The 58,189-nt window shown below is 32.3% G+C and overlaps 2 protein-coding genes across 2 annotated transcripts; both read left to right on the top strand.

Moving 5' to 3' along the window:
- Window positions 1–1,256: 1,256 nt before the first annotated feature.
- Window positions 1,257–40,887, top strand: LOC143056112 (uncharacterized). Its single transcript, XM_076229193.1, has 15 exons — window positions 1,257–1,302; window positions 10,390–10,523; window positions 12,379–12,469; window positions 15,349–15,380; window positions 16,674–16,764; window positions 19,429–19,460; window positions 20,755–20,845; window positions 23,700–23,731; window positions 25,877–26,002; window positions 26,706–26,908; window positions 27,894–28,064; window positions 28,871–29,057; window positions 31,190–31,335; window positions 33,109–37,089; window positions 38,851–40,887. Exons 2-15 carry the CDS (start codon window positions 10,415–10,417, stop codon window positions 39,076–39,078), a joined length of 5,520 nt encoding a protein of 1,839 aa, XP_076085308.1. The 5' UTR covers window positions 1,257–1,302; window positions 10,390–10,414; the 3' UTR covers window positions 39,079–40,887.
- A 10,297-nt stretch (window positions 40,888–51,184) lies between these two features.
- Window positions 51,185–56,519, top strand: LOC143056101 (peptidoglycan-recognition protein SC2-like). Its single transcript, XM_076229189.1, has 4 exons — window positions 51,185–51,311; window positions 52,338–52,466; window positions 53,418–53,624; window positions 56,174–56,519. The coding sequence occupies exons 1-4, from the start codon at window positions 51,230–51,232 to the stop codon at window positions 56,503–56,505; spliced, it is 750 nt and encodes a 249-aa protein (XP_076085304.1). The 5' UTR covers window positions 51,185–51,229; the 3' UTR covers window positions 56,506–56,519.
- Window positions 56,520–58,189: the final 1,670 nt, after the last annotated feature.

Genomic DNA, 58,189 nt, shown 5'->3' with positions numbered 1-58,189 from the left:
TGAGCTAAAATTAATTTGGCTCGTTTAATTTTCTTAAAATTTTGACAAAGTATTTACTTTGACCCTCTGACAAAAATATAAAAATTTCAAAATTTGAACCAACCGTTTAATCAGAAAAATTACCTGGTTTTATAGCAGTTTGACAAAAACTTATTTTGATCATTGAGAAGCTTAACATTCCTTTAACAACACAACGTCATTAAAACGTTCTGCTGATTTTACAGAGTTATCTCCCTGTAGTGTTAGGTACCACCTTAACAAAGGACTTCTAGTAGTTACTGACATGCCAGCTCCAGCTGATCCCATTTCCAATTAAACTGATTGAAATATTATGTCTTCATCATATAAATATCAATTATATATTTATTTATTATGTCCTATTTTATTTTGGAGTAAATACATAGATTTTTACTGAGGTTAGAAATGGAATATAGGTTATGAAATTTTAAACAAATCGGAGCCCTAAAATAAGATGAAATGAACTGGATATGTTATACAAACAGAAAATAAGGTAAATCTATGTAGAATTCAGTCGTATGAGTCACTAATAATTCAAACGAAAAAATAAAAATAATCTGATAGATTTATTTAAAAGGGTTCCCATATATTTGTTCATTTTTATGTAAATCAATCATTAATGAAAACATTTCACCCCTGGGTGTCTCTGATAAGGGTATTCGGCCATTACTGTCCTCCCTTCATGGGTATGTTACGTTTTATAATTATGCTGTTTCTGAACGTATGAGGGAGATAAAGAAATCATTTTTGTAAACATCTATTTTAACGTCCGTCTAAAAAATGGTCATACGTATACAAAATAAGTATTGTTGTCCTTCAGGTTAAGCTAGCTATAAAACCAGGTTGAATCCACATTTTTCTTCATAAGAAAATGCCTGTGCAAAGTCAGGAATATGACAGTTGTTGTCCATTCGTTTAATGAGTAGAAGCTATTTGATGACGGACTTTCTGCTTTGGATTTTCGTAGGAGTTCTTTTTTTGTTTTGTTTTACATTTTTTTCTACCTCATGCAATGATTCACTTGTTGAATATATCGAATTTGTAAGTGGAATATAAACAACCTAGTTTAGACAATCAGAAGACAATCTGGTTTCAGGTTTATGAGATTTTGACCCTCTATACAAATTCATATTCTGTATTTAAAAAGTTTAAATAACCTTTTTATTGATCGCTATACAACTGATTTTCCTTTACATTTTTTTTCTAACTTTAGAATAATAGTTACCCTTAAAATTAAAATAGAACACACTGGATATTTTATACCATCAGACATTTTAATGCAAGGTAAATCTATGTAGAATTGGGTCATATAAGTTAAAAATAATTTAATTGACAAATGAAATAATATGACAGCTTGATTACAGGTACTCATATATTTGTCATTGTTTTCTATGTAAATCAATCATTATTGACAACATATCACCCCTGGTGTCTCTGATAAGGGTAGTAGGCCATATCTGTCCTCAAATCATGGGTAAGTCATGATTTATAATAAACTGTATCTGGTTTTTATTTTTAGATTTATATCTCGAATTTGACATACGCTGTTATATCAGTACCAGAATCTCTGACAAACGAGACGATTTTAATTATGAAATTATCATTTCCCCTAACCCTTAATTCCAGCTTCACCTGCATATGGGATATATATATTCCAACTGATTCGGTATTCAAAAGCTTACAGCTGCCACTAAAAAATTGTTAAAAGATACCAATGTCTGATCGAGTAGAAAGTTAATGAATCAGGGTTATGTCAAAGAAAGTCTCGTCCTTTTTCTATAAAAAATTGATCGGAAGGTACCAATACCTTGTTGATAAATATTCTGTATCAACTTCACAAATAATACACGATGGTCTTGAAGTATAGATTCTTGGTATTGACGTTGTTTATCATCTTATTAACGTGTTACAGTATTCTTTTATGTGTCTTTATGATTATGAATTTTACTGTTTAATCTAGTTTTCATGAAATCCATTTGACGTGGCTCTAGCTGTACTTGTACATCCCGTCATTGTGTTATTGTGCCATGGTAAACTATCATCTACATAACGTGTTATAGTTTTCTTTTAATTATTTGTCCTTATGGATATTATATTTACTGTTTATAGTCTATTTTTGGCGGTATACATTTGGCGTGGCTCTGAACTTATACACCCTGTCTTTGTGTTTTTGTGCTATAGTAAATTTTGAAATTCTAGTTTTTTATATTTTGGATAATTTTTCTTGTCTGTATGCCTTTTTGTGTTTCTTTTTAACATATTTGTTTGTTTTGAAAGTGATTAAGATTATAACACAATATTGACTGCTGTACCCCTTTTTTGACTATATTTATTTGTTCACACATCGTTGTCAATATAATGAAATACAAATGATAGGCTAAGCTAGCTATAAAACCAGGTTGATCCACCATTTTCTATTCATCCGAAAATGTCTGTACCAAGTCAATCCATTCGTTTGATGTATTTGAGCTTTTGATATTGACATTTGATTACGGGCTTTCCGTTATTGATTTTCGTAGGAGTTGGGTAGTTTTGTTATTTTACTTTTTTCTACCTACTCTTATGATTCATTTGTTGAATATTTCGATTTTGAACTAAAAAATAGACACAACGTAGTAGACATTCAGTTTTCTGTTTTATAATAAGTTTTGAGATCTTGACCCACAATCTGTATTTGAAAGTTTAAATATCTTTTTTATTGATCTCTATACATAGCAACAATCACCACTGATTTTCTTTTACATTTTCTTCTAATTTGAGAATAATAGTTGCCCTTTAAATTAGATATGGATATTTAATTCCAACATAAAATCAGGTAAATCTATGCAAATTTCGGTCGTATGAGTAAATAATATTTCAAACGGCAAACAAAATAATGTGAAAAATAATTGATGGGTTCCCATATATTTTTCATTACTTTCTATGTTAATCGATACTTATTGACAACATTTCACCCCTGGGTGTCTCTGATAAGGATATTCTGCCATTACTGTTTCTGAGTGTTTGACTGGGGTTAAGTAAGTATGTCTTTTAACATCTCTTTTAATGTCCGTGTAATACATGGTCATTTGTATAAATAACGGTTTGATGTTGCAAGGTTAATACTCATCAAAGATATATTTACATTTTCCGCGATTTAAGATTGTTTTTCTTCTATCATCTATGAATATTTAAAACCCGAGGTGTAGCTGAGGGTTTAAAATGTTCATAAAACATGACCAAGTATTATCTTACCAATTTATAACATATTTACACCTTAGAACATACTCACCCCTTCTCGTCCAATGAAAAGTCATTTTTTTGTCCTCTAATTTTCATAGTACATGGTTTTCCATGCACTATGAAATGCTATACGTGAATGACTTTTCATTGTCAGGTAATTATAAGGAAAGTTAACTCTTAAAAGCTGCACTAACGAAGTGTACAATCCCCTAAGGCATTTTCCTTGGGAAAAAAGCCTACTGATTGAAGATGAAAGAGCAAGATTAAAATAAAAACATTTTGAATTTTGCAAAATTTCATGCATTTCCTCATGGTACACACAATAGAATACAAAAAAAATAAAATTGGTAAGGATACATAAAATGATATTTATTTAATTTATATACCTTACATTTGAGGGAATTATTTTTCTTTCCTTCAAAAAACACAATGCCAGACTGCTGATATATAAAGAAAAGGGTGGTTTTTGGAAAAACGCAATACATTTAAATTTATCAATAAAAAGTAAGGATTTAATGTTGAATGGTCTGAATTCAAATATTCATACAGTGAGTTTTATATCTATAAAAAAATCAAATTCCAAAAAGGGATTTATATAATATTGTGTTGCTTTTTAAAATAAAAAAAAATGTAAAGATACATGTGTATTAAAATTTACCTGAAGCAGAAATAAAACAATTTATCCTTCACACACTATGTCCGTGCTATTTCATTTCATTCATTGAAATGATCATTAATTAACTATGTTATATATTAAGTTCATTATAAAAAGTGAACTCTTATTTAGTTTTGAATATTACAATGGGAAAGGATAGTTTTGTAAGGTCACTCGAAAGTGTGAATATGTTCTAAATTGGTCAGACAATACTTGGTCATGTTTTATGAAGATTTAAGCCCTCGGCTTCGCCTTGGGCTTAAATCTTCATAAAACATGACCAAGTATTGTCTAACCTATAATTCGAGTGACATACCACAAATAAGCCATTCTCTGTAATAATCAAACTTTTGATTTAAGCTCACTTTTTGTGTTAACATGGTTAGTAAAAGGTGTTTAAATCATTTAATGGTAATTTCAACAAATGAAATGAGAGAAATGAGATAGGTTCGTGATAACAAAAAAAAAAAGATGAATTATTTAAGGAATGACTGCAATATTTTTTTCTGTCTATGAATAAATAACATAAAAAATTTGGTGCACACTGAATAACGCGCGTAGCGGGTTATTTAACAGTGTGCACCACATAAATAACAAAATAACGTCAGCCAATCAGAAGACGCGTTACATCCAAAATTAAATTATTCAAAAATGGAGGTACAAATTAATCTTGTATATACAATACTCGTTCGTTTTAAAAATCTTACAATATTATATCAATCATCTTTTCTAAAATTATATAATTTTTAATAATGACAAAACTTCTCTAATTGATTTTTATTGATCTTTGGGTAACGAACACAAATAATACATGTTTTTTTCATTAAACCTTTGTCACCTTTCTAATTTTCTTTGAGTGGAGTTTTTTGTGTGTGTGTGTACAATTAAATAATCTTTACAATGTTAAAATGTCAACCCAAAATGTTTTTATAGTTTTTTGTCCTGATTTCATTTATAATCATTAGACAAACAAACATGCAGTACTCTTCCGTTTGATCTTTTCTTTTGTTCTTTTCACTAGACAATAGCATAGGGGAATTGTACACTTCGTTAGTGCAATTTTTAAGAGTTCACTTTCATAATTAATTTACAATGAAAAGTCATTCATGTATAGCATTTTATAGTGCATAGAAAGCCATTTACATCTCAGCTCCTTTGTTCTATCAGGGGTGATTGAGCCGGATCACCCCTACCAGATTACACCAGCTAGAGTTTCCTTGTTCTGCATGCTTTCCTTTGTCCTGTAACTTTTTGGCGGAAATATTAAATCCACAATAAAACTTAGACAGATTTATACGGAAAAGACTAACTTTCAAAATTTGTGTTGAAAAAATCTAGTGTCTATGCAGGGATTCGAACTCAAGATCTTTAGCATGTAACTCCACATATCAAACCCCTAGACTGGATACAAAGTCTCAGTAATTTAACATATTCAAAGGAAACAAGATAACTCGCCCAACACCAATTCTCCATACTTTTTCACCAACTCGCCCACTTTTAAAAAAAGCGACCCACTCTAGTACTATCTAAGTGAAGATTGTCTCCGATAAATGGGATAAGATGTCACGACTAAATTCATCGTAGATTTTCTATTTTTAATAAGTCGGGCGAGTTGGCAGACCTTTATTAAATGGGATTTTAACCTTTTGCATAAGTTGGCGAGTTGGTAAACAAGAGTAGGGCGATCTTTTTAGAAAGTGGCGATTAAGTGTGGGGCCGATTGGCCAGTGACCCTATACGCTGATATCTATTATTCTAGTATCAAATCATGAATGGATACAATATAAAGTGTTGCCAATAGTCTAGCAAGCATAGTGGACAACGGAGTTTATTAATTATTTACGTAATATATCTTAGTACTAGTATATATATGAGCTGATCTGTAATAATAACATCTCCATGCCTTATATATCATGTACTGTAGTACGCCGCTAGATTAAAACTGACGAGGAAAGGTAACACACGGCCACTGAAAGCTTTATTTTGTAGAGCCAAGGTGGTCGTGTGGTCTAGCGGGACGGCTGGAGTACAGGCGATTTGGTGTCACGATATCACAGTAGCATGGGTTCGAATCCCGGCGAGGGAAGAACAAAACATTTGCGAAATCAAATTTACAGATCTAACATTGTTGGGTTGATGTTTAGACGAGTTGTATATACATAATGTACACAGCCATGTATCACCATCATTGATGGCGATCCGATGGATAAATCTGTTGTATAGTTGTCACTGACTCAGACCACATGCAATAACTCCAAATAACGAAACCATGATGTATATTATTATTATAGGTACAACTTAGCTAAAATAATGTAAACCTTATACGAACAAGAGCTATTATATGGTTGACATGAATGTAAACTGAATAAATGAATAACTCGATCATGAACGACCTTGTCTGCCAGGAACAAAAAAAAAACCAACAAAACAATGATGGGATAAACTGGAAACCTGGGTCTGACCCAATTACGAGTCATCCTCGGACGTCTTTTGTTTTGAAAACATATAAATACATGTATCATAGTATATTCATAATATGAATGGAACTTTAATGTTGCCCTGTCTGCGGCTGGCTAGAAATATCTAGAAAGTGATAGTCTCAGAGATAAAATTTCCCGCTATAAAATTAATCACATGTCTTATACCTATAGTGACGTAAACTTATAAAACAATACGCTAGTTACTTACATACAATAAGTTCACGCTATAATAACGAAACGTGAGAAATTATTCTTTTACATACGTTTAATAGTTTTTGACCGTAATTTCTTTTATGCACAATTTCCACTTGTACCTGTGTAACATAGTTTCTAGATAAATTTTCATAGCCAATTAAAACATGTATCATCGTCTGCGCTTAATTAAAAAAAGCCAGCTAGTTATTCATCCAGTATAATATAGTTTGGTAAACTATCAGTTTTGGCATTAAAAAAACAATATATACTGTCTTTGGTTTTTATATTGAACGTCCCATTTTTTAACTAATCCCATGATTCACTTGTTGAATATATTGAATTTACAAGTGGAATATAAACAACATAGTAAACATTCAGTTTTCTGGTCTATAATAAGTGTTAATATCTTGACCTACAATCTGCATTTAAAAAGTTTAAATATCCTTTTAATTGAATGCAATACATAGCAACACCCATCAGTGACTTTCTTTAGAATTTAGAACAATTGTTACCCTTAAATATAAAATCTTATAGACTGGATATTTTATACCAATTGAACATAAATTCAGGTAAATCTATGTAAAATTTGATATAAGAGACAATAATAAGTCAATCCATAAAAAATATGATGTAAGATAAACGAAGGGTATCCACATATTTTTCATTACTTTCTATGTAAATCAATCATCATTGTCAACATTGCACCCCGTGTGGCTCTGATAAGGGTACTCGACCATTTCTATCGTCCATTCTTGGGTATGTCACGAATAATAATTTTGAAAGGTATCCACATAGTTTTCATTACTTTCTATGTAAATCAATCATCATTGTCAACATTGCACCCCGGGTGTCTCTGATAAGGGTACTCGGTCATTACTATCATCCATTCTTGGGTATGTCACGAATAATAATTTTGAAAGGTTCCCACATATTTTGTATTACTTTCTATGTAAATCAATCATCATTGTCAACATTGCACCCCGGGTTTCTCTGATAAGGGTACTCGGCCATTTCTATCATCCATTCTTGGGTATGTCACGAATAATAGTTTTGCTGATTTTGAACCTTTGACTGAGATAAAGAAATTAATTTTGTTAACAATTATTTGAATGTCCGTCTTATACATTGTCATACGTATAAATAACATATTACAGTTGTTGGGTAATTAGGATTGACATCAAAAGATCAATGTAGGATGAAAAAAACGAATTCATATAGTTTTGTGGTTGGGGGTCAAAATCTCTGCAAGTTTTGTTTATCCTACATTGATTTTCAGATTAAAGAATATGGATTTAAGTTCGGCCCTACAGTGAAAAAACTATGTGTATTAAGGTTTTATTTATCATACATTGAACTTTTAATGTCGTCCCTTATTCATCAAAGATAAAGGTCGATCGATGTTACTTTAAAAAGACAAAAAGACACCATGAGGTCAACATGTTATCATCGGCCAATAGATCTTTACAATATGTAAAGATATGATCATGCTTGAGTCATGCACATACCTACATCTTTCCGTCCAATTGAATCGCTTGAATTTGTCTTCTTATTTTCTAACTAACTGTTTCATAATAAATTGAAAATTTTGCATAACTTTAGTTTTACTGTGAAATGTTTTCAAAACGTGTAAATCTCTCACTGTGATTTGGTTGTGGTCAAGTATTTTAAACTGAGCTAAAGAGGAAACGCTGATGAGGTTTAATGAATGTGAATTCCAAAGTACAACAGTGAATGGGGAAAATGTTGAATGTTCGATATTGAATAGTATCGATAATTGCTGTGCTGGTGTTATTTGGCATGAATTATGTTCAGTTTTACGTCTTTTCGTACTCGTTTAATAAGGGGGATTCTGATTGCGTAATTCGTCAATAAAAGCAAGTGCTCGACTTGTAAAACTTTTTTCATTATTACTGGTTTAAACATTTTTTTAATCTAACTTTACATTTGCATTTACTGAAAACTTAATTAAGTAATTCAATCGGACGTCTATTGTCTAAAGGTATGTAGATCTACCTGTACAAGTAATAAGTTATCATTAGCCGAATATCCATCAGGGCTTGAAAACTGTACCCTTTGGATTATAATACAAAAAGACTAAGGGGTAAATGATTGTAATTGCAAACGAAAATGACGGCGGCTAAAAAAAAACCGAAAATAGAAAAACGATTATTTTTACAATGGCGGGTATCATTTGACGATGGCGGAAGATGATTTAACGATGTCGGGCCACCATCATTAAACAGGCCATGGTGATCCCTGGATTTTGTAGTGAAATGGCGAATCTTGTTTTTTTGAGTGACTGTGGTGAAGGATAACGATTTGGATCTACAGCTAGAAGTTTGTGTGTGATTTTGTACTTTATTTTACTCGATTGATTGTTTCCTCGATTTTGAAGTGTCTTTCATTCAAAATGGCCAATCATGGAAGAGACATTTAGTACGTTGTGTTATGGTGACGGCGCGTGTTAGCTGCTCTACCTTGTACTTTTTAATGTTATTTTTTGTTTGTGGATGTTGAGACCCAACGCTGAAGAGCATTATTCTAGATCTGATCGTTCGAACATATATAGATTTGAAACCAAACTTTTTGTTTCTTCCTAATTTATTTTTAAGGTTCTTAAAAACCCAAGATTGTATCCCATGACATGTTGTGATACCAAGATAATTTGATTTGTTGACAGATTCAAAAAATGTGGCCTTTTAGTACATAAAGTCATGTTTGTATGCATGTATCTGTAATATTGTTACAGTGAGTTAGTTGCTTTTTCCCGGGTGGAATTGAAAACCCCAAATACAAAAGACATGAATAAAAAAAAAAAAACAGATTCATTTTTTAAGCTGGACAACAAACAAGGCACTGTTTAAAATATCATTATTGCCAATTGACAGTTTATTTTTTTCTACACATATCCCTTTCACCTACTTTGTTGAATTACGTTGGTTTTTTAGTTTAAGATATGCCTTACATTCAATGGTGAAAGACATTTGTTAAAGTCATTGGAGTCCGGAAGAGGTGTACTAATCTATCGAATTTTCTATTATATCCCAGATATTCAAACTGCCTTATACTAAAAACTGACTGTAAAATGTTAGACAGCATTATTTGTAACAGGTTTTGCGACTTTCGATTTTGCTGACTGAAATTTCTTGGCTAGTAAATTTTTCTCAACTAAGGATGACATTCCTCTTATACCTATGACAACAAAAACACAATTACATACACATTAGATTTTTTTTAAGTATTATTGACATGAACTACTAAAGACTGAACAACACAACCCACACCAAAAATAAGGGTGATCTCAGGTGCTGTTAAAGCAGGGTAATCAGATCCTGCTCCATTAGAGGTACCTAAGTAAGTACAAACCTGGTGATCAATCTAATTTGGTAGATTACAATTAAAGAGAAAAGGACGAAAATGGGGTTATAAAAATTGGAATATATCGTTATCTGTGAAAGATGTTCAACCAACGTTTGGTGGCATATTTTTTTTCAAAGTATGAATTCAACTTAACCACTTACAATTTTTGGTTTGATATCTTCCTTGAAGAGCAGTAACTCATAGAATAAAGTTTACTCACATTTTAATTCTGTGCGATTTTATTCTTTGTTACCTCCAAAATCATTCAGGACTCAGAAAAGGAATTTCATAGAGCCAAATCATGCAATATGAGCTTAAAACTTTGATATACTAAACCTTTCTGTTGGATAAGGTACAACAATCATAAATATGTTCAACAATGCAAAAGAAGTCCCAAAGACGGAATAATCTGTTTAAAGATAATTTTCATAAAATTCTTTGTGTTTTCTTCTTTTTCAGAGTAACGGGTTAAAATTCTTTTGTGATGGCTACGAATTCTCCGAGAAGCAACAGGACACATGTGTCTGCTAGAAGCGACAGGTCATCTGTGTCTGATAGAACCGACAGGTCATCAGTGTCTAACAAAAAGCCTGGTATAAAGTTTAATGTTAATGAATATAGATTTTTGATAGTTCATGAAACTGATGGTATCTTTTAAAAAAGAAACTAACTTTTATCTCTATGGTTAAATACATATCTACTAGTAGATAGATAGTTGTTTCATGAATGTACTAAATTTAACCTGTCTATATTGCTAATTAAAAAGAGGATATCAGCCTCTATCTGTTATGCTATTACCTCTCTTTGTTATATTGTTTGTATTTTTATATAAACATTGCTCAAATGAAAAGTCGTCACACATCAACGATGTTTTTCTCTGCTGCACGCATTAATGATGTTTGTAGTTAATGTTTCGTGTTTTTGAGGTGTTATGGTTGAGTAATGACAATGATTTGTCGATCCAGTTTGATTTTTTTATGCACAAAACATGCAAATATGAAGATATAGTATGACTGCCAATGAGATAACTATCCATAAAGACAAAAAAGAATAAACTGACAAGGCAATAGCTAAAAGGAAAGAGATAAAAGACGTAAAATTATAATACCAAACACAACATAGAAACTAAAAACTGAGCAACATATACTCCACTGAAAACTGTGACTGAACTCCGGTTGTCCGAAAGGTTAAGCAGATCCACGGGAAATGAGGACCGGATTGTAGTTATGGCATTAGGAATATTTTACTATCGAATGTGAAATGGATATATTTTGTTAAGGTCAACCAATTCGTAATGGCGTCCGTAAAATTTCCGCAGGGATTTCAAGTTCACCACTAGGAAGTATTGGTGTAATAGCTTCCCTGTGAGTAGAAACTCTCTATCAAAGAAATCATAATCGGAATAAAAGCACTGGAGTATCGTATAAATTTGCAGATATTTACTCCACATGCAGGCTCCGCTAGAATGTTACTTCATGAAAATACAACAATCGCATAGAATTTCACTATATTGACTACAATGTGTTAGCCAAAAAACAGACATAATAGGTTAAAAAGTCAAAAATTTGAATACACCAGTCAAAATTGTAATATAATGTTAATTACTTTAAACAAAGAAACACAAAATGGCACATAGACAAAGCACATATGCAAAAATGAAACATGTATAAGACAACAACTCAAAGTTCACCATAGCACAACAACACAATGACAAGGTGAAACTATTATAAGTTTCGACCCATATTAAAGTAAATAATAAAAACTGAATTAACAGTAGAGGTTAAAATGTACAATGACAAAAAGGGGGAGCTTTAACACATTTTTATAATGGTAAACTAAGTCAGTATCTAGCATATATATTTCAAGACCATCATAAAATGGCAAAATCAAAAGCTCAAACACATCAAACGAATAAATAACAACTGTCATATTCCGGACTTGGAACAGATATTTTCTGATGAAGAAAATGGTGGATTAAACCTCGTTTCATAGCTAGCTTAACCTCTCAATGTATGCCAGTCGCATCAATAAAATTCCATTCTTATGCAACTTATACATTACCAAAGTATAAGATGGAACTAAATTCAAATTAAATTATCTTCCTTTACTATAATATGATTTGAAATTGTAAATAATGATTTTATGCAAGATATATTACAGACTTATAAAGTGTGGGTTATGTGGATTATGTTGCTCGTGTTTTTTTTTCTACAAAATTGAAGCTATACATAGAGGCACAGGTGGTACAACATCCAAAAAGAGAACTACATGACTTTTTCTGTCTACATGGTCTATACAAATACTTCGTTTTATTTATGAGTTTGATTTGTTTTTATCAGTAGAAAACAATAATAATATATCATATATATGTATCTTATTATTTACAAACTATTCAATCTGCACTTAAAAAAATCTAATGTGTATGTAATAGTGTTTTTGTTGTCATAGGTATAACAGGAATGTCATCCTTAGTTGAGAAAAATTTACTAGCCAAGAAATTTCAGTCAGCAAAATCGAAAGTGGCAAAACCTGTTACAAAGTATGTCTGATACAACTTTCTTAAATTATAATTCTGGTACCTTTGATATCATTTTCCCCAATTATATATTATTCCATTCATGCTTATTCAAGAATCACCGATTTTCTTCTCTCTTACAGTTATCTTTAAGGAAGTGTGACTTGATTACGTTCACCCATGTTACAGAACCGAAGTATTTTATTAATTTGTTCTCGTCCTGGATATTCATGAAATATTTGTCACTGGACGTAAAACAAAAAACAATAAATCAACATTGTTTTCCTGTTTTCCGTCTTTCTGAAAGCTTGTGTACGCACTTTATATCCGTATAATTAAGAAAATGTGGTATGAGTGCCAATGAGACAGCTCTCCGTCCAAGTAGCAATGTTTAAAACATTAACAGATATAGGTAAAAGAACGTCTTTCAACACAGATCCTTGGCTTACACGGAATTACAAGCTACTAAGAGCCCACAAATGACTAGACATAAGTGTGAAACAAATTAAACAGAAAAAAAAACAATAGTCTTATCTGTATAAAAAAATAAGAAACGAAAAACCCCTGTGAAGCACACTAACAATTGAGAAGATGTGGCATGAGTGTCAATGAGACAGTTCTTCATCCAGGTCACAATGTATAAAAAGTTTATAATCATAGTCCCAAGTATGGCCTTCAACACAAAGCCTTGGTTCAGACCGAAAAACAACCTACAAATGTTCCACATTTACAAGTGTGAACTAATTCAAACAGAAAAACATGCAGTCTAATCAAATCAGAAAACAAATTAAAAAAGGAAACCCCTATGAACAAAATCTTCAAACGACTTCCACTGAACACCCGGCTCTATACTCAAAACAGTTGCATACAAATGGACCGGGTTTAAACGATTTAACTGGCGTAAACTTTCACCCTAACATGAGACATAAGTGTAACATTACAATATAAAAAGACACACTATGAATTATCCATCGAAACTGTCTAAATATTGCGCTGAGTTGTGTCTCATCCTGATAGGGTGTTGACTTGGCATGCAGGAGGTTAAAGATCTAATCCTTAATTTTGACTGAAGGAAGTTCGCTTGTTATGTTTTGGGAATTTTGTCAGATTTTCAGAATCCTCTGGTTGGATCAATTTGAAAGCTTTAAAATATTTTGCCAATTTCCTTTTTATAAATCTTTACATGTATAATTATAAGCCATCTTTAAAAGTCTTATAAAGCCTTGTAATTTTTTGATAGTTTAACTTAAACTGGTCAATGATAAAGCTATGAAAAATGAGAGATAATTTTCCCGCCAAAATTTCAATGGCTAATATCTCGAAAACAAGCACATTGGCCTATATTTATTTGTTGCTCTTTTGGTTCCTTTAATAATTCCTTATTAATATAAACTAGTGTTCCGTAAAGTTTGTTATACCAAAACTGAGTAGCGAACTTCCTTAAAAACTTGTTGATACTTCACTACACATGCTGCATTCAGCATTAAATGCCAAACCTTTTTTAGATTTTGGGGAAAATAATGTGCTTTGTTGTGCTAACATTTCTTCTGCCAACCTATAATCTTTTGAGATAGTAAGTTTAAAGTTCTTGCACAGTCTGTGCATCTGTCATGTAAAAAGGCAGAATACGTATTGAAATCACATTAACATGGTCTCATCCTTGTCTCTAGCTTAAAGACATATGGAACGAGTTTCCTGCTACTTTGATATTATAAAAATTATTGAACAAATCCATGCATATATACTCAATTGCACATTAATTTATAAATTAACAATGAATCTATTTTATCGAAAAATACTATTCCATTCTGTGACTGTTAATTCCAAGCTGTATAACTGTCACATGTGTTACCGAAATTTACCGAATCGAGACAACACAATTGATTAACAATCAACACACATCACATGGATGATGGAGCACGTAACAAATAAGTACTTATTTGTTTATACTTACCCTGTTTTCCAATTAGTTAATTAAACTTTCCTGAACTTGTTGTTTAAGATTTGTTCATTAAGAATGAGTCATTATTATTTACATTCCAGTACACGTTTATTTACATTCTTTCAACATGGAGTTCCCATCGCACTTGCGCTGTGCTATTGCCGAAATTCATCGATACTGGAATACACCGGCGAAGGTATTCAAAGACAAAAACCTATAATGACAAGAAAAAATAGTTTTAATTCTTTCTTTTACTGTATTGACATATCAGTATTCATTTATAGTTTAATCAGTTATAGCTTTGTGATTGATGACACCAAGCTGTATCTGGTAAATCCATATAATATGACATTATTTCAGTTATTACTTTTTTTTTCTGTGAGACGAAGACTTAGTTCTTTAGATTATCGTCCTTCCAATCGCCTATCCCTCCCTGCTCAGTCGCTCCGTAATTCTCGCATCACATTTTTGAAAAGAGAACAGGCATTATCAGTGACGTCACAATGTATGAGGAGAAGTTATCAGTGACGTCACAATGTGTGAGGAGACGTTAATCAAGCTTGCTTTTGTCAAGCGTAAAACTCTTTTAGAGAGGGAGGAAAGACCAGTAGTAGAACGATAAACACATAATCGGGTTTTCTTCGTATAGATATCGTCAAATATCAGCCGCGTGGCACAATTTGAAGTATTTTCGCTCGTTCGCTACGCTTATTCGCCAAACAGGTTCACATTGTGGCTCGCGGCTGATATTTTACGTTATCATTGTGTAGAAATCCCGATAATCTATACATGTCATGCACATAAAGGTAATTTAACTCACATTTAGTCAACAAGATTGAACATTGATATGACTTCTTTTACATCTTGTATTTACCCTGTATATTGTATTGTGTTTAACATGTTTAACTTGCTATTTACTTTAATTTTAGCAAAATAAAGATTGAATATTTATCTCTTGCAGAAATATACAGCCAACAATAAGTACAAAAGAAAGTAAGTTCCTTTATATTTCTCGACAGCATTATATTGTATATACATTATTTGGAAATGAAACGTTTTTCATAATAAACAGACAATTATATTGTAAATGACTAAATTACATTGATCATATATACAAATAAGAAGATGTGGTATGATTGACCATGAGACAACTCTCCACTAGAGACCAAATGACACAGAAATTATCAACTATAGGTCACCGTATGACAATGAGCAAAGTCTATACTGCATAGTTAGCTAGGAAAGTGCCCGAAATGACAAATGTAAAACAAATCAAACTAGAAAACCTAAGGTTTTTAAGGTGGTAGACCTAGGTTAAGGGAAATAACTCTTAAAATCATCAGTACGTTTGAGTCAACTATTTTCAAAAACATATTCTAAGCTTTTTTGAATTTTTTTTGAAATTTGGATACACCAGTCAAAATTGTAATATAATGTTAATTACTTTAAACAAAGAAACACAAAATGGCACATAGACAAAGCACATATGCAAAAATGAAATATGTATAAGACAACAACTCAAAGTTCACCATAGCACAGCAACAAAATGGCAAGGTGAAACTATTATAAGTTTCGACCCATATTAAAGTAAATAATAAAAACTGAATTAACAGTAGAGGTTAAAATGTACAATGACAAAAAGGGGGAGCTTTAACACATTTTTATAATGGTAAACTAAGTCAGTATCTAGCATATCTATTTCAAGACCATCATAAAATGGCAAAATCAAAAGCTCAAACACATCAAACGAATAAATAACAACTGTCATATTCCGGACTTGGAACAGATATTTTCTGATGAAGAAAATGGTGGATTAAACCTCGTTTCATAGCTAGCTTAACCTCTCAATGTATGCCAGTCGCATCAATAAAATTCCATTCTTATGCAACTTATACATTACCAAAGTATAAGATGGAACTAAATTCAAATTAAATTATCTTCCTTTACTATAATATGATTTGAAATTGTAAATAATGATTTTATGCAAGATATATTACAGACTTATAAAGTGTGGGTTATGTGGATTATGTTGCTCGTGTTTTTTTCCTACAAAATTGAAGCTATACATAGAGGCACAGGTGGTACAACATCCAAAAAGAGAACTACATGACTTTTTCTGTCTACATGGTCTATACAAATACTTCGTTTTATTTATGAGTTTGATTTGTTTTTATCAGTAGAAAACAATAATAATATATCATATATATGTATCTTATTATTTACAAACTATTCAATCTGCACTTAAAAAAATCTAATGTGTATGTAATAGTGTTTTTGTTGTCATAGGTATAACAGGAATGTCATCCTTAGTTGAGAAAAATTTACTAGCCAAGAAATTTCAGTCAGCAAAATCGAAAGTGGCAAAACCTGTTACAAAGTATGTCTGATACAACTTTCTTAAACTATAATTCTGGTACCTTTGATATCATTTTCCCCAATTATATATTATTCCATTCATGCTTATTCAAGAATCACCGATTTTCTTCTCTCTTACAGTTATCTTTAAGGAAGTGTGACTTGATTAAGTTCACCCATGTTACAGAACCGAAGTATTTTATTAATTTGTTCTCGTCCTGGATATTCATGAAATATTTGTCACTGGACGTAAAGCAAAAAACAATAAATCAACATTGTTTTCCTGTTTTCCGTCTTTCTGAAAGCTTGTGTAAGCACTTTATATCCGTATAATTAAGAAAATGTGGTATGAGTCCCAATGAGACAGCTCTCCGTCTAAGTAGCAATGTTTAAAACATTAACAGATATAGGTAAAAGAACGTCTTTCAACACAGATCCTTGGCTTACACGGAATTACAAGCTACTAAGAGCCCACAAATGACTAGACATAAGTGTGAAACAAATTAAACAGAAAAAAAAACAATAGTCTTATCTGTATAAAAAAATAAGAAACGAAAAACCCCTGTGAAGCACACTAACAATTGAGAAGATGTGGCATGAGTGTCAATGAGACAGTTCTTCATCCAAGTCACAATGTATAAAAAGTTTATAATCATAGTCCCAAGTATGGCCTTCAACACAAAGCCTTGGTTCAGACCGAAAAACAACCTACAAAGTGTTCCACATTTACAAGTGTGAACTAATTCAAACAGAAAAACATGCAGTCTAATCAAATCAGAAAACAAATTAAAAAAGGAAACCCCTATGAACGAAACCTTCAAACGACTTCCACTGAACAACCGGCTCTATACTCAAAACAGTTGCATACAAATGGACCGGGTTTAAACGATTTAACTGGCGTAAACTTTCACCCTAACATGAGACATAAGTGTAACATTACAATATAAAAAGACACACTATGAAATATCCATCGAAACTGTCTAAATATTGCGCTGAGTTGTGTCTCATCTTGATAGGGTGTTGATCTGGCATGCAGGAGGTTAAAGATCTAATCCTTAATTTTGACTGAGGAAGTTCGCTTGTTATGTTTTGGGAATTTTGTCAGATTTTCAGAATCCTCTGGTTGAATCAATTTGAAAGCTTTAAAATATTTTGCCAATTTCCTTTTTATAAATCTTTACATGTATAATTATAAGCCATCTTTAAAAGTCTAATAAAGCCTTGTAATTTTTTGATAGTTTAACTTAAACTGGTCAATGATAAAGCTATGAAAAATGAGAGATAATTTTCCCGCCAAAATTTCAATGGCTAATATCTCGAAAACAAGCACATTGGCCTATATTTATTTGTTGCTCTTTTGGTTCCTTTAATAATTCCTTATTAATATAAACTAGTGTTCCGTAAAGCTTGTTATACCAAAACTGAGTAGCGAACTTCCTTAAAAACTTGTTGATACTTCACTACACATGCTGCATTCAGCATTAAATGCCAAACCTTTTTTAGATTTTGGGGAAAATAATGTGCTTTGTTGTGCTAACATTTCTTCTGCCAACCTATACTCTGTTGAGATAGTAAGTTTAAAGTTCTTGCACAGTCTGTGCATCTGTCATGTAAAAAGGCAGAATACGTATTGAAATCACATTAACATGGTCTCATCCTTGTCTCTAGCTTAAAGACATATGGAACGAGTTTCTTGTTACTTTGATATTATAAAAATTATTGAACAAATCCATGCATACATACTCAATTGCACATTAATTTATAAATTAACAATGAATCTATTTTATCGAAAAATACTATTCCATTCTGTGACTGTTAATTCCAAGCTGTATAATTGTCACATGTGTTACCGAAATTTACCGGATCGAGACAGCACAATTGATAAACAATCAACACACATCACATGGAATACACCGGCGAAGATATTCAAAGACAAAAACCTATAATGACAAGAAAAAATAGTTTTAATTCTTTCTTTTACTGTATTGACATATCAGTATTCATTTATAGTTTAATCAGTTATAGCTTTGTGATTGATGACACCAAGCTTTATCTGGTAAATCCATATAATATGACATTATTTCAGTTATTATTTTTTTTTCTGTGAGACGAAGACTTAGTTCTTTAGATTATCGTCCTTCCAATCGCCTATCCCTCCCTGCTCAGTCGCTCCGTAATTCTCGCATCACATTTTTGAAAAGAGAACAGGCATTATCAGTGACGTCACAATGTATGAGGAGAAGTTATCAGTGACGTCACAATGTGTGAGGAGACGTTAATCAAGCTTGCTTTTGTCAAGCGTAAAACTCTTTTAGAGAGGGAGGAAAGACCAGTAGTAGAACGATAAACAAATAATCGGGTTTTCTTCGTATAGATATCGTCAAATATCAGCCGCGTGGCACAATTTGAAGTATTTTCGCTCGTTCGCTACGCTTATTCGCCAAACAGGTTCACATTGTGGCTCGCGGCTGATATTTTACGTTATCATTGTGTAGAAATCCCGATAATCTATACATGTCATGCACATAAAGGTAATTTAACTCACATTTAGTCAACAAGATTGAACATTGATATGACTTCTTTTACATCTTTTATTTACCCTGTATATTGTATTGTGTTTAACATGTTTAACTTGCTATTTACTTTAATTTTAGCAAAATAAAGATTGAATATTTATCTCTTGCAGAAATATACAGCCAACAATAAGTACAAAAGAAAGTAAGTTCCTTTATATTTCTCGACAGCATTATATTGTATATACATTATTTGGAAATGAAACGTTTTTCATAATAAACAGACAATTATATTGCAAATGACTAAATTACATTGATCATATATACAAATAAGAAGATGTGGTATGATTGACCATGAGACAACTCTCCACTAGAGACCAAATGACACAGAAATTATCAACTATAGGTCACCGTATGACAATGAGCAAAGTCTATACTGCATAGTTAGCTAGGAAAGTGCCCGAAATGACAAATGTAAAACAAATCAAACTAGAAAACCTAAGGTTTTTAAGGTGGTAGACCTAGGTTAAGGGAAATAACTCTTAAAATCATCAGTACGTTTGAGTCAACTATTTTCAAAAACATATTCTAAGCTTTTTTGAATTTTTTTTGAAATTTTGATACACCAGTCAAAATTGTAATATAATGTTAATTACTTTAAACAAAGAAACACAAAATGGCACATAGACAAAGCACATATGCAAAAATGAAACATGTATAAGACAACAACTCAAAGTTCACCATAGCACAACAACACAATGGCAAGGTGAAACTATTATAAGTTTCGACCCATATTAAAGTAAATAATAAAAACTGAATTAACAGTAGAGGTTAAAATGTACAATGACAAAAAGGGGGAGCTTTAACACATTTTTATAATGGTAAACTAAGTTAGTATCTAGCATATATATTTCAAGACCATCATAAAATGGCAAAATCAAAAGCTCAAACACATCAAACGAATAAATAACAACTGTCATATTCCGGACTTGGAACAGATATTTTCTGATGAAGAAAATGGTGGATTAAACCTCGTTTCATAGCTAGCTTAACCTCTCAATGTATGCCAGTCGCATCAATAAAATTCCATTCTTATGCAACTTATACATTACCAAAGTATAAGATGGAACTAAATTCAAATTAAATTATCTTCCTTTACTATAATATGATTTGAAATTGTAAATAATGATTTTATGCAAGATATATTACAGACTTATAAAGTGTGGGTTATGTGGATTATGTTGCTCGTGTTTTTTTTTCTACAAAATTGAAGCTATACATAGAGGCACAGGTGGTACAACATCCAAAAAGAGAACTACATGACTTTTTCTGTCTACATGGTCTATACAAATACTTCGTTTTATTTATGAGTTTGATTTGTTTTTATCAGTAGAAAACAATAATAATATATCATATATATGTATCTTATTATTTACAAACTATTCAATCTGCACTTAAAAAAATCTAATGTGTATGTAATAGTGTTTTTGTTGTCATAGGTATAACAGGAATGTCATCCTTAGTTGAGAAAAATTTACTAGCCAAGAAATTTCAGTCAGCAAAATCGAAAGTGGCAAAACCTGTTACAAAGTATGTCTGATACAACTTTCTTAAATAATAATTCTGGTACCTTTGATATCATTTTCCCCAATTATATATTATTCCATTCATGCTTATTCAAGAATCACCGATTTTCTTCTCTCTTACAGTTATCTTTAAGGAAGTGTGACTTGATTAAGTTCACCCATGTTACAGAACCGAAGTATTTTATTAATTTGTTCTCGTCCTGGATATTCATGAAATATTTGTCACTGGACGTAAAGCAAAAAACAATAAATCAACATTGTTTTCCTGTTTTCCGTCTTTCTGAAAGATTGTGTAAGCACTTTAGATCCGTATAATTAAGAAGATATGGTATGAGTCCCAATGAGACAGCTCTCCATCCAAGTAGCAATGTGTAAAACGTTGACAAATATAGGTAAAAGTACGGCCTTCAACACATATCCGTGGCTCACACGGAACAGCAAGCTATAAAGAGCTCACAAAGGACTAGTGTGAAACAAATTAAACAGAAAAAACAACAGCCTTATCTGTATAAAATAAGGGAAACGAAAAAACCCTGTGAAGCACACTAACAATTGAGAAGCTGTGGTATGAATGCCAATGAGACAGTATTCCATCAAAGTCACCATGCATAAAAAGTTTATAATCATAGTTCCAAGTACAGCCTTCAACACAAAGCCTTGGTTCAGACTGAACAGCAAGTTATAAAGTGTTCCACATTTACAAGTGTGAAACAGAAAAACATACAGTCTAATCAAATGAAAAAAAATAAAAAATGGAACCCCTATGAACAAAATCTTAAAACGACTTCCACTGAACACCTGGCTCTTTACTCAAAACAGTTGCATACAAATGCACCGGGTTTAAACGTTTTAACTGGCGTAAACTTTCACCCTAACCTGAGATATAAGTGTAACATTATAACATAAAAAGACACACTATGAAATATCCATCGAAATTGTCTAAATATTACGCTGAGTTGTGTTTCATCTTGATAGGGTGTTGATCTGGCATGCAGGAGGTTAAGGATTAATTTTGACTTAAGGAAGTTAGCTTGTCATTTTTTGTAAATTTTGTCAGATTTTCAGAATTCTCTGGTTTTATTAATTTGAAAGCCTTAAAAATTTTTGCTAATTGACTCCCATTTTCCTTTTTATAAATCTTTACATGTATAATTATAATCCATCTTTAAAAGTCTAATGAAAGCCTTGTTATTTTTTAAAAGTTTATGAGAATTTAAACTTTTCAATGATAAAGCTATGAAAAATGAGAGATAATTTTCCCGCCAGAATTTCAATGGCTAATATCTCGAAAACAAGCACATTGACCTATATATTTTTTGCTCTTTTGGTTCCTTTAATAATCCCCTATTAATATAAACTAGTGTTCCAAGAATCTTGTTATTTCAAAACTGAGTAGCGAACTTTCTTAAACATTTGTTGATACTGCAGTACACATACTGCATTCAGCAGTAAATGCCAAACCTTTTTTTAGATTTTGGGTGAAAATAATATGCTTTGTTGTGCTAACATTTCTTCTGCCAACCTATAATCTTTTGAGATAGTAAGTTTAAAGTTCTTACACAATCTGTGCATCTGTCATGTAAAAAGGCAGAATAAGTATTGAAATCACATTAACATGGTCTCATCCTTGTCTCTAGCTTAAAGACATATGGAACGAGTTTCTTGTTACTTTGATATTATAAAAATTATTGAACAAATCCATGCATATATACTCAATTGCACATTAATTTATAAATTTACAATGAATCTATTTTATCGAAAAATAGTATTCCATTCTGTGACTGTTCATTCCAAGCTGTATAACTGTCACATGTGTTACCGAAATTTACCGGATCGAGACAACACAATTGATAAACAATCAACACATATCACATTGATGATGGAGCACATAACAAATAAGTGTTTGTTTATACTTACCCTGTCTTCCCACTGGTTGATTTAACTTTCCTGAACTTTTTGTATGCGATTTGTTGATTAAGAGTCAGTCATTATTATTTACATTCCAGTACACGTCTATTTACATTCTTTCAACATGGAATTCCCATCGCACTTTTGCTGTGTTATTGCCGAAATTCATCGATACTGGAATACATCGGTGAAGGTATTCAAAGACAAAAGCCTATAATGACAAGAAAGAATAGTTTTAATTCTTTCTTTTACTGTATTGACATATCAGTATTAATTTATAGTTTAATCAGTTATAGCTTTGTGATTGATGACACCAAACTTTATCTGGTAAATCCATATAATATGACATTATTTCAGTTATTTTGTTTTTTTTCTGTGAGACGCAGACTTAGTTCTTTAGATTATCGTCCTTCCAATCGCCTATCCCTCCCTGCTCAGTCGCTCCGTAATTCTCGCATCACAGCTTTGAAAAGAGAACATGCATTATCAGTGACGTCACAATGTATGAGGAGAAGTTATCAGCGACGTCACAATGTGTGAGGAGACGTTAATCAAGCTTGCTTTTGTCAAGCGTAAAACTCTTTTAGAGAGGGAGGAAAGACCAGTAGCAGAACGATAAACAAATAATCGTTTTTTTTTTCGTATAGATATCGTCAAATATCAGCCGCGTGGCACAATTTGAAGTATTTTCGCTCGTTCGCTACGCTTATTCACCAAAAAGGTTCACATTGTGGCTCGCGGCTGATTTTTTACGTTATCATTGTGTAGAAATCCCGATAATCTATACATGTCATGCACATCAAGGTAATTTAACTCACATTTAGTCAACAAGATTGAACATTGATATGACTTCTTTTACATCTTGTATTTACCCTGTATATTGTATTGTGTTTAACTTGCTATTTACTTTAATTTTAGCAAAATAAAGATTGAATATTTATCTCTTGCAGAAATATACAGCCAACAATAAGTACAGAAGAAAGTAAGTTCTTTATATTTCTCGACAGCATTGTATTGTATATACATTATTTCGAAATGAAACGTTTTTCATAATAAACAGACAATTATACTGTAAATGACTAAATTACATTGATCATATATACAAATAAGAAGATGTGGTATGATTGACCATGAGACAACTCTCCACTAGAGACCAAATGACACAGACATTATCAACTATAGGTCACCGTATAAAAATGAGCAAAGTCCATACTGCATAGTTAGCTAGGAAAGTGCCCGAAATGACAAATGTAAAACACATCAAACTAGAAAACCTAAGGTTTTTAAGGTAGTACCTAACACTACAGGGAGATTGCTCTGTAAAATCAGCTAAACGTTTTAATTACGTTGCATTGTAAAGGGAATATAAAACTTCTCAATGATCAAAATGAGTGTTTGTCAAACTTTTATATAACCAGTGTAATTTTTCTGATAAATTGGTTGGTTCAAATTTTTTTGAAATTTGTATATTTTTGTCAAAGGATTAAGTTTTATAAAAATTAAACGAGCCAAATTGATTTTAGTGAAAGTGTTGGGTACCACCTTAAATCAATGCAAAAATAGCAGTCCAAAAAGGCTTTTTTTACTGAATTTTAATGTGCGTATTGTTATGCATTTACTTTTCTGAATTGACTAGAGGTATAGGGGGAGGGTTGAGATCTCATAAACACCTTTAACCCCGCCTCATTTTTGCGCCTGTCCCAAGTCAGTAACCTCTGACCTTTGTTAGTCTTGTATTATTTTTAATTTAAGTTTCTTGTGTACAATTTAGAGTTTAGTATGGCGTTCATTATCACTGAACTAGTATATATATTTGTTTAGGGGCCAGCTAAAAGACGCCTCCGGGTGCGGAAATTTCTCGCTGCATTGAAGAAGGTGACCTTCTGTTCTGTTCTCTATAGTTGGGTTGTTGTCTCTTTGACACATTCCCCATTTCCATTATCAATTTTATTTTCTCACTAGAGAAATACATATAGAAAGGCATCTAGCAAAACGCAGAGTGGACGGTGACCGATAATGAAGCATCAGCAGTGAAAGACAAAGAGTAAAGATCCGAAAATACTTGCAGTTACCGATGTTTAAACTAAAAAGAAAGCATACACAGTGTTGTTACAATTAGAATACTACAGTTTTATGCTATCTTAATAATAATCGAAAAGGAAGAAACACTTCGACAGAATCATGTACCAAAAATTGGTTGATTAAGGAAGTTCGCTTGTCATGTTTCGAATTTTTTTTTCAGAATCCTCTGGTTTTATTCATTTGAATGCCTTAAAAAAAATTGCCCATTGATTCCCATTTTTCTTTTTATAAATCTTTAACATGCATAATGATAAGCCGTCTCTAAAAGTAATATGAAATTTTAATTATTTATTTTATATTTTTTTAGAACTTATATTAACCCTTGTCAATGATAAAGCTATACAAAGTCAAGAGAGAATATTTTCCCGCCAAAATTTCAATGGCTAATATCTAAAAAAATAAAAAACAAGCTTATTGACCTATATATATTTTTTTTTGCTCTTTTGATTCCTTTATTAATCCATTGTCAATATAAATTAGTGTTTCAAAAAGTTGTTTCTTTTGAAACTGAGACCGGAACTCCTTTTAAAATGTCCTGAAAGGCAATCTTATATTTATGTTATGTTGATTATATTCACTGTAATGATATATATCAGTTGTCTAATTTTTGTTCTATTTCCACATTTCTTGAGCGGTGTTGAAAAAAACATTTGTCATCACTAATGAAATATCTGTTCTCAACAAATGATTAATCAAAATTTAATTATGACATTAAAATTTTATTGATTTCTTCTAAATTTCCCATTGTGATGTCATGAAAAAAAGGCGACAATGCCTGATAACATCACATATAAAGAACTCAACGTTCTGCCAATCTAAGAAAAGGAAGTATAAAATCATTAGAGAAAAAGATTCGACCACTATATCTCGTGTATAGTGACATTTATCCTCTCCCAACAGTAAAATTTTAACTTATTAAAAAACTCGGCAAGCCTCGCGCTTTAGATATTACAGTTTAACTGTCTCGAGTGGAGAAATATCGTAGAACACTTGTTGAAGTGATGAAAACTATATGTTAATATAAATATAATATTTTTTTTGGCAGGTAAAATAAAAGAACAGACAAAAAAAGCTGAAGCTAAGTTTGAGAGGTTATTGGAAGGATGCTTGGATGATTTACCTAATTTACCTCACTCTACAGTCAGAATATTTATGAGCTCTACTTTTTCTGGTATTTATCACATTATTTATTGTTATTGTTATTGTAGCCCATGTAAAGAGGTGCTAGTAATAGATGAATTATTTGTCGAACCTTTCATCTCCCATAACCAATATGGCGGTGACCTATAGTTGCTAATTTCTGTGTCATTTTTGGTGTCTTGTGGAGAATTGTCTCATTGGCAATCATATCACATCTTCTTGTTTTTTATATAATATTGATCACCTTTTCTCATTTTTTGTATGTATTTGCCTGGCAGCCAGAGGTTATTAAGAATGTTTTTTATAAGTTATAGCCGTCTTGATTTTAGATTTTTAATGTTAGAACTTATTAGAGTGTTAACTGCATGATTTTGTACTACAATTTGATTGGAAGCATGGCATCCAAAAGATTCAAAAACAAAATCGCAATAACTTTTTTTTTAACTTCTCTTTATAGTAAGTCTGCCATAAGCGGGTGCATGAATATTATGTGTGGGGTCTCTATGAGCATGTTTTCTATATGATGTAAGAAATGGCCGCCAGAGTAAAATACTTGATCATCTCTGAAGTCCCAAGGCACATTTAGAATATGAATTATAGATCAGCTTTTTAATGTATTTCTCTTTAAATCATATAAATAATAAGTAAACTTGAAGGGTGGAGACTGGCTCTGTTCAGACATCACAAACTCTTTTCTTCTGGTTTAGGTTATATTTATTATGTATATAATTCAGATATGAGAGCTGAAAGAAATGCCATTGTCAAAGAGGTCCATCCATTCCTAGAGGATTATTGTGCCAAATATGACCTTGACTTTCAGATTGTAGATATGCGCTGGGGTGTAACTGAAGATAGCCAAAATGACCATTCGGTGGAAAAAATTTGTTTGCTAGAGGTTGAAAATTGTCAGAACCTTTCTTTAGGACCTAATTTCATTGTAAGTTGAAAGACATTCAATCAAAACTTTACTACTAAAGTTTCAAAATGTATTTAATTTAATGTACTAAAATCTCTTCCAAAATTTATCTGGTTTGAGTATGGTAGATACTCAAATTAATTGAAAATTGGTGGTTGTATTGCATCTAAGATTTATGGTTCTTGAATGAATGAGTGAGCTTGGACCTTTACTATTTGATGTTTAAGACCATATCTTTCATTTCATTATTGTTGAGCTGGTTTTTTTTTTTTTTTTTTTTTTTTTTTTTTATAGATTTACCTTTTATATTCTAGCAGTATTTCTTTTAAAAAACGTAGCTGTATATAATGAAAGAAAGGGAGATAATAACATGAACAACTTTACAATTCATCAATAACAAAAGTAACAATTTAAGCAACAAACAACTCAATAATGGCATTCTATCAACACGTTTAAAAAAAATGAATAACATTTCTAAATGTTTGCAACTGGAATGTTGATTTGCCTATTTATGATATCCAATGAGATAAAGTTAAAAGTAAAATCACAAAAGTACTGAACTCCGCGGAAAATTCAAAACGGAAAGTCTCTAATCAAATGGCAAAATCAAATGATAAAACACATCAAACGAATGAACATCAACTGTCATATTACTCCTTTTTGAAAAGAGAGATATGATTAAGATAGGATCCAGGTCAGTTGTTTACCTTTATGTTAATAATAGAAAGATAATCATGAACTTTGTCTTCCACTTTCTTTGTATTCATTTGTATACACGTTTTAGATATTGTTAAGAGAAAAATAGAAATGAAAATTAAAGTTTTACCGAGCTAAACAATTTAACTGTACAGTTATATGTATACGTAGAAACATAATTGGTCTTTATAAACTTGTTTTCATAGAAAATATCACAACTAATTTATCATATACTTTAATACATGTAAAATGCATTTGAATTTTGAATTTCATTTTTTGTACGTACCTTTTTTTTTTTATTACATTTTAGTTTATATCAGGTGACAGATATGGATTTAGACCAATCCCAGTAGAAATTGATAAGGATGAATTTGATACCTTAAAGAAACTTGCCGAGAAAAACTCTTTGTCTGATACCGAACTATTGGATATTTGGTATTTATTAGATGAAAATGCTATACCACCACTGTACATTTTACAGGTATTTTTGACATATAGCTCTTCAACGGTTTCGATACTGATACATCTTCGGATTTCAAATGTTTCTCTTTGAGCCTTCCTGATGAAGATAAATCCAGAAAAGCGCTTCGGACGCAAGAAATTGTTAAACGTATTGTTTTCAATATTCTATAGGAATTGTTGATTTTGGTATTGTGCTTCCAAATATATTTAAAAGTGTCCTTAGCTTTAAACATATTTTCACGTTACAGTTACAAATTTTTGTTTGACTGATGGTAAAAACATTATCCGGGACCCTACACTGATAGTAAGTGATGTTATACTTTATAAACTGATACTGATAATTTTGATTTTAACTAATCAAGTCACTTCATTTTATTTTCTTAAGTTGGCAAAAAAGGGTCTATTGGTGTAATAATGACGATGCAAATATATTCATATGTATGATAAATAATTATTTATGTTAACGCGGTCGTAAATAAGGCTACAATAGTATATATACCACCGCTATTCAAAAGTCATAAATCGATCGAGAGAAAACAAATTCGGGTTGCAAACTAAAACAGAGGGAACACATCAACTATAAGTGAAAAACAACGAAACAACATAAAAATGAAGTGAAACAAAAACAAACAACAATGCAACATACATAGAAACTAACTAGTAGATAACGACTGCCTCATACCTTACATGGTACAGCTAGACAATTTTACGGAATGGTGGGTTGAACCTGGTTTTGTGGATATCCAAACCTCCGCGCTTTATCATGTTTATGGCAATGTTAAATATACCGCTATAATGTTACTGTTTTAATCTTAATTCTTTCAGCCAATTAGGTCACAGTTTAAATTCTTTGGAGATCACTCTGGTGGATGTGATGAACAAAGAAATAAAGATACAATTGGCTGGGCGAAAACCTTTAAATCTCTACAGACAGTGTTAAGGAAAGCAGCAACGTTAGCCTGTAAAGCTAAACAACTCAGCACGGACAAACTTCACAAATACTTTTATTCAGGTTATAATCCTTTAAGAAAAATAAATGAAAAACAAACTTCAACTTAATGATTTCAGAATATAAAAATACCATGCATTCATACCAAAATGTAGTCTCTAGAATGTTTTGAGGACTGATCAATATTTGTTGAGTGGGGCGACACTGGAGGCATTAAAATTATTATATATGTTATGCCTTTTAAAAGCACTCAACCCCATGTCCTTTATATGTAAATATATAAATATAAAAGACTAATTAATCAAAAGCATTTTTAAAAGAGGGACGAAAGTCAAACTCATAGATCGAAAATAAACTCACAAAAGCTATGGTTAAAAATAAAAAGACAAACAGACAAATAAAAGTACAGAAGACACAACATAGAAAACTAAAAACTAAGCAACACGAACCCCACCAAAAATTGGGGGTGATCTCAGGTGCTCCGGAAGGGTAAGCAGATCCTGCTCCACAGGTGGCACCCGTCGTTTTTAACTAAAAATGCATTTTGCATAGCCCTTTTTGGTTTTTATTTTCTTAAAGTCTTAATAGGAATGATACAGAATGAGATAAACATTTTTTAACTTAACTATGAAACATTGCATATAATGTAACGTTTTAGTATTTGTCATACCTACATTTCTTTTCCCCTTTTAGTCTTAGTTAAATTTTCACTTTTCAAACAATCGTATCTTTGTTTCAAAAAAAGAAATATTTGGCATAAATCACGTTTTATCCTGTCTAGAACTATAGAATTTGTTTTTACATAACATTTCATTGCATATAAATAAATAACCATTACTGTTAGTTAACTCAAGTTGTCAAATATTGTATAGAAACCCTAAATAAAAAAATTATGGTGTTTTGAAATGCTGAAGATATATAAAATTAAAATTGAGAATGAAAATGGGGAATGTGTCAAAGCAACAACAACCCGAACATAGAACAGACAACAGCCTAAGGCCACCAATGAGTAATCAATGAAGCGAGAAATTCCCGTATCCGGAGGCGTTCTTCAGGTTGCACTTTGTAAATACAGCTGTTTCTCAAAACACGCCTCTTTTGGGGAGTAATTGAATATTCATAGAAAATTCATACTGGTTCCCAGTTATGCTCTCTGTGTTCCATATCGCAGAGACAGAACTTGGGAATGTTACCAGTAAATAAACACGTGCATATTGTTTACATTGAAATCTGTGGTAACCTTTCATTCGAAGTAGGGGTAGTTAAGAAAATTAGTGTAAGTTTAAACTCTGAGAAGTTCAGGGCATATAAACGTTAAAAATATGCCGCACAGCCCTATATTTTGACCTTTGAAAACAATTGTGGTGCATATGAACTTTCAATTCTAGGATAAGATTTTTTTCAAAACTTCATAGTAAAAGTGGTACAGTTTTAGCCGTAAAAGGAGTTCCTATGGGAAATTGCATTGTCAATATTTACAGAAATGCAACCTGATATTCAGCGGGACTCTATACAAATATGCATACTACTTCAGCGATAATGGTCGTCATATTAAACTCCGAATTATTCACAAGAAACTAAAATTAAAAATCATACCGGACTAATAAATGACTTGGGACAGGCGCAAAATTGCGGAGGGGTTAAACATGTTTTTCGAGATTATATGATATGTTTATGACCTAGAAATATTTTGCTGCTATGAAATGTAAGATTAGTTACCTACAACTGTCAAATTCAAGGGCATATTTTTTTGCGGCCTATTTTCGTATGCTACCGGATGTGACATTCTATGATTTGGTGATATTAAAATTAACACAAAAGTATTAAGAGGTTTTCATACAGTATAGACATATGTCTATTGACGAAGACCTTATGTAGACCTCTAGATGATTTGTTCTGTGTTATAAGTGTTGCTGTTGCATTTAACTGGACATTGCATCTCCTTTAATACATATTGCATAAATGTAATAGAAATCAGAAGCGAAAAGTTCTTACCTTACTCAGCAGTAATAATGATTGCCATTGTGAAAGTTTTGCATAGAATTCTAGTATGTTACAACCAAAACCTTCTTTAATTCATGCTTTTGTCAGACATTTTATATTCTGCTCTGTTTAAATGATAAAAAGACTCAGCAGTTGCAGATGTGACTCAGGGTTCTGTGTATTTTATTAATTTAATAAAAATTGTATTACAGTTACTGAGATTGAAGTCAATAAAGGCATTTTGACTGCCAAAGAACCCAATGTTCATTCCAGTATCTATCAGAGAGACTTAAATGGCTTGGATATCACAGATGACACAATTAAAAAATACGTTGACACTACAATGGAAAATGGAAAGGTACTTATACTATTGGAACACTTGACAATACTTTTGTAGGATAAAAGGTGATAATAAAAGATGATGATAATTGTGATGGCTGCTTAACGTCAAGTGGCATATTGATTTGCATATTGAACGTGTCCCATTCACCCAAACATGTCAATTTAACGTTACTGAACTGCAAAACTTGTGTAGGTGCTAAAGGTCACCAAATCGTTTTCTTAAGAACGCATATACCAATTCCCCCCAAACGTGTCTATTATCCTTCACCGAAGTTGAAACTGGATAATAGAACTTAGTTAATTAGGCGTTCTTAGACTGACAGTAAAACTTTGCCATCCATCAGGCGTCCGATTGGATGTAAAAGTACATAGCCACGTTCGGTGATATTGGGGACGAACAACCCAAAACCTCGTGTAGTCCTACACGTATCTGTTGTTTTTATTTTTGATATGTTCTCGTCCTGAATATGTATGAAAAATTTGCCACTGAATGTTAAGCAATCAATAAGAAATCAATCAATTATTTTCAGTAAGTCGATTAATTTGCCGTTTCAGAATCTAAGGCATCATGGGTAATTTCACTCAAAGTGAAATTAACGTTACGTCATTGGTTTAATTTCCATTGTTTATAACGTTTAAACCAATCAAAACGCTTTGGTGTACGCTTTTGAAAACATTACCCAGGATGCATTAGATTCGGAAACGGCCAATACATCTTTCACAAATCATTTATTCCTTTAGTTATTGTAAGTAATGAACGATTAGAAATTACAAAGTTGATACCAAGGATGCCTATACTAGTACATACAAATGTATTCCTATTGCCAATGGCTATTTAGTAATGATAAAACCAAAATAATTTGGTACTAAAAACTTAATACCAGTACATACTTAAAAGAGTTGATAAGAATAATTCGTGCATTTAATTAAACTTCAACTGAGTCCATAACATAAAAGAATTCGCCTAGTTAATTATGATAGATTTAACTGTACAAAATCAAGTATTTGCATTTTTTATGTTTGCTCAAAATGTGCATAAAATAGTTGCCACTGAAATATAAACAACCAGCATTTAATAAAATTATGCTTATAAGTATACTCTTTCAACCCCGTTACTTTTTTTCATTTCCGGTAATAATACCGTAATAGTACCCCCCAAAAAAACCACCATTCATGTCTTTTGATAGTGACTGTTATCTATTTTTAGAATCCAACCGAAATCCGACATGTACAATCGTTTCGTCTACTTTTATGGATCCACGGAATTGTCATAAATGTTATTGACGTCGCTGACGACATATTACCGCTCAAAATTCTGAGAAGTTGTTGTGAAAACCTTTTTATCGATCAACAATTATTGGACACATTTGGGGAAATGAAATCGGACACGTTTGGGGGAATTAAGATTTTGAGGACACGTTTTGGCGAAATATACACGTTTTAGGGAATCGCACACGTTTGGGAGAATGAACACGTTTGAGAGTGTTACATATATAAACAACATAAATTTTGAACTTGGGCGTTTCGGCTTTTTGGTCGGGTTGTGGTCTTAAGACATATTCTCCATTTCCATTATCAATTTTATATAATTTAGTATCAATTTCACGTGTAGCGTAATTTCTCTTTTCCTCAGATATTGAAAGTTGCAAAGACAAATAAAATGTGCCGAACTTTTAACGTGACTGAGTATCAGCAAATGCACCATGTCTAAGTAATATTTATTAAGATGTTAAAACATTTCCAACTTTTCATGAAAACATTCTACTGTTTCTGAAAACTCTACTTTTAGATGGTATTTGATGAAGAAGCAAAGTTGCTAAGAGAGAAAATAAGAAAACAAATTCCATCTGCTTTGAAGAAATCTGGTCGAATCCATCAGTATCAAGTTAAATGGCATAATGGTGGCATTAATCCTGAAAAACACGTGGAGCAACGTGATTATATCAGGAATCTTTGTGACGATCTTATCAAGGACATTTGTGAACTTATTGATAAGGCCAGAGAAGACCAAAAAGATCTGATAAGAACAGAATATTACACAGACTATCAAGAAGTACTTCATCATCAGCACTTTTGTAAACTTAAATGCGAGACTTTCTGTGGTAGAGATGATGTTTTACAACAGGCAAAAGAATATATTCTCACGGACAAGTCTGGAAAGCCATTTATTCTATATGCTCCGTTAGGTGCTGGAAAAACATCTGTTATGTCCAAAATTTTGCAGAATCTTCCAGAATGGTTTAAAAAGGAGCCTCACATTGGAATTATTAGATTTTTAGGCACATCTCCTTATAGTTTGAACATATATGATGTACTATATGGAGTTTGTGGACAACTTGCTGACTGTGCAAATATATTGATGGAGCCAGTAGGGTACAGCAATATGAAAAAAATAGTCGAATACATGCCAAGATTCTTACGTCAAGTATCAGCGAAGGTGAAAAAGCCTATTGTTATTCTTCTGGACTCTCTAGATCAGCTTTCAGCAAAAGATGATTCTTACTTGTTAAATTGGCTACCTACAGTGCTCCCATCAAACTTGAGGATGATTGTATCAACACTACCTAGAGAACATAAAATTTTGGACACATTACAGAAACTGATTCCAGATACCACCAATTTTGTAGAAGTTCCATCTCTACCAGATAAAACATGCTTTCAGATAATTGACAAATATCTTGCAAAAAGAAAGAGAACTGTTACACAAACTCAACAAAACAAACTTGTCAGAGCGTTCAGAAAATGCCCAGGTCCATTATTTCTCAAACTGATCCTCGATGAGGCTGTTAAATGGAACTCATACACACCAATTATTGAGGTAGTTTTAAAAGATTCAGTACAAGGAGCCATAAACCTGCTGTTTGAAAACATGGAAAAGAAATTTGGGCAAGTTCTAATAAGCCATGCTCTCGGTTACATTACAATTGCTGAATATGGAATTTCTGATCTTGAATGGGAGGATGTGTTATCCTGTGATGATGAAGTATTAGATGATATATACCGCTATCATGATCCCCCAGTCGATGGCATTGTACAAATGCCACCAGTACTTTTAGCTAGAATAAGATATGATCTTAAAGAATATATTGTTGAGAGACGATCATTTGGCAAAACAACATTGAATTGGTATCATAGGCAGTTCACTGAGACAGCTCATGAAAGATATGCAACTGGCAGTGCAGGCAACAAATTACATGAGGTATTGGCACAATATTTTATTGCCAATGATGGTATGAAAAGGGACATTACACTTCACAGACGAGGAAAAACAGTGGAGAAAGCAGATAGACAAGTCACAAAACAACCTCTTGTTGTGAACAACCAACGAAAACTGATAGCTGTTCCACATCACATTACCCGTGCAGGGACCAAGATAAATCCTTCAATTGCCAAGTCAAAATGCTTTTGTAATTTGAATTTCCTCACAGTGAGAATACAATCATTGCCATTATCAAGCTTGGTGGACGACATGACAGAATATGTAGACAAAACAAAGGATAAAGAGGTTACCCTCTTAAAAAAATTCTTTCTTGCCTCAAAAACAGGAAATGACAGTGGAACAAACCTTTCAATCAATCTGCTGTCGCATTTACATGTAAAGGAGAGTGAGACATATCTAAAGGAATTACTACAGCAAGCTAAGGATATAGTATATGCTAGTAAGTCTCCATTACTTATACCAGTATTTCCATATCTGGCACCAAGTAAAGATGCTTCGTCAGCTCTTTTGAAGATTTATGATGATGTTGATGATATCATTCCAAGTGGTTCAGAATCAGTGTTGATGATACATGTGAAAGAGGAAGATGACGATGAAAAAGGGTACCTAGTTTATGATTCAATTAGTAATGATGTCAACCAATTAAGCCATGACAAGGAATTCAAGCCAGTAATGCCACCCATATTGGATCATTCCACGAAAAGAATAATAAACTTAGGCAGAGACAGCTTGCAGATTTTCCATTTAAAATATCAAGATACAAACATGATGACGTTTTCCGACATTTGTGAAGATCTAGGAAAAGAGATGTACCCTACAATGACTTGTCTTAGTACCGATTTCTTATATTTAACAATTTTATTTAGCAATGGAGATGTTCTAATAATGGATACAAACAGTTTCCAGAAAGTTGACTTCATCACATTGGGAGAACAAGGAAATGAAGTTTCTAACATTATTACTACAGGTACTGAGAATTTAAAGATTATTTTCACTATTAATACGTTTGCAAGTGAAAATGAATATGAACAAGAGGGCTTTGTTAGAATCCATGTTGTTGGTGCTACAGAAAATGGAAAAATTGTGAAAACAAACCATACTTTTACCAGAGGTCTTGCTGCAGTTGGTTTTAATGATAACCTGCTTGTAGGAACTGGTAATAGAGAATCAGATGATACTTTGACAGTTGTTAACCTAGATGAGGCCAGGATTTCTATCACACAGAAATGCTCTTCTAACGTAATGCAGCTATCTGTAGCACAATACCATGCACTGGCTGCCATTTGGCTGGAACAAGGCTACGTAGCTGTGTACGACATTTCAAATGGAGTCGTTGTCCATCGGTTAGACATTAACAATTCTATAACAAGCCTTGGAGTGAGCTGGATATATAATAAAATTGTCATAGGTAACAACCAAGGGCAGTTAGGTATGTACGAAGCACAGACAGGGAAACACTTTGCGGATTTCAAGGCAGAAAATAACGAAATCGTAAAAGTGGCAATACTTGAAGATCAAGTTATTACAGTAAGCAAAAGAAAATCAGCAAAAGTTTGGGTGCTAAAAAAATTACTAAATACTGATGGTAATCAATCATCAAGAACAGATGTCATTGGAGAAGGTTCTAAACAGCTGGGACAGAAGGATATAATTGGTTTTGACGTTGACCTTAAAGGACACTGTATCATAACTTCATCAGACGACAACAATTTGAGAATCTGGTCAATGGATAGTTTTCAGCTTAAAAGGAAAATTTACATTGGAATCACTGGCCATAAAGTATCAGCAGCAGTTAATTCAATTTGTATTGTTTTCGACAATCAAGCCCATACACTAAAAGTGTTTAATTTCGAAGATGGATCTGAGAAAAAAAGCTTACGACACGTTCTAAGTTTCTGCCTGGGAGAAGATCATAAGACATTATGTATCATGAAAACTGACGAAAACAATCAATTTATTGAAATAATAATTATAGATCTCGTTCGTCTAAAGTCTAAAACCATTCCGTTGAAGCAGGAGCTGTCTTATGAAAGTATAGATCTGTATATAAATAAATCAGAACGCTATCTTATCCTTAGAGTTACAACTCTTGAAAAAGAATATGCGGATATCCGAACCTTATGTCTTAGGCAAAGTGGAGCATTTTTGCCACAGTCTCATAAACACAGGTTTTATGCTATAGACAAATTACAAGCTACAGGAGAACTAATGCCATGCAATCGAGTTCTTACGAAAATTCCACATCTAGGAGAAGTTGTCTGCCCCTATCAAGGAAATGTCATGATGGTCACAACTGGTGACAAGGTTATGTTTTGGGACATAAGTACTGGCACCTGTGATCAAAGAGTAACAAAAGGAGTAAAACTAGGATTTATGTATCTAACAGACCACTTGAACAAGTCATGTGACGATACATGTTTAGCAATAGAACGAAGTAACGATGGACAGTATATAGTTATAGGGTATGAAGATGGTTATATGATTGTGTGGGATGCCAACACTGGCTTCCCAGTGGGGAGAAAAGAACCAAAAAAGATGCACAAAGCTTCGGTAAGATTTTTTAAAACTACCTTTTTTGTGTTAACTGCTGTCAATGTAACAAGAGCAAGACTTATAATCATTGTTGTGTTTGTTGTTAGATTTATTTTTTTTGGTAAAGTTCATTTTAATATAGGTAAAGTTTCAATGATTCATATATAAATTAGCATTATACTCAATGCATTGTATTTTAAGAAATTAATTCAATCTGTTTTAAAATTGTTAAAAATATGACACAGAAAGTGTTGTTAGTAATATTTTTCTATGAAATGTCGATTCAGGATTTTAGTGGATACCAAATTGTGTTGATATTTCTTGTAGAATATGCTGAATTAACACCTTTTTCATTTCACTGACCACAAAGAATTTATGGTTCACTTCTACTTGCCAAAACAAAACCAAAAATAAGTATTGTATCATTTTGAGGACTATGTTGGCTTCCAGGACAATAAGGTCTCTGACCTACATTTCCTACTTCATTTTAGTTTTATATCTTAGTATCTTTGACTAAAAGGTAACTAAGAATAGTTTTCAGATGAACTTGAGAGTAGGTCAGCCTTTATGACAGTTTAGGCAAAAGTTTGTTACATACTTTTAGTGTTTCATTGGAAAAAGTGTGTTTTTACCGTGGAGTTGAAATCGAAGAAAATGTTAGACTCATATTGTCTATTTTTTAATGATATATCTTTAAGTTGGTATGGTCACCATCTGTCTCTAATGACATATTTGCCATGCTGTATTGACTTTGAATTACAATTGTAACTTACTTTATATATCAGTATCTTATTGTTTTTTTTGAAATTCAAAGATTCAAAAGATTGTTCAGAAAAGAATAAATATGAATGATCAATTACCTACTACATATGTTATTCAGTCAAGCTTTGTCCATGTAGGATATGTATTTCTATCCATCTGGTGAGTTAAACCTTTTTCAACTGGTTTTTATAGTTCGTTCTTATGTTGTACTGTTACATCACTGTCCCAGGTAAGAGGGAGGGTTGGGATCCCGCCTACATGTTTAACCCCGGCACATTCTGTATGTATGTGCCTGTTATAAGTCAGGAGTCTGTAATTCAGTGGTTGTCGTTAGTTTATGTGTTACATATTTGGTTTTCTTTCATTTTTTTGTATATTAATTAGCCCGTTAGTTTTCTTTTTTGAATTGTTTTTCAGTGTCATTTTGGGGCTATTTATAGCTGACTATGCGGTATGGGCTTTGTCATTGTTGAAGACCGGACGATGACATATAGTTGTTAATTTCTGTGCCATTTGATGTATTGTGGACAGTTATCTCATTAGTAATCGTATCACACCTCCTTTTATATTAATATTAAGTGATGTTTTCATTAACAAGACAACTGGATTATTGATACGCATCATATTGACATGTATCATTGCACTTGTATTACCTAGAATCATCAGGTTATTGATAATATGCTTGTTTAGATAAAATGATAGATTAACATCTCAGCCATCAGAAATGCAAACAATAATTTCCATAACATTTATTTTCCTTTTTTCTAATATTGAAAATATGTTATCAATTTTAAAGGGTTCTATTGAGTCTAAACTGATAAGTTTTTTTTTTATTTATTTCAGAACATTGAAGGCCGTACCTTGACCTAAAATGGTTAATTTTTTTAAATTGTTACTTGGATGGAGAGTTGTCTCATTGGCACTCATATCATATCTTCCTATATCTATATCTCACAAGTTAGAAAATGTGAAAAGAAATAGTTTCATAATATAAAAAGAATGCACTATTTTTTGCAGGTGGTCACTATTACCATATCACCAGACAGTAAATGGGTTGCCTCTAGGTGTCTTAACAACATGCTGGTATTTTGGGACATCACTACTGGAATAGAAGTCGTCCAACTGAAGATCCCCTCTGATGTCCAACAGATGAAGTTCACAGCTGATTCTAAACATCTTGTTATCAGAATAGGAGTTCAGACTACTAGAATTTTAGTGTACAAACTTCATCCCGGTCAACAGTAATATTAAGGCAAAGTTTACACGACGGGTGCAACATGTGAACCAGGATCTGCTTACATTCCGGAGCACCTGAAATCACCCCTCCAGTTTTTAGTGGGGTTTGTCTTGATTAGTCTTTAGTTTTATATTTTGTGTCTTGTGTACTATTATTTATCTGTTTGTCTTTTTTCTTTTTTAGCCATGGCCGTGTCAGTTTCTTTTTTGATCTATGAGTTTTAATGCCCTTCTGGTATATTCCATCTCTCTTTAACACTGTCAACGTACATTTGTTCCGCCTAAAAGAATTTCCAAGAGAACCTTTGTAATACACAATTTCAGAATATCTATTCCTGTTTGAACAAATCTTCTATACCGGTACCATTTATTCCGTTGGGAATATATACTATAATAATTATTCCAGTGGGAATAACATTCCAGAATATCTTTTCCTATTTGGAATTTATATTATGGAGCAACACAATGGTATTTTACTTAGATTCTTAAACATATTCTACAACTCATAATCTTAAAACATTTGATATTTTTTTAAAGAGGAAATCTCAGAGTCTTGGATATGATTGCAATGGCTGATATTTACAGATTTCATTTAGGGAATGTAACTTGGGTACTGAAAGATGGGCTGAAACATGCAGAATCTTTTTCAATATTAATAGTAACAGATATTTGTGAATATGCCGGTCATTTGAAAACAGAATTGGCTCATTTTTATTACAGATTTTTATAGTCAAATTGTGAAAAATATTGTAAGAAATGAACACAAACATGTATGGATATTTTCAGTATTGTAATATTTCATTAATGTATCAATGGAGTGACCAATGGAGAAAAAGGTGATGTGTCTATTTAATATATTGCATATCTACTGCCTATGTATTTATTATGCATAACATATATATAACTTACTGTTATGTGCATCTGCAATTGACAAGAAACTCATTTAAAAAAGGTGCTTATTTTACGACTTTAATGGACCAACATAAATGCAGGATAAAATTGATGTCTTTTATCATGCCAATACCTTGGTATAGTCGTATCTTTTTCCTATGGAGCAATTTTTCATAAGATGGAAAGCAAAAGACAAACATGTTTTGACATTCAAAATGCAAATCGAGCAACATTTTACTTTTGTTTCTTTGCTAAAGTCTTCACACTGTTGATTTGGCCTTAGATGACATTTAAATATTACTTAAAGTGGTAAATCTATAGTTCCTTTTATTTGGCTTAATTTTTTTCTTTTCGTTTTCACTCAGTTTTAAAGATGTGCACTCTGTCTTATTTCCACTGAGTGTTTAAAACAATTGTTAGTAACGCTTATATTACATCGATATTTTTGAAGTGGTTTTGTTAAAAAGTAACAAAACTACATATTGTATAGTTATGATGCTCAGTTTTTCTATAAATTTCATGTTTTTCGACATAAATTTGATATACATATAATTCTGTGAATTTCCGGATTCATTTCATCGACCTATCCGACAATGTCCGAAGTTCATTTATTTTTTATTGACGAATCGCTTCAGGACTGCATCATATTATTGTTCGTGTTTATACCAATTAAATATATTTTGATTGATTATTTTTGTATCACAGGTTTATTGAACAAATGTGTAAGAAAGATTTGTCTGATAAATTTCAGTCAACAATGAAAACAGCATTCAGGAAGTAGACAACAGACGTTTAAACAGTACGAAACAATATGGTCTATGACAGACATTTTATACATCAACACAAATAGACTAGTATTAGGATTATATAAAAACTGAAAATTATGATTCACTGTCTTTGTTAGAAGTACATATTCATTTTGTTATTTGTAGAAGTAAAATTTATTTTTGAAATAAAAAATAGATATATTTGATGCTTAACCTTTTTACAAGCCCAGTAGTCAGCACTTTTTGTGCTGACATGAATTGTCATTGATATGGTTATATTGATTAATTTACTGTTTACAAATTTTTGATTTTTTTGAAGTTTAAGGCTTTTCTACCTCAGGAATAGATTACCTTAGCTGTATTTGGCAAAACGTTTAGGAATTTATGTATTAGTTGTAATTGGTTCTGACCTAGCTTTCAATAGACCCATTTGTTGGATCTTTTCTGATAGTTACTTTTTGTGTGGTTCATTTCGGTCTATTGATTTAGTCCATTTGCAAGTGATAATTTACAGTTCTTTCTGATGTCGTGATGTCACAGGTTAAGGGGGAGTTGAACGCTTACACAAATGCTTAATACTTGCCACCACTTTTTTTTATTTTCATGTCCTTATTCAGTAATTGTTGCTGATTCATGCCTGTCATATTTTTTTTCATAAGTTGCAATGTTAACGAGTAGAACATTAATTTTCTCGTTTGAAATGTTTACACACATATATTTAAGTCTATTATAACTACTGACTAAATAGTATAAGTTTATTGGATTGTTGCAGGTCGTACCGTACCGTTACCGTTTATTGCTTACATAATCACATTATTGTCAATCATAAAACATCTCCTTTATTTCTTCATTCTTTATATTAATTAGAAAATAGCTTGTGCATTTCTACAATTCTTTTACTATTGCTATATCAAATTGTGATATAAGCCCTGAAAAGAGAAGGCTGTCACTACATATTCCCTGATTCAGTGAGTACAGCATTTGGTCATCTTTTTCTCGAAACCACTTTACTGAATGAAACCAGTATGAAAGTTGGCTGTAGCTTTGCTTTAAAACAGAAAGTTTTCTAAATGAATCATTTGTCATTAAAAGCCTTAAAAGGTTCGATCCTTATCCGAATTTTCATTTATAACCTGGAAATGAAACGAGCTGGTGTTGTATCGAGGTCTTGTCTTTTAAAAATGTCGAGGGGCATATTAATTTACCCCTGTTCATCCGTTCGTTCGTTCATCCGTCTGTTCGTTATTTCGTTCCTACGGGTATACATGTAAATACATAATATTTCTAACTATCTCCTCCTACAGTTTTTGATCTACAGCTTTAATATGTTCTAGGTTGTTTATACACGAAACGGACGTGTGCACGATCACACGATTTAGATCTTTATAAAAGTTAGTATAACATTATCAATTGGTGTTTATCATTACAACGTAAGTAACATATCCGATATCATTTGGGAAACGGTTATTCCATAACGGTCAACCAACTCGTGATGGCGTCCGTAAAATTTACGAAGAGACGATTTCAACTTCACTATTTGGAACTCATTGTCAATTTCTAGATGTAAGTCAAGATACGAGGTCGACTTAACTGTATCTGTTATATCCTTTATCTCTAGGGATGCCTGGCATAATCCTCAACTGAATCCATCAAAATTTTAAAGTTGTATTTCCAATTGATGGATTTAGGCTCACGATATTTCGGACCTTTCGATAACACATTTCGTAGAGAAGTGTTATTAACAATGTTGAGGTCACCGGTAATAACGTGGCCAGCAGGATTATATGTGAATTGGGAACTAGCACAAGTGCAATCAGGAGGTTTAGACTTGAAGTCGTCAATATCGAGATCCTGCAAAACGTGTTTGTAATTGAAAATTTTAGTTGCAATAGGTTTGGTATAGGTATAAGAAATGATTGGTACAGACTGGTCTTCGAAATAAGGAGGTATTTTCGATTGAACTAATTAATGATGAAGGATATTGCCTAAGTTGACGCCATCGATACCTTTGTTGCCAAAGGAAAGATTAAGGAAAGATCTTTTCTCTTTTCATCTTTGCCAATGCGGACTGGCTTGAAAAGTCTGTGACTTGCAATATCCGAAATTATAGCTGTAATTTTGTATTGGTTTGAATGAGGGTTTGTAACAGTGGATTCAAAACATAAATTGAACAGAGAATGAAGTTTTGAAAGGAGTAATGAATAAAGTCTCGTGCGAATGTGATGAATACCTAACGGCTTTTGTATAAATGGCAGCAAGTCATTAATAGATACATCATGCAGAGAAGGTGATGTATAATGACGATGACCATGACTGCGTCAACGTCGAGGAGTCGAGTTGAAAATATTCATCACATTCAACGAGTTACACGAAGGAATAGATAGAATACCTATACCATCAATTTTGTCATTGCAACCATAAGGTGTCGCAGTTCCCAATTGTCTAATCCAGTAGTCCTCTTTTTGTCTACGGAGAGTTGTTGAAAGATTAGGATTGTTAAAGCTATGGTATATCTTTTCGATAATGTGAACTGTCATGGAAACGATGGAATGATCGGGTTGAAATGCTGGTATAGAATGTCGTTAGCATTGAGGTTAATGTCTGATCTATGACCGCACATACGTTTGTTTAGCCTTCCTTTCGTTTCACCGACGTATACCAATCCGCGAAGGTTGCACTCTAATCTGTAGACGACATTTATCGATTTACAATTCAGATCATCGTAACTTCTGGTAAAATATGACTTCTTGGTCAAATTGCTAGTGAATTCAGCATCTGTAATTAAAATTGCACAAGTTTTGCAGCCTTTGGTCTCACATTTCGAAATGCGACAGTGTTGTACTGCGTCATCAAAAACCAAAATGTCTTTAAGGAGAACTGCACATGGCTGTATATGTGTTATATTGCTGTTGTCACTAGGACGATGATCTGAATGAGTCATGTTTGTGATATTTGTCATGACTGGTGATGAGGGGACACCTGCCGTATCAGACGACACCGTGTCCATGATGACGTCTGTTTCGGACCTCCGAGCCAGTTTCCTGTTAGATCTTTGTTAATTCATGCAATTGTAGTTTTGCTACTGGGCGGATGATGTCCTCGGGGAAATAAATGTCCACCAGCAGAGACATCGATCCAGTGGTTATAAAAGAGGGACGAAAGATACCAAAGGGACATTCAAACTCATAAATCTAAAATAAACTGACAACGCCATGGCTAAAAATGAAATAGACAAAAAAACCACAGCACACACGACACAACATAGAAAACTAAAGAATAAACAATACGAACCCCATCAAAAAACTAGGGGTGATCTCATGTGCTCCGGAAGGATAAGCAGATCACATTCATGAAAGGGAAGGGGATTGTAATTACGACGTAAGGAACATATCCGATATAATTTGTGAAACGGTTATTCCATAACGGTCAACCAACTCGTGATGGCGTCCGTAAAATTTACGAAGGGATGATTTGAACTTCACCATTTGGAACTCTTGGTTTAATAGCTTCCTTGTGAGCAGCAACCCTCTATCAAGAAAATCATGATAGGAAATGCAAGCACGGGAATATCGTATCAATTGGGAGATATGTACTCCATATGCAGGTGCTGCTGGAATGTTGCTACTTAGAAATGGAAAGTTCACAATTGGAAAGCTGAAATCATCTCTTTTGTCGTAAAGTTTTGTTTTCAACCGACCCTCATTGTCAATTTCTAGATGTAAGTCAAGATATGAGGCCTACTTAACTGTATCTGTAGTATCCTTTATCTGTAGCTCGATTGGATAGATGCGTTCCACATAGTCACCAAATTTTGAATTATTTAGTGAAAGAACATCATTTATATAGCGAAAAAAAAAACATCATCTATATAGATAAATAACACGAATATTAAAACTACAATAAAGTATATCTTGCATCAATTATTTCGATTATTAGGTCAATTAAGGTAATTTTTATGTCCGATATCTATAAATGTAAAGCGTTTGTATAGGCTTTTCCATGAACGTCCCTTTTTTGTTTATAAACGAGGAAACGACTTGCAATGTGATTTTTCACAGGGAGCAGTTTTGAACAATCAGTATGAACAGTTGCCATATCTTGGTCAAATATGTCAATTTCGAATTGTAACCCATTACAGTCATAATAACTGAATTAGTAACAACATGTGCATCATTTAAGAGTTTGGAAGTGTTTAGTTAATGAAATATATTAAATGCATGCCAATTTGATAAAATTCACTATTCTTCAGTAGTCAATATACGCATGTTCAAACAAATTTTATTGCATTTAGAGCATAAGTTTATTCACAAAGCGAAAGAAGCACGTCATATTAGAATTCTCAATAGTACACATGTTTACTCTGTACTTCGAAAGATTCCGTCAGTATAATAATGTTCTAGTTTATGTCATTATAATATATTTCTATTATCAATTACAAAATACGTCGAACCATAAACGTCAAAATCATCCAATCGCGTAGTGGAATTTACTATTTGTGGATTCTTATAAATTCTATATATAACTTTTGGACTATTTTCAATGTCGGTCTATTTTTGAAATTTATTCTTACATACTTTTGATTTTTTAACCCAATATGCTAACGTTGCCTATGTAAATTTTATAATTGATTGTATGCACATTGAACGCCAAATTTATGTGACGTATAAAATTTTCTGACATCAGACACTCAAATCAATGAATGTGTTTGTAGATAGATGTTTTTGTTTTCTGTTGAATTGTTAACGTTCCTTTTGAAATTGTTATACGATGATGACTGATAGTGGAATTAACTATTTGTGGATTCTGATCAATTCAATATATAACTTTTGGACTATTTTCAATCTAGGTCTATTTCTGATATTTATTCTTACATACTTTTGATTTTTTAACCCTATATGCTAACATTGCCTATGTAAATTTTAAAATTGTTTACATGCACATTGAACGACAAATTTTGTGTGACGTATTAAACAATTTTCTGACGTCAGACACTCAAATCAATGAATGTGTTTGTAGAAAGATGTTTTGTGTTCAGTTAAATTGTTCCTTTTAAAATTGTTATACGATGATGACTGATGTACCCATATTTTGACTATTTTATTTATTGTGTCTGTTTAGTTTACGCATCTATGTAAATATAACGGAATTTGATGAGACTGTCATCAAAATGAGAGGGTTAGCGCTATAAAACCAGGTTTAATACACCATTTTCTACATTTGAAAATGTCAGGAATATGACAGTTCTTGTCCATTCGTTTTTGATGCGGTTTGTTATTTGATTTTGCCATGTGATTATGGACTTTCCGAATTGATTTTCCTCTAAGTTCAGTATTTTTGTGATCTTACTTTTTCCTATACGCCCTCTAAAGATGTACATTTGTTAACATACCAAAATGAGTATGTACATCCCAAGTATATACTATTAGGTATTTCATGTTGAAGTGACTAGATAAGTTGATGTGGGTGGCGAATATAATACACCACATTTCATTAAGTGAAACCTCAAAAGAAGTAACTTATTTCGCAGGATATGTTTACCTTCAGGTTAACCAAAGCTCCAAACCTCAGCTTATTCTCCTGTTTTGGTGAGATTCGTGAAGTGCTTTGTTCAAAATATCGTTTTTATGACATGTATATGTCGTGTACATTTTATTATTTTGTACAGGTTATTACCTGTACAAAAAGTTTGTAAGAGTAATTACTTGTATGATGCCATCATACAAGTTATTACTCGTACAAATATAATTGTTCGAGTAATTACCTGTACAGTTTTTGTTGAGAAAGAGATAATAACTTGTACAGCTATCTTTTAGGGACGACATCAAAAGTTCAATGAAGGATAAAAACACTTAATTCACATAGCTTTTTCACTGCCCCCCCCCACCACCCTCTTATCTTAATTTTGGAAAAATTGATTGACCCATATAGATATATGTAAAAATCAATGTCGGATAACCACATCTTGCAGCAGTTCAACCCCCACCTCAAGCTATTTGAATTAAGTTTTTTTTATATTACATTGATCTTTTGATATCGTCCCTTAGTTTTATTTGTTTCTTCCTCCTATCTGCTTTTTAAGTAATAACTTCAGCAAACATGACATTTTGAATATATTGGGTTGAACAACTAGGTGCCACTGAAATACGGACTACTGATGCAAAGTGACAAAGTCATTGCAAGGAAGAAATAAAATGAAACTATTCTTCCAATTATTTTGATTTATTATTTTTTTCAATGGAGGGAAATATTCAATTGTTCTCTGACAGATGGGTTTTAATTATAATTATTTATTTACTTGTTTTTTTATGGCATTGCACAATACTTAATCATCTAAACCAGTCAGTTGTTCTCATGTGTTCATGAAATCATAAAACTCTTTATGTCAGCATTCTATATTTTTACGGACATGTGACCTTGAGGTGGAAGTTGTCTATCATACATAAATTAAAGTTATAGCCAAAGAAGAAATTCCCTTCAAATAACACCATGCAGGATATGTGGAGCTCCAAAAAGTAAAAACAATGTCATTGAGTTGGTAAGCCACTTCTGCCTTTTACGGGAGCAGTCCACTGAATTTGGTATAGTGATCCTGATGGTCTACTTTACAGTAACATATTTGATTTAAACATGAATACAAGCATTAAAGACTGTAGTAATGATAGGAGGAGCGACCATTTTCAAAAAATTCACACATATGAGTGAAAATCCGGATAATTTATCTGCTTATATTGGCAAACTGTGGTTTTTAACTCCTTCTAATTATTATTTGTATATATGCCTCCATGACCAATTCTAACTCCAGAGTGTGCTGTTCTAATCAGAGGGTAAAGTTCATCAACTTTACAATAATAAATACTTTCGTCTCCTTTGCAAATGGGTTTATTAATTTAATTCCTGCTACATTCAAAACATCAAGCCATCTTAAGAATTATTTTTGAAGTGCTGTCTTTTTTGGAATTTAAATTGGCTTCCTTTACATTACTTAAAGTATCTCTTTATCTTTCACAAGTGAATACTGAATTATTAGAATATTTTATTTGATGTTTTCCATTTTTATCCTTTTTTAAATACCCTACTAAACTGTACAAATTGGCTACCATATTTACCAAATAAAAATTTCTAAAATGTTTCAAGTTTGTACTGATGCACTTATAATAAATTATTTGTTTAAAGGGAAAGTTTTGTTGTTGTCAGGAAATAGGCCAAGGTAAAATATTGGTTTGTACAAGTTATTATCTTTTTCTCAATAAAAATTGGACAAGTAATTACTTGTACAATTGTATTTGTACAAGTAATAACTTGTATGATGGCATCATACAAGTAATTACTTTTACAAAATGTTTGTACGAGTAATAACCTGTACAAAATAATTACATGTACACGACATATATATATTTTGTGTATTTGTCTTTAAAAGGGAAATGCTTTGACAATCAATTAATTGTTGTTTTGTATCGATAGCTTGTAATGATGATCAATGAAAATGTAAAAAAATGAAAATTAAATTATTCTGTAAAATAGATCAACATAACATCTATTTTACACAACTTCTATCTTGCATTCCTGTATCCTTATGTAAGTGAAAAAACGTCCGTCAACATGGTCAAGGTCGCTTCAGATATTAACATAAAAACAATAAATCAAAAATCTAAAAATCTGCGAGAGAAATTAAAGTGCAAAAACTATACCACACAAACTGTTTACACATTATTTTTCGACAATCGATGATCAAATTATTTTCATATAATTTGCTTTAAAAAAAATAGAAATCTGTTAACGTAAACACCAATTAGTGAGAAGTAAATAGTATTTAATAGTTCTACAGGTGAAAGTAATTTAACGTGAATTAATCGGCGAAAAAACTGAAGTAAAACGGCTGTTAAGATGTAATCCCGTCATCCGTACAATACTAGCCTTAAAAGTCCCACATTTTTACAACCTTTAGAATTTTCAGTGAGGGTCTTTAATAAAATAACCTAAATACCTATTTTTGTTTAATAAAAAGGATCTCGGTCTTGTTAGCATCTTTAACGTGTTTAATACTATCCGGTATGTCAATTTATTAATCTTTCATCTGTGTGTTAATAACGAGAATACTAAATAATATCTAGTTAACAAAAGACGTTAACATGAATTGCTCTCCTTTTAGGAGCACCAAAGCTATCCATCCAAATTCATCCTCCGGTTTGAATGGCATTTTTGATGCTGAATAAGAATATCGTCGTTATATGTGTATTTTATTCTTTCTTTAAAAGGAAAATGCTGATTGAGCAATCAGTTTTGCTATCGATTCGTGGTGATGTACAAAAAGAATTTGAAATTGATTTATTCGTGAAAAAATGCATATCTCAAAACTAGCATTTTGTGAGTCTAAAATATGAATTAACACCGATAACGAACACTAAAGAAAAGCACAATAAAGACTAACAAAAAAGATCGGAAATCAAAATCATGAAAAAAATTACCGCTGATACCCGAGACTTTTATTCACAATAGACCCCTCAACATTGACATGACAATGCCTATCACTCTTCACGATTTAAGGAAGACAGGTTTATTCATAATAATTGCTACAAAATGTAAAATAACAAAAAACACCGGACTGCAAGAAAATTAAAAACGGAAACTCTCTTATCCAATGGCCAAATTAAAATCAAAAGCAAAATAATGGAAAACAGCTGTCGGAACAGTAATACACGTAAATAAGATGATTACAAACGATTCAGTACCTAGACTCTTTACATTAAGACCATTATGTTTTATTTGTGAAGTTTATAGATTAATAAGCTTTCGGAACTTCTGATAAGAAATGGAAAAAAAGGATGAGACTTTCTATGACATAACGCTATCTCATCGATTATCTGATCAGACATAGTGACTGGTGTGACGTTTTATACAGCATGAGTAGCAGTTGCCTGCAAGCTATTAGCCACCGAATGAGTCGGGGAATGCTTATCCTTACATGGATAAAAAATCTGTATCGTCTGGCGTACTAAATTATAATCCTGATACTTTTGATAACTAATTACAAAAATTAGAAGAATTTTTAATTTGGTTATTAATCTCTACTCACGAATAAATTACAGAAATATGTCTTGTGTTCTTGCAGTAAGTGCAGAAATGTCCGTCAAGGTCACAGATAAGTATGACTAAACACCTGAAGTGAAACGACCTTTAAGATATAATTACATCATACGTAAATAGCTAGCTCTAAAAGTCCCACTTATTTGACACACATACTGAGGCTTGTGGGTATAAGATTTTCTAGAAAAAAAAATTAAACTTTAATTTTTTATTACAAATTTTATTTATTACCTTTAGTAGTTGTTACTTTATCATATGGTACAAAAATCATTCAAAAAAATCAATTCGTGTTGGCCCCAGGTGACCTTTTATATGTAGATATCATTGAAAAAGCTCCAAATTATCTCCCTTTGGTGCAAAAATATTTTGGCATTAAAATTAAAATATCTTTTTTTCACTCATCGGTGACCTACTAGTATATTTTTTATTGTTGTTTTCGAATAAGATGTACATAAACTAAATAATTGTAAAATTTAGGCGATTTCTGTAATTAAGTTTTTTTTTCGATATTACCGCTATTTCTCCTATTAGTTCAACAGAAAAAAGGACATTCACAAAAATGTATGTTTCTTTCGAAGGCAGATTGTGAGCGTAAATGAACGGTGACCCCATTTTTAAAATTTAATTTTTCTAATAGTATAAGATAAAGTTCATTTATATATAATTATATATATAGCGAAATCCTATATTAGGAAAAATATTTGATTTAGACCCGTGAGCCCCCTTAAGACAGTTTAAATCATGACTTTTGATTTACAACCTTTTCATCTGACACAGAAAATAAAAAAAAAAATCATTGTTGACGTTTGTGAAAGTATTTTTCGCCCTGATATACGACAAATATCAAATAAAAAACTGAACTGGTACAAATGAACAAATCAAAACAAAATTCGACGGTATCAGCAGAATGACACACATAAGCATGTATATCAAAATACCGCCTACGTCTATCTTTTCTTGACTGGGTCACATCTTTAGTGTAAGGGGATACCCAAGGCTGAAACATATATGTTTGGTTAATTTTAACAAAATATATAAATTGATCCGTTGACCAAAATATAAAAAAATAAAATTTCAAGAAATTGGAACCACACATTTTACATCAATAATTCTACTGGATCATTGAGAAGCAAAATATCTCCTTAATAGAAGTATGCGATTAAATTGTTCGAGTCGTTTTTAAAGAGTAAATTAAATTTCCTTAGGTGTTCTTTTTCCCGTTAAGTACACCATTATAAGATAGAATATATCCCCACGTACACACACACAATCATGTATATTTATATGTGAAAATATTTTAGAATGGCTAACATTTTATCAGTTTTAGGTATAATAAATGCATGATCAATGAACACGCTTTAAGTTGAGATACACTTAGATCGTTTCAGATCTCCTTATCACCTCTGAAAATATTCCAAATGACAAATAATCACAATTGTAAACGTATGAACAAAATGTTGTGCTTGATTCTTATACTAGCTGTTACTGGACACGGCCTAGGTAGGATTTATGATTAAGATATATTATATTTTCAGTATTAATTATTTATATTGATTACTTGATTACCAGTGACAGCTATTTGATAAACTATAAGCTATAAGCTATTAAAACAATACTAGAAGTTGATTTCTGCAGGGAAAATAAAGTATGTGTTACATATTTGTTTTTCGTTCATTTTTTATATATAAATAAGGCCGTTAGTTTTCTCATTTGAATTGTTTTACATTGTCATATCGGGCCTTTTATAGCTGACTATGCGGTATGGGCTTTGCGCATTGATGAAGGCCGTACGGTGACCTATAGTTGTTAATTTCTGTGTCATTTTGATCTCTTGTGGACATTTGTCTCATTGGCAATCATACCACTTCTCCCTTTATTTATATAATATATATATATATATATATATATATATATATATATATATATATATATATATATATATATATATATATTGATCGATACGTACTGTATATATAAAACTATATGATAAATAACTAATTCAGTATTTGAATGTCTTGAAGTCATAGCCTGGCAAGTTTAACACTTATCATGAATTTTATGACAAATGCATTAGCGTAGATATTTATTCATATTCATACTTACACAATGGCACAATAAAGAAAAGAAAGAGGTTCAACATTTTGCATGTATGTGTGTAAGAGTTGCCTTTGTTTGTTTTGTTTACATATTTGTTTTAATTTGTATACAGGTTTTTGCATAACGTCATTTGACAAATACTTCAAGCAAATCATGGACAAGAATAAATAAATTAATCGATTTAAAAAGAATACAGTGAACCTACCATGCCTAACTTGACGTAAAATATACTGTATCATGTGTATCACAGTGCAACTTTACGACGATATATATAACTTAAAACTTAAAATGCAGAGAATAAAAAAGTGAAGGCAAACTCTGGTTTCTGTCCCGGAATAGCTTCTGTTAAAACGTTTTATGACTGTTGAACATCGGTATACTACTGTTGCCATTATTCATACATCAAAATTGATTGCGTTTCAATTTAAGCCAGTGACCAGCCATGTACAGATTTAGGAGGCCATTGCCAGGATGACCACCACAAATGTAGTGGTTCTTACTACTCAGGGAAATGTTCTGGTAGTGCTACAAGACGTTGTTGTACAAGGACAGCAGTAGGTATGTTACCGTTAAGTATATTAATAATGAACCAATTGACTCTCAAAGAAGTCGATAATCATAAGACGTGGCAATTAGATGCAATTAGATGCCCTGTTCGTAATATGTATATGTTAATATATTGGTAGTATTGTGTCACAGAAAACTATCTTTAGATTTTCAGAACTTTTTTTGGAGCTGCAGAAAACGTTTTTGTATGAGGCTTAAGACGATAAGCACTGAGTGACTGTTAAATACAGTAATTAACATTAAGGTGGTACCTAACACTACAGATAACTCTGTAAAGTCAGCTAAACGTTTTAATTACGTTGTGTTGTAAAAGGAATATTAAGCTTCATAATGATCAAAATTGGTGTTTGTCAAACTGCTATATAACCAGTGTAATTTTCCTCACAAAACGGTTGGTTCAAATTTTTTTAATTTTTTATATTTTTGTTAAAGGGTCAAAGTAAATAATTTGACAAAATTTAATGAAAATTAAACGAGCCAAATTAATTTTAGTGAAAGTGTTGGGTACCACCTTAAATTTAGGCTAGATATATTTTGTCTGCAAAACACATGTTTCTGTTGACCTATCCCAGCCTAAATAGAAAGTCAAATACATATAAGGTGAGGAATATAGCAACTTTCATTTAATAATACATTCAGTCGACAACAATAAGAGAGACTAACAATGGCTGCTCAAATTTATTTTTAATTTTCTCGATTACTCGTGACAATTACCCCCTATGCATATCAAAAAGAGGAAATGAAGAAATCTCGTGGAATTTTAATGTAACAGATTTTGATCATGTGCATAATATAACTGTATATATATATATAATTAATTCGTACCTTTTAAACCCAAGCACTATGATACTAACAAATCAACCAATTATAATGTAAAACCATTTTACTTAAAAAAAATGCTATTTGACAAAGTAACTGGGGTATTGTTGAAATCAATTGTAGAACATGATACTGGTGACTGCTCTAATGTTAAGATAATATCACGTGACAGTTGGGGAGCCCGAAGACCAGCGAGTATATCGACTATCCATTCACCAGTTCCTGACTTCTTCATACATCATACCGAAGGTGGAGCTTGTACATCATTTTCTGCATGTATCTCACAAATGAAAGGAATACAAAATTACCACATGGATGATGCTAACCACCGTAAGTCATTCAATCAATCAGCACACATCGGGTGACTACGCTTTTGTCCGTCTATCCAGATTGAGGTACGGAATAGGCCGAGTTGTGACGATTGTCATGCAATGTATTTAATACAAGAGTGCACACGCTGAAATGTCTCGCCTTCTATACTAATCATTGATATTATGTTGATAGTCCTAAGTATAAAGCTAAGCTTTATTGCAACTGTCACATAAACTTAACATTAACCAAGATAACTAAACAAAGACCAATGAACCTTGAAAATGAGGTCAAGGTCAGATGAACCATGCCAGGCAGACATGTACAGCTGACAATGCTTCTATACAACATATATAGTTGACCCATTACTTATAGTTTAAGAAAAATAGACCAAAACACAAGAACTTAACACTGTGCAATGAACCTTGAAAATGAGGTCACGGTCAAATAAAACCTGCGCGACTGACATAAAGATCATAAAATATTTCCATACACCAAATATAGTTGACCTATGGCATATAGTATTAGATAAAAAGACCAAAACTCAAAAACTTATCTTTGACCACTGAACCATGAAAATGAGGTCAAGGTCACATGAAATCTGCCCGCTAGACATGTACACCTTACAATCATTCCATACAACAAATATAGTAGACCTATTGCATATAGTATGAGAAAAACAGATCAAAACACAAAAATTTAACTATAACCACTGAACCATGAAAATGAGGTCAAGGTCAGATGACACCTGCCAGTTGGACATGTACACCTTACAGTCCTTCCATACACCGAATATACTAGCCCTATTGCTTATAGTATCTGAGATATAGACTTGACCACCAAAACTTAACCTTGTTCACTGATCCATGAAATGAGGTCAGGGTCAAGTGAAAACTGTCTGACAGACATGAGGACCTTGCAAGGTACACACATATCAAATATAGTTTTCCTATTACTTATAATAAGAGAGAATTCAACATTACAAAAAATTTGAACTTTTTTATCAAGTGGTCACTGAACCATGAAAATGAGGTCAAGGACATGTGACTGACGGAAACTTCGTAACGTGAAGCATCTATATACAAAGTATGAAGCATCCAGGCCTTCCACCTTCTAAAATATAAAGCTTTTAAGAAGTGAGCTAACGCCGCCACCGCCGTAGCCGCCGCCGGATCACTATCCCTATGTCGAGCTTTCTGCAACAAAAGTTGCAGGCTCGACAAAAACTAAAAAAATATACCATTGGCTATTCGTTCATTTTCAAAGATAGGAACTACATCTACACTAGCAGCTACGCTTTTTCTAGGGAACCAGGATGTCCTTAGACGAAGTTGATCATATGAGAATTTGGTCCCTTGTGTCATATCTAGCTCCTCAGGTTTTTCGATATTCATCCATCTCTTATTTTTGTTTGTTTTGATCTTTAGTTTCCTGTAAATCCGGAATAGCGCTCCAGACGCATACAATTTAATCAAATCAAATATTTTGATATGAGCATCACTGATGAGTCTTGTGTAGACGAAACGCGCGTCTTTCGTACTAAATTATAATCCTGGTACCTTTGATAACTATTATCATTATTATTTTCTATTATACACTCCAGGAAAAATTTTATTTATTAAGGGAGGGCACTTAAGCGTGTTATTTAGGGTAAACAACTGACAAGGTATGTATTTTCTCCTGACACCACGTGAAAGTTGGCATAACAAGTTCCTAGTTTGCACCAAAACATAACATGGAAAGCAATTCAAGTTGATATCGATTCAAAGAATGTTCGTGAAGACTTATATATCATTTGCTTTAATGTCCCTTCTGGAGTATTCCTGATGAAATTCAATCTAAGAAACGCTTCCAACAATTACTAGTAATCAAATTTCTCGATTACTAAAAAAATGATTAAAAAGCATACACAATCAACACGTAAAAAAGAAAACCTATTTATTCTTATGTGATTCGATGTTAAAGATTATATATCTATGAAGAAATAACATAAAAAATTTGGTGCACACTGAATAACGCGCGTATTTAACAGTGTGCACCTCATTTTTTATGTTATTTCGAATAGACAGAAAAAATATTACAGTCATTTCTTATAATTTAATTCTAAATTCCATTTTAAACCGTAGAAAACCATGAAAAATGTTGATGACGTCACCGTCACATGACTAAATTATGTCTATGGGCTAATAACAAAATAACGTCAGCCAATCAGAATACGTGTTACATCCAAAATTAATATATAAGGGAGTTAAAACTTTAATTTCTTTATGATTCGTATATTTAAAAAGATTTTTTATTAATAATGTCAGTACCAAAGTAAAAGTTAAAAAAACGAAAACAAAACGTTTTTAATGTCATGCGTCCGACGCACTTTTCTGGAATTACCATCACGAGGAACGCCGACAGCCGAATATTTGAAAACACGGGATGTATACAAACGAAAATGGTTGAAGAGCTATTTATTACAAATCACTAAAAAGTATGTTACAATTGAATATTAACAATGGCGTTAAAAGCGCCCTTTTTATGTAAAAAAAAAAATAGAAATAATTATTATTTCGTATTAACAGATTGGTCGGACATTGGATACAGCTTTTTAGTTGGTGAAGATGGCAAAATCTACGAGGGCAGAGGCTGGAATCGAATAGGAGCGCACACTCAAGGATATAACAGCCGTGGGTTGGCCGCCTCATTTATGGGAAGTTTTATGACCCATTCCCCCAATTCTGCTGCTCTAAATGCTGTCAAAGAGTTGATTCAATGTGGAATCAGCAAAGGAAAAGTTTCGCATTCTTATGCCTTGTTTGGACATCGCGATGTTGGATCCACTGACTGCCCAGGCACAGCTTTGTACAACGTCATCAAGACATGGCCTCGTTTCCATGCACATTCTCCAAAATAATTTGTTTACGTTAACTGATTATGCTTATTTGTTTCAATAATAATATCAAAACAAAAAAATGTTTGATTTATCAATTATTTGAATGACACGTGAGCTACAAAATTTGAAAATTGATGCTCAGTTTGTGAAATAAAAAAATGTCAAACTTGGACGTCATAAAATATAACGAAACCTCACAAACAAATTGAAAGCATGAAAAAGATCAATAGTAGCACATAAATTCATTTTGAACTAACATGAAAAAAAGCTGTAAATCTTACAATTTCTAGAGGCAGCAAGTCCAGATGCGGCAACGGAGAAAACGGCTCCTACAATGCACACACCATGTGCCTTGTGATTGCAAACCCAGTCAAGACATCATTATAACCGAAAGGTAACACGACGTAAACTGAGATCTGACAACCACTCATGTATCCAAAGCTGCATGATATGACGTTACGTAGGAACACGTGTGCCATATGTCAGGATCTGCTTACCCTTCCGGAGCACCCAGTGAGTGTTGATGTTCGTGTTGCTGGTCTTTAGTATTCTATGTAATGTCTTATCTACTTGTATTTTTCTGTTTGTCTTTTACTTTTTTCAGCCATGGCGGTTTCGATTTATTTTCGATCATTGAGTTTGAATGTCCCTCTGGTATTTTTCGGCCCTCTGTTTGGAAAAAGCCAGGGAATATGTTAAATGTGAAAAAGATATAAAGAAATACCAATAAATTTAATTTTGGACAAGATTGTAGATCATGATAACATCATTCTTATGAATTAACTTTCAAAAATACTTTTCTTATGTTTCTGACAAATTGCACTCGACATACAACACTTGGTATAAATCAAGGACCGATAATCAGTTTGAAAGGACTATGTTTTTTTATCCAATGACAATTCATGACACAAGTAAAACCTATCTAAGTGCACGTTTGTCTGGAAATGTATATGTACATAATATCTTTCATAAGGTACTTTCCCAAAATTATTTCTTCTCTAAATTTCATCTGTCTTATTGACAAAGTACGACTGGAAATTTAAAGAAAGTGTTTTCTTTAAATTGTTGATTAAAAAACTGATCAACACACATTTTCTATATACATTCAGTAAATGATGAGTTATTGATGTTTTGAATCAGCTATATAAATTATTTATTTCTAATGAAATATAAGAAAAAAGAAAATATTGTATACTTCGTCATAAATAATGTGTTATGTGTTTGATAAAGATTCGAATCCAAATGGTATCCGTTTTTATTCGAGCGTCACTGATTGCTATCTTGTAAACGAAACATGCATCTGGCGTACAAAAAGTTATTCCTTGTACTTATGATGAGTTTATTTATCCAATTATCAATACATTGAAAGAAGATCAAAGTCAAGAATGATGTAATCTATTTTTTCTATAGAATATAAGTACTTTATTTTTACAAAATAATCATAATGGCTAGACTTGATTTTAATCTGAAAGTAGGTTCACAGACAACGATGTACTTCAAAAGATTACATAAGACATGTAAGAGTTTGAAGTGTATTTATACAAAATTCTTGGAGGTCTATACAATGTCAATGAAAGTGAGTCAAAACACTGCACTGAAAAGAATTTCAAACTGGTCCGAGTTGACTTTAAAAAAGGTCCGAGTTGTACTGATTATGAAAACCTCACTGATAGTTGTAAAAAGATGTATTTATACCTACTGGATT

The sequence above is a fragment of the Mytilus galloprovincialis genome, chromosome 13 (assembly GCF_965363235.1).
Source record: "Mytilus galloprovincialis chromosome 13, xbMytGall1.hap1.1, whole genome shotgun sequence".
NCBI classification, from domain to species: domain Eukaryota; kingdom Metazoa; phylum Mollusca; class Bivalvia; order Mytilida; family Mytilidae; genus Mytilus; species Mytilus galloprovincialis.
The sequence above is the reverse complement of the archived record's forward strand: the minus strand, read 5'-3'. Positions and strand labels throughout refer to the sequence as shown.

Coding starts and splice junctions, on each gene's coding strand:
- LOC143056101 (XM_076229189.1), top strand. CDS start 51,230: ATGACAAATAATCACAATTGTAAACGTATGAACAAAATGTTGTGCTTG. Junction 52,467..53,417: donor TTGTACAAGGACAGCAGTAG/GTATGTTACCGT, acceptor AATCAATTGTAG/AACATGATACTGGTGACTGC. Junction 53,625..56,173: donor CATGGATGATGCTAACCACC/GTAAGTCATTCA, acceptor TCGTATTAACAG/ATTGGTCGGACATTGGATAC.
- LOC143056112 (XM_076229193.1), top strand. CDS start 10,415: ATGGCTACGAATTCTCCGAGAAGCAACAGGACACATGTGTCTGCTAGA. Junction 31,336..33,108: donor CTACAATGGAAAATGGAAAG/GTACTTATACTA, acceptor CTCTACTTTTAG/ATGGTATTTGATGAAGAAGC. Junction 37,090..38,850: donor AAAAGATGCACAAAGCTTCG/GTAAGATTTTTT, acceptor TATTTTTTGCAG/GTGGTCACTATTACCATATC.